This window comes from Mytilus edulis, chromosome 8 (assembly GCF_963676685.1).
Source record: "Mytilus edulis chromosome 8, xbMytEdul2.2, whole genome shotgun sequence".
Lineage (NCBI taxonomy): Eukaryota > Metazoa > Mollusca > Bivalvia > Mytilida > Mytilidae > Mytilus > Mytilus edulis.
This window is the reverse complement of record NC_092351.1, coordinates 75,427,701-75,496,440: the sequence shown is the minus strand read 5'-3', so window position 1 is coordinate 75,496,440 and position 68,740 is coordinate 75,427,701. Positions and strand designations below refer to the sequence as shown.

The 68,740-nt window shown below is 33.6% G+C and overlaps 2 long non-coding RNA genes across 2 annotated transcripts; both read left to right on the top strand.

Moving 5' to 3' along the window:
• The first annotated feature begins 5,411 nt into the window (after nucleotides 1-5,411).
• LOC139487106 (uncharacterized) lies at nucleotides 5,412-7,269 on the top strand. The gene is made up of 3 exons (XR_011655749.1): nucleotides 5,412-5,517; nucleotides 6,216-6,328; nucleotides 7,204-7,269. It is a non-coding gene; the product is annotated as an uncharacterized lncRNA (long non-coding RNA).
• Nucleotides 7,270-56,800: 49,531 nt separating this feature from the next.
• Nucleotides 56,801-60,120, top strand: LOC139487105 (uncharacterized). The gene is made up of 4 exons (XR_011655748.1): nucleotides 56,801-56,943; nucleotides 58,021-58,085; nucleotides 58,692-58,808; nucleotides 59,997-60,120. It is a non-coding gene; the product is annotated as an uncharacterized lncRNA (long non-coding RNA).
• The last annotated feature ends 8,620 nt before the right edge of the window (nucleotides 60,121-68,740 follow it).

Genomic DNA, 68,740 nt, shown 5'->3' with positions numbered 1-68,740 from the left:
TCACAATATAAAAAGGTACGATCCTTTCACTTTGATCAAACGTTCTGCATTCGAGAGCCAAATGAAACAGACAGAGTTAAACCTTTTTATATTACAGATACTCAATCATGCTAACACAATTATCTACCATTTGTTTTTTTTAGTAATTTGTGGATAAACACCTTCAGATTACAACGATAACATCAATACTGTTTTCGAGCTACAGAGCTGTACAAAACTTTTCAACACTACTTTTCTAGGTTGACATTAGAACAATACAAAAAAATCTGCATTCAAAAAGAACTTATTATTAAGCTTCTAAAAAGAGTTACGAGCGTCTCGAGCAAATTTATCAAATTTTATTTATGAGAAATCATAACACAAGAACAATATACCAGTATATGAACTTTTTCTTAAAATTAACAAAATTCTTCTTTGTGTCCTATATTTTTAACATGGTTAAGCAAATCAATTTGAGAAATAAACAATGATTTTACATCTATATTCCTATTGTGTATTGTTAATGTAAATATCTAAGTAAATCATGCTATATTGTATCGGAGTACTGTTCTATTCAGTTCTTTCTGGAATATGCCACTCCTCCAACGGAACCTGTGGAAAAAAAGGTGTTCCATGTAAAGAGACTTTCGGGTCTGATTGGACATCTAACGGAAAATGCTGCGGTGACCGACCATGTTGCAAATGTAAGTAGACATATAAATCAGTCAATTGTTTCAGTCACTGTTGATTAAATCGAATGAAATGCAAATGATTTTTATAGACAAAGACAGTTATTTTGAAAGAAAAAGAAGCATGGAACAGTTTTTTCATTCCCTTTTCTGAAATATTTTGTGCTCAACAAAGACGACGATGGCGGTTTGTGCAACCAACAAGTTTGTACTTAAAATATCAAATTTGGAATTTTTCAGTCGAAGCTACAACAGTGATTAGTGAAAGTTGTTTCAGATGTGTTCTTAAATAATTCTTTGTGTTACAACTTTCAGATTTTGTTTTGTTCTTCCCTATGTTTTGACTAAACGTCTGCATAGTTCACACTTGGAAAGCCAATTCGGGTTTACATGTTTTTTTTTGGTTTTTTTGCAATTATTTTTATATTCCATAACTAAATGTCGACATAGTTTCAACAAAAACGGCGATTGATATACAATAAAAAAGAAGAAATGCCTTAAGTCAGCTATAATGTTTTAACATACTGTGGAATCATTATTATTTGTTGGATACCACGAAATAAATATCCACGACCATTAAGTTTAAAATGACAGAATCACAATAATATATGCACGCAGTAATTTTTGAGTTTACCGTTACACATTTTATAATTGTGCTCTTTACATACGTTCCCTTCTACATTTCGATTTGATATTTATATATGTTTATTTGTTTTATTTAAAATGAAGGAATATATTTTTCGCATGCAAAGCTCTGATTCTTTGTCCAGCTTTGGCAATACGTATGTATCCTTTAGTTTATGGCTCTTCATGTTTTTAATTAGCTTGTGAATTTCAAATATGTTGACATCCAGCATCACTGACGAGACATTGATTGTCGAAATGCGCATCTGGTGCAGACGATTGGTACCGTTTACTTCTTAAATGACGTTCTGTAGAATTTAAACATGGTGCTTCTTTTATAACGTTATTGTAATTACGCCATCGTTTTATCTTTTTATGATTAAATTTCGATTGTGGATAAAATTGTTTTCTTTTTTAGTTTTAAAAGTGCCATGTGTTCCAGAAACTTGCCCAAAAGGGTTCAACCTATTATCAAACCAAACAAGTAGTGCTAATTGTTATCACACTAATGAAGCTACCTGGAATATAGCTGCGGTGAGTATGTTAGTTAATCACGATTTGCAAGACCGTGCCTGTTTCTTCAAACAAGAATCACAAACCATAAACAATAAATAATACATTACTTAGCAGACTAAAGTATTAGTATAAAATAACAATAAGGTTGTCTGCTGTATTGACCAAGTGCCATTTCAGAAGTCTTTATTCCTGACTTAAGTAATTTCCTTTGTTATCATTACAACATAAGTGTAAAACACGACTACCTGGTTTAATATACGAAGAATGACGACTTTAAAAAAGTTTTTCTACAGTGTTTATAATTATGTCATTGTATCTTTTTTTTTATTCATACAGCACGTTGTTGAAAGTCTGGTTATTTTTGTTTAAAAATATTTTTTTTCATATTTAAATACCATGTAACGTTTTAAGTGGTGTTGAACGAAGCCGAAATTATTTGGACAGAATTTTATCTGAATCAACAATGATATGTTGATAATAGATTATAATAGTACTAGTACAACAAACTAACTGAATGGTCTTTGTTGTAATTCTGACTCCTCACTGACCTTTTTCATATTATCGACTTTTGACTCCGGAAATTAATATTTTCGACCAGTTACCTGCTCTGTGGTAGAATATCCTGTAAACCGGTCAAGCAAGAGATAAGAAAATAAAGAAATTCAAAATTTTAACCTACAAATTTAAGCGAAAATTTACTATTTCTATACACGACTTTATCCGCAAAAAAAAGTTAACCATTGCACCGATTATATATTTGATTTAGTTTCTTATGGTTGCCCTTTTATTGCCTGAATACCAAAGTATCCTACCACAGTGGAAACTTGTCAAACAAATTATAATAATCAGGAGTTAAAATTCGGTTTTCGGGAATTAGAGGACTCGAGAGCATACATACATCTGGCCAATATACCAGCTTTGATAAGTGTTTAGAATTAATATAATTTTACTTCTTCGTACTATGAACATCAATACTATTTTCATTCTCCTTTTATACTGTATACTCATCACACCTCTGGCACTTATACATAAAGAACACGATTTTTTTGTCGAGCACCAATTTTATAGTTTTATTGTTGACATTCACCCCCACGTGTACCAATTTTCAGAATAGCTTTATTAAACAGGTTCAACCCACCATTTTTTTCTTCAAAATGTCCTGTACCAAGTCAGGAACATGGCCATTGTTAAATTATAGTTCGTTTCTATGTTTGTAACATTTTAACGTTGTGTTGTTTGTTTTCTCTTATTTTTGAGTGTGAATTCACATGACTATAAGACGTCTCTCGGTACTTTTCTATCCCAGATTCATGTATTGGGTTTTGATGTTATATTTGTTATTCTCATCGGATTTTGTCTAATGCTTAGTCTGTTTCTGTGTGTGTAACATTTTAATGTTGTGTCGTTGTTCTCATCTTATATTTTATGCGTTTCCCTCAGTTTTAGTCTGTTACCCCGATTTTGTTTTTTGTCCATAGATTTACGAGTTTTGAACAGCGGTATACTAATGTTGCCTTTATTTATTGCTTTACAAAAACTTTCTTGTTGTTCCTATACGGAAGGTAATACAGACAAGCAAAGTATACCCAATACGTGTAACAACAACATTATTTTCATTTACCTGTGTATAAAATTATTGCAAATGGCTGATTGTTTTCGGGTTTGACGTTTTTCTGAAAGTTTTTAACATTAAACTTTTGATTTATTATTCATCCCTTACTATTATTATTTTGTATTTTTATTGTAGCATAGATATAATTTATTCGTTCTGTGTATGTTCATTTGTGTTACTACTTCTTTTGATTGAGTAAAGCCATTTCAATAGATATTTCATAGTGTGTCTTTCTATATTGTGATATTTCACTATTGGTTCAGATAAAGGTACAGGTGTGGTACCATTTAAACTTATAAATCCGCTGCAATTGTTTGTACCTGTCCCAAGTCAGGAACCAGATGTTCAGTAGTTGTCGTTTGTTGATTCGGTTTGGTTCTTAAGTGTTTCTCGTTACTCTTTATTTCTCTATATATATATTTGACTGTTGGTCTTCCTGTTTGAATGATTTATCACTGGAAATTGCTTGGGGCCAATTATAAATTATTGTTAGGTGTGAGCCAAGGATCTGTGTTGAAGACTGTCCTTTGACCTATAATGGTTTACTTTTATAAATTGTGACTTGGATGGAGAGTTGTCGCAATGGCACTCATACCTCATTTTATATCTATATACAGGTTTATAGAAAATTTGTCATTCGTTGAAGATTTAATTTCGTGGTTCACCTATACCCACGAAATCTGTGTAAATGAACGAAATGTAAATATAATATGAATGTCAGCTTACTAAATTTAAGGGTAGTTGTGCCTCGACAGCTGGTGCCTACCTGTGGAGACCGAACACTGAACAAGAAGCCAATGCTGTTGAAAAAGAATTTAATCTTCGTAAGTTGAGAATGTATCATTAATTATTTTTAAATGAAGTTTTTCAGAAATCATGAATTTCAAAACGAAAAAAAAACTGTGATAACAAAATAATTAAATTCGTGTGAACGAAATGAATCCTTTATTACCTGTTACCAAAAAATGAGACAACGAATTTGATTAGTTATTAAAATTTACAAATATTAAAAATGTTGTAACTAGTTCCAAAAAATTGTGATGACTATATTATTATGTGAAAACAATGTTTATTTCATGATGACGATTTAAATCGTGATTTCGACTTTGAATTATATTTGTGTAAGTCCTGAAAAGGGCTTCCGTGTAACGATACAATATTTTTTTTCTAAAGACTTTCAAAAACTTAAGAAGGTTAAACAACTGATATAACTAGTTTCAAATGGTCACAACTTGAAAACGTATTTTAATAATGATAAAGTAGATTTGGTAACTATTGCGAGACTACAATTGGATGACCTGATTTTAATTTAACTACTTTACTGGGTATCTTATAGTATAAATTCTGATTTTAATCTTGTCCTAGCTATTAAATCAGGTTGAATCAATTATTGTTTACATACAAATGTTTTACCCAGTCAGATACGGCAAAAATTATAACAGTTCACATTGATGTTACTTATATTATGCTTACAACCTCAACAGAATTGATTAATCTTGTTTCTTTGAAAGTTTAACAAGTTTTAAGGACTTTTTTTCAATGTTCTATCTTTATTTTTGTTGTGGAAACCTCGTGCGCAGCCAAGAAAAATGAGAGAAAATTACAGAAGGTTAATAATAACTATTGACATAATCTGACCAAATATAAAGTTGTTTCATGGTTGTGCACATACTTTTTCAATCTAAAATATACTAGAATTTTGATAAAAAAGCGAGGAAAGTTACTTTAGAATATGTATGAAAACTTTTAAATTTGCAGTAATTTTTGGACCAAGTAATGGCCTTTTCCTGATTATTTATCAATCAAATTCATTTAAAAAAAAGATGTGTCAATGAACTCGTGTTCAAGTTAAAGCAGTTTGAATGATAGAAATCAGTCGAAAAACGCATCTTTTACCGATATGTCACAGTTTGACAACGCATATATTTTTTTCTTTTTTAATCTACTGATTTTCGATGAAGCTCATTTACATGTAATTCTTTGCAGCACAATTTCGAGCTGTATGGACTGGTGCAAATGATATAGACAACGATGGAATCTTTACATTTGACATAGAAAATGGTCCACTTTCATTTAATGATCTCCCATTTGGAGCGGGTAAATTTTATGATAATTTAGCAAAAGTATATATTCAGCATACGTTGATAAGACAACAAACAAACAACACAAAAGAAGCGTTATCTAGAGGACAGTACATGGTGTCCAACAATATATGTGTATAAAAAGGTGGAAACAAAAACGTAAAAGATTAATATTGTTCAGTACTTGTCCATTTGGTCTATAACAAGATAAAAAATGAAAAAGAGTAGTTGACCTACCGAATTAGACTGAACTACAGATTTGTACTTACAATTACAACCCGACATGTACCACTAGTTGAGCAGAATATTCTTACCCTTCCAGAGTACCTGATATCACCGCTTGTTTTGATATGTTATATTTCGTATACTTTTGTTTTCTTTTGGTAGAATTCTGTTCTTTTCTATGGCATTGTGAATAGATATAAGAAGATAGATATATTAAAGTGTCAATGAAACAACTCTCCAGCCAAATCACATCATAGGTCAAATAACTGTCTTCAACACGGAGCATTTGCTCACTCCAAACAATAAGTAATACAGTTTGTTTTCGACTAATGGATTTAAAAAACAATCGTTTTGTATATTTTTTTAATTTTTTTTGTTTTTTCTAATGCAATCAAAATTAACTCTTAAAATGGTATCAATGAATTGGAATTATCCGTTTTGCGTTATTTAATACGAAATACGAAATAAATGTTCGGTTAATCATTTCAGAATCGGGTACCACAAATAACGTCTGTGTTCTCATTACGAACTCCGGAACTTCATGGCTTTGGGTGAAATTTTCCTGTACCAGTGTTAATCGCTACATATGCGAGTACAAACTTGTAAGTAAACACCTTCGTTTGACCTTTAATTGGAAATAATATGTTGCCTTCACAATATTAATATATAATCACAACATCACCATGTATCATGAAAACTTCAGTTGAACGTTAAATAATTTCTGTCATGAACTTTTGACGAAAAAAATTTCAACTTTTATGTGAATCTTTTGTGACTGACTCACTGTCCTTTTTTATATATACACTCTCTGTTTTACATAATATTCCCTATTTAGTATACATATTTATGATATAAATGAATAAAGGCTTTTAAAAAAGTGTTTAACAATCGTCTTAACTCCTAAAATGCAAATAAAGGAACAATATCATAGGCCTTTCCGCATTATCACAAAAAAAATTCAATCATTTTTTCTTGACTATCCCTGCATAGTATTTGAAATTTATTTGACAATTATAGAGCACGCAAAATAAACATTTGAAAATCACGATGCAAGTAAAAATAAATAAGCAGTACACGTTAAACGAGGCACATGTCTAGCACAACTGAACGTCAAATAAAAAATACAAACACGTTGAACATCAAATAAAAAACGTTGCACGCAAATAACCCATTTCTACCCTCTTTTAAATACACCAAAAGAGAACCGAAAATCTCCAAATACAGCATATCTTCACACTTTTTTTTCTGAAATTACAATACAAGAATGTCTGAATTTAGTGCGTAGGGTAGATATATATAAGTAAACTTTACCAATTGATACTTTTTTAGATTCATTACTTAGCTATTTCCTGCTTACAGAACAAACGCATCATTTGATACATGATAGCGAAGTTAAAAATTTTCATCAAACTTTGTTGAATCATTAGATATAAGTTATTTTTATGTGTCTGTTGATTTATATTATTGTGTTTTTCAGAGAGTCTGTCCGTAGAGAGGATGTATGCCATTGCTGTACTTGATGTAATAAAATTGTAAAAGATGATTTTTCTTTTTCTTTGAAAAACAACATAGAACGAATATATCAATGTTGCACCAAACACGGTTTGACAAACTCCCCCCCCCCCTCTTTCCCCCCCCCAAAAAAAAATTGAAGAAAGCCCAAACAAACAATACAAAAAGAATCAAGTTAGAAAGTGATTAGTTTCTTTTCAATCATGGCAATTGATTTGTGAGGTCATGTCATGTAGATATGTGTGGTTCGTTAGTTCGTCGAATTCAGCTTGATATTTAACACCTTGACTAAAATTCATTTGGCTCTTTTAATTTTTAAAACATTTTGACAAAATATTACCTTCAAAAAGTTGAGGAGCATCGAGGACCCACAATTCCAAAACGTTATGCCAGATAAGGCTAAGGTTATATATGTAATATATGCCACAAAACCAGGTTCAAACCACCAATGTATTGTCTTAAAATGTCCTGTATCAAGGCAGCAACATTGCCAATGTTATGTTATAGTTCATATCTGTACATGTATGTGTTTCATTTTAATGTTGTGTTTCTGTTGTGTCGTAGTTCTCTTATATTTGACGCGTTTCCCTCATCTTTAGTTTGTTACTCGGATTTGTTTTGTCTCTATCGATTTATGAATATCGAATATCAGAATACTACTGTTGCCTTTATTTATCACCACAGTTAAAAGAGGGACGAAAGATACCAAAGGGACAGTCAAACTCGTAAATCTAAAACAAACTGACAACGCCATGGCTAAAAATGAAAAAGACAAACAGAAAAACAGAAAAACAATAGTACACATGACACAACATAGAAAACTAAAGAATAAACAACACGAACCCCACCAAAAACTAGGGGTGAACTCAGGTGCTCCGGAAGGGTAAGCAGATCCTGCTCCACATGCGGCACCCGTCGTGTTGCTTATGTGATTACAAATCCGGTAAATAGTCTAATTCGGTAGGTCAAATTCATGAAAGGGAAGGGGATTGTAGTTACGACGTTAGGAACATATCCGATATCATTTGTAAAAGGGTTAAAATATGTGTACAATCATTTGTCTGTCTGTCTTTTTTTTCTTTTTGGACCATGGCGTTGTTAGTTTATTTTCGATCTATGAGTTTGATTGTCCTTCTGGTATCTTTTGCCCCTCTTCTAAACGCCATACACTACGTACCCTTTATGAAAATGTAGAGAAAACTTCTAGATAAGGGAACAAGGCATTGCAATGACATCTGGGTGCATCATATTTCAACAGTCATGCCAAAGTCATGAACGCGATTGCAGAGTGCATAATGACCAAGGCAACTCAACAGTCATACGACCAAAAGAAACACAAAAGCAAGAAGAAAAATAACTCAGAGAGTAAAGTTTATCAAAATGAATGCTTCTTGTCTAAAAATAACAATGAAATGTAACTGTTTCTTGTTTAGGGGTTTCCCAAATTTTCCCCCCAAAAAGCACTTGGCTTTCAACAAATGTAAACAAAGCATTCAATTTTGATCATTGATTGCAGGTTTAATTATTTTAATTTGGATATAGATGATCAATTAAATGACCAGTTTATAATTGTTTTGATTTTTTTCTGGATTCAAACTAATGTGAAAGTTCAAGTTAAAATATAAAATAATCTTCGATATCAAAATAACAGACAATCTGAAATAAATTGATGATATTCTGGGACCAGAACATAGTGTTTCAAACAAATGCTGTGTATTCTCTGTTACAACTAATCAACTGCGTTTGCTATTAATCAACATATTTTTTCATTGATTTGAATATAATTTGTTTAACTGTATTTCTAATACAAGTTTTATGCACAGAAGTTTATAATCGATCAACCTATCAGTTATTATATAATAATTATATATTATTATAAATTAACAATGTCAAACATACGATTTTAAAAAGTAAATCCTTACTGCAAAAGGTTTACTTTTATTTCTAACGGTCAAATGTCTGGAGCTTTTTCAGGGTAAACCGCTGTTTTGTATGACAGTCATATAAAATTGCATTGCAATGATGTGTGACCAAAACAAACAAACAAAATAGGTAAAACGTCAAAAATACAGCTGTCAACATTGTTTTATAATCTGAATCATTATTAAAACAATCAAAAATGTAACAAAAAAGCTAAAGAAAGAATAAAGAACAAGCACAGTAACTATACACCTGGAAAACAGTATTGCAACACCAAATTGAAATTCAAATTATAAAAACACTTTTTATTTTTTTGTGATATAATTTGGTAAAATAGAATAAGTTAAACATTAGTTAAGTATCACCTGAGTTTATCAATGAATATCGACTCGATAAGTTCTTATTTGCACATGCAGCTATTGTACCCGTAAACAGCAAAACATGTGTTTTAATCCTCATTGTTCTCACCACTTTAAATAACCAAGTTTTTGAAGTTATGTGATTGACACCTTGTAATGGGTCCTCGACAACTCTTAACTGCAGCAAGATGGCAGATTATCAGCATGAGCGAAACAGGGATGTCGCTCTAACAACTGCATGTATTGTTGGTCATCACCATTCCACTATAAGTCGTTTTGAAAATTAAAATCAGGCAATAAACGATGTTAAAGACCTTCCGAGATAAAGAAGACCCCCTATACCATTTGCTAGGGAAAATTAGGTACAATGAAGGTTGGTCAGAAGGAAACCCATTGCATACAATACAATCCTAAAAAGAGAGTGGTGGGTATACAGGAGCCTTTTAACAAAAACTGTTTGAGATCGACTAATCGCTACTGGTTATCGCGCGATAAGACCATTTTGGATACCTTTGCTTACGAACAGACACACAGTTTTCCGTATCAAATGTAGTGCAGAGCTCGCCAAAGTTGAAAATTAGATCCATTGTTCCTATAGAATTTGGTTCATCTTTCTTGGCCCGATCGTAGCCCGGATTTGAACCATATCGAGCATATATGGGACACTATTGGGCAAAAAGTGCGCGAAAAGACACCACAGTTCAAAAACATCATGAAATAAACAATGCTCTTCATCAGAATTGGTTGCAGCTACCTTAGAAACAAAAAAGTCGATTCATGGCAGGAATAAGAAGACGTTATGATACGGTTATCCGTTTGAATGGAGGCTGCGCACAAAGTACTTAATCTTTGGCGTATAACGATCACTCATGATGTGAACAGTCATCGGAAGATTACTTTTGAAATGTCTGACATTGTAATGTTCGACTACAGTAATAGTTGTAAAATGCATTTTTTTGTACAAAAAACACCTCATTTTGTTATCAAAATTGTGGTTATATAAATATTTTTTTTTTAAACATTTTTTGTTCGTTTAAATGCCAATGTTATCATAAACTATGTTTCAATAATATTATACAAATATTTTACTATATTTCATCCAAAAAAAGAGGTTGATTTTTCAAGTTTTAAAAAATCAAGGTGTTGCAATACTTTTTTCCATGTGTATATATTACAAACAAGAATACAACAAATTATCATAGCATAATAACACAATGAAGGGATGCATAAGAACAGAGCCACGTCATCTTTTACAAGGAAACATATAGACAAAGCACATACCCAAAAACAAATGACAAGAATACAAAAACGGACCATAGAATAATAACACTGGCGGGATCTATAAGTACAGAACTGTCACGGAATAGAAGGTCCTTCATAATACAAGTTCCAAAAGGAAAAATTATTCTAGAATATTATTTCCACATGAATAAATATTACAGTATATGTTCCTAACGGAATAAATGGTATAAAATAATTGTTCCAACATGAATAGATATTATAACAATGTTTATAACAAAGTTTCCATTGGAACTTATGTTCGGTGGAACACATATATATGTTGCCAGAACCACGTCTCTTCTTACAAAGAAACATAAAGACAAAGAACATACGAAAAAAATAATAACAAGAATACAGAAATTGGACCAGAAACACAATGACGGGATGTATAAGTATAGAGCAACGTCACATGTAAAAAGAAACAGAAACAAAAGAGGCATTTAAACAAAGCATTGTCAAAAATGAAAGACAAGCATACACAAAATCATACCACAGAACAATAGCACAATGACGGGATGTATAAGTACAGAGCCAGGTCCGAATCATTTTGATAAAATAAAAAAAAAATGTGATAATAATATTTCAGAATAGGCACTGTTTAAAATTTCTAGTGAAAACATTTTTGATATGTTAACTTAATATAGTTCAACTTTCTATGTAAGTATTTGAAATCAACTCATAGACATCATTTGGTCATGTGACCGTAACGTCATCAACGTTTGTCATGATTTACTTCTTAAAATGAAATTTATAATTTATAAAATTTATTTAAATCATATTGATAAATTAAAAACAAAATTCGATGAATAAACATGACTAAAAAGACATAGTAGATACCACTTGAACAGGTAAAAGCCATTTTAATTCTGACGTCATAACTCTCATTGAAATGTAGTTTCTCTTGAACAAAATGAAAGATGCCCTTGAGAAATTGAACAATCGATTCATATAACCACATGTAATGTAGAGCTACTGCTAAGCTGGCTTTAACTTAAAAGCATGTGAAATTTGTTTAAAAAAAGAGGTATTTCTTAGTTGAATTTTCATATTATGTTATATTAGTAATCTATATTTATCTTCAATATGTAGGCTTAATATTAGAAAAAAAAGTTTAGCAAAATCAGCCTTTGACTGTGGATTCCCTCTCAGAGAAATAACTGGCCTAATATTATATTTCATGAAATAGCTTATAAAGTGTCTTTTATCACAAAACATTACTTGAGATCGAACCATTTTTAAAACAATTTGAAGTATACTATTGATATGTTTTGTGTTGTGTATTTTAAACCAGTATGCCTTCATCAAGTATAAAAAACAGAGCACTCACTTTGACAATTTCAATGATTTAGAAAACTAAGAAATAGTATTCTCATCTACAATCATGCGCAAAAGAAGAAATTGATAATATATATTTAATTGTTCAATCCTGACATGTCGACAGACAAAACATCAGCAAGGCTGAAATTCTTGTAGTTTATATCAAATATACATTTTGACTCCTTTAATTTCTAAACTGACTATGACAAATTTGTATTCTAATTATGATCCCTCCATACATTATTAACCTTTTATATTGGATAACACTCCTGCAGGCACAGAGTTCAAAACAAAAATGGATTAGCTATACTGGTATCAATCACATTTATACTACTTATTTGTCAATATCAATTGTTTAAGTATATACAAATGATAAAAGGACGTTATATTTTCTTTCAATTGTTTCAAATTTTATCATACTTATTCCTTTTGTAGCTTACCATAAGTAATCAATTTGTCTTGACATTGAATGCCATGATGTAACAGATACTTACATGAACACCCTCTGGTCTCTGGTAGGTTATCACATTGAAAACCGAAATGTAACATATACTAACATGAACACCATCTGGTCTCTTGAAGGTTGACACATTGACGGCCGTCATGTAACAGGTACTTACATGAACACCATCAGGTCTCTGGTAGGTTGTCACGTTGAAGACCGTAATGTCACAGATACTTACGTGAACATCATCTGGTCTCTGGTAGGTTGACACATTGACGGCCGTCATGTAACAGATACTTACATAAACACCATCTGGGCTCTGGTAGGTTGTCACATTGAAGACCGTAATGTAACAGATACTATATGAACACCATCTGGTCTCTGGTAGTTGTCAAATTGAAGGCCGTGATGTAACATACACTTACATTAACACCATCTGGTCTCTGGTAGGTTGTCACATTATAGACAGTATTGTAACAGATACTTACATGAACAACCTCTGGTCTCTGGTAGGTTGTCACATTGAAGGCCGTGATGTAACATACACTTACATAAACACCATCTGGTCTCTGGTAGGTTGTCAAATTGAAGACCGAAATGAAGCATATACTAACATGAACACCATCTGGTCTCTGGTAGGTTGTCACGTTGATGACCGTCATGTAACAGGTACTTACATGAACACCATCAGGTCTCTGGTAGGGTGTCACGTTGAAGACCGTAATGTAACAGTAACTTACGTGAACACCATCTGGTATCTGGTAGGTTGTCACATTGAAGGCCGTCATGTAACAGTTACTTACATGAACACCATCTGGTCTCTGGTAGGTTGTCCAATTGAAGGTCGTAATGTAACAGATACTAACATGAACACCATCTGGTCTCTGGTAGGTTGTCACGTTGATGACCGTCATGTAACAGGTACTTACATGAACACCATCAGGTCTCTGGTAGGGTGTCACGTTGATGACCGTCATGTAACAGGTACTTACATGAACACCATCAGGTCTCTGTTAGGGTGTCACGTTGAAGACCGTAATGTAACAGTAACTTACGTGAACACCATCTGGTCTCTGGTAGGTTGTCACATTGAAGGCCGTCATGTAACAGTTACTTCCATGAACACCATCTGATCTCTGGTAGGTTGTCCAATTGAAGGTCGTAATGTAACAGATACTTACATGAACACCATCTGGTTTCTGGTAGGTTGTCACAATGATGACCGTAATATAACAGATACTTACATGAACACCATCTGGGCTCTTGTAGGTTGTCACATTAAAGACGACCGTAATGTAACAGATACTTACATAAACACCCTCTGGTTTCTGGTAGGTTGTCACAATGATGACCGTAATATAACAGATACTTACATGAACACCATCTGGTCTCTGGTAGGTTGTTTCATTGAATACCGAAATGTAACAGATACTTACATGAACACCATCTGGTCTCTGGTAGGTTGTCACGTTGAAGACCGTAATGTAACATATACTTACGTGAACACCATCTGGTCTCTGGTAGGTTGTCAAATTGACGGCCGTCATGTAACAGATACTGATATGAACACGATCTGGTCCCTGGTAGGTTGTCACATTGAAGGTCGTGATGTAACATACACTTACATGAACACCCTCTGGTCTCTGGTAGGTTGTCACATTGACGGCCGTAAAGTAACAGATACTTACATGAACACCATCTAGGCTCTGGTAGGTTGTCACATTGAAGACCGAAATGTAACAGATACTTACATGAACACCCTCTGGTGTCTGATAGGTTGTCACATTGATGAACGTAATTTAACAGATACTTACATGAACACCATCTGGGCTCTGGTAGGTTGTCAAATTGAAGACCGAAATGAAGCATATACTAACATGAACACCATCTGGTCTCTGGTAGGTTGTCACGTTGATGACCGTCATGTAACAGGTACTTACATGAACACCATCAGGTCTCTGGTAGGGTGTCACGTTGAAGACCGTAATGTAACAGTAACTTACGTGAACACCATCTGGTCTCTGGTAGGTTGTCACATTGAAGGCCGTCATGTAACAGTTACTTACATGAACACCATCTGGTCTCTGGTAGGTTGTCCCATTTAAGGTCGTAATGTAACAGAAACTTACATGAACACCATCTGTGCTCTTGTAAGTTGTCACATTGAAGACGACCGTAATGTAAAAGATACTTACATAAACACTCTCTGGTTTCTGGTAGATTGTCACAATGATGACCGTAATATAACAGATACTCACATGAACACCATCTGGTCTCTGGTAGGTTGTTTCATTGAATACCGAAATGTAACAGATACTTACATGAACACCATCCGGTCTCTGGTAGGTTGTCACGTTGAAGACCGTAATGTAACAGATACTTACGTGAACACCATCTAGGCTATGGTAGGTTGTCACATTGAAGACCGTAATGTAAAAGATACTTACATGAACACCCTCTGGTGTCTGATAGGTTCTCACATTGATGACCGTTATTTAACAGATACTTACATGAACACCATCTGGTCTCTGGTAGGTTGTTACATTGAAGACCGAAATGTAAAAGATACATACAGGAACACAATCTGGTCTCTGGTAGGTTGTCACATTATAGACAGTAATGTAACAGATACTTACATGAAAAACTCTGGTCTCTGGTGAGTTGTCACATTGAAGGCCGTGATGTAACATACACTTACATGAACACCATCTGGTCTCTGGTAGGTTGTCACATTGACGACCGTCAAGTAACAGGTACTTACATGAAAACCATCTAGGCTCTAGTAGGTTGTCACATTGAAAACCGTAATGAAAAAGATGCTTACATGAACACCCCCTTGTGTCTGATAGGTTCTCACATTGATGACCGTAATTTAACAGATACTTACATGAACACCATTTGGTCTCTGGTAGGTTGTTACATTGAAGACCTCAATGTAACAGATACTTACAAGAACACCATCTGGTCTCTGGTAGGTTGTCACATTATAGACAGTAATATAACAGATACTTACATGAAAAACTATGGTCTCTGGTGAGTTGTCACATTGAAGGCCGTGATGTAACATACACTTACATGAACACCATCTGGTCTCTGGTAGATTGTCAAATTGAAGACTGAAATGTAACATATACTTACATGAACACCATCTGGTCTCTGGTAGGTTGTCACGTTGAAAACCGTAATGTAACGGATATTTACGTGAACACCATCTGGTCTCTGGTAGGTTGTCACATTAACGGCCGTCATGTAACAGATACTTACATGAACACCATCTGGTCTCTGGTAGGATGTCACATTGAAGGTCGTGATGTAACATACACTTACATGAACACCATCTGGTCTCTGGTAGGTTAGCACATTGACGGCCGTAATGTAACAGATACTTACATAAACACCATCTGGGCTCTGGTAGGTTGTCACATTGAAGACCGTAATGTAACAGATACTTACATGAACACCCTCTGGTTTCTGGAAGATTGTCACATTGATGACCGTAATGAAACAGATACTTACATGAACACGATCTGGTCTCTGGTAGGTTGTTAAATTGAAGACTAAAATGAAACAGATACTTACATGAACACCATCTTGTCTCTGGTAGTTGTCACATTGAAGGCCGTGATGTAACACACACTTACATGAACACCAACTGGTCTCTGGTAGGTTTTCACATTATAGACAGTAATGTAACAGATACTTACATGAACACCCTCTGGTCTCTAGAAAGTTGTCATATTAAAGGCCGTGATGTAACATACACTTACATGAACACCATCTGGTCTCTGGTAGGTTGTCACATTGAAGAACGTAATGTTACAGATACTTACATGAACACCATCTGGTCTCTGGTAAGTTGTTTCATTGAAGACCGAAATGTAACAGATACTTACATCAACACCATCTGGTCTCTGGTAGTTGTCACATTGAAGGCCGTGATGTAACATACACTTACATGAACACCATCTGGTCTCTGGTAGGTTGTCACATTGAAGACCGAAATGTAACAGATACTTACTCGAACACCATCTGGGCTCTGGTAGGTTGTCACATTATAGACAGTAATGCAACAGATACTTACGTGAACACCATTTGGTCTCTGGTAGGTTGTCACATTGACGGCCGTCATGTAACAGATACTTACATGAACACAATCTGGTCTCTGGTAGGTTGTCCCATTGAAGGTCGTGATGTAACATACACTTACATGAACACCATCTGGTCTCTGGAATGTTATCACATTGACGGCCGTAATGTAACAGATACTTACATGAACACCATCTGGGCTCTGGTAGGTTGTCACTTTGAAGACCGTAATGTAAAAGATATTGACATGAAAACTCTCTGGTTTCTGGAAGGTTGTCACATTGATGACCGTATTGAAACAGATACTTACATGAACACCATCTGGTCTCTGGTAGATTGTTACATTGAAGACCGAAATGTCACAGATACTTACATGAACACCATCTTGTCATTGGTAGTTGTCACATTGAAGGCCGTGGTGTAACTTACACTTACATGAACACCATCTGGTCTCTGGTAGATTGTCACATTATAGACAGTAATGTAACAGATACTTGCATGAACACCCTCTGGTCTCTGGAAGGTTGTCACATTGACGGCCGTAATGTAACATACACTTACATGAACACCATCAGGTGTCTGGTGGGTTGTCACATTATAGACAGTAATGTAACAGATACTTACATGAACACCCTCTGGTCTCTGGAAGGTTGTCACATTGACGGCCGTAATGTAACATACACTTATATGAACACCATCAGATATCTGGTGGGTTGTCACATTGAAGGTCGTAATGTAACAGATACGTACGTGAACACCATCTGGTCTCTAGAAGTTTTCACATTGAAGGCCGTGATGTAACATACACTTACATGAACACCATCTGGTCTCTGGTAGGTTATAACATTGAAGACCGAAATGTAACAGATACTAACATGAACACCATCTGGGCTGTGGTAGGTTGTCACATTGACGGCCGTAATGTAACATACACTTATATGAACACCATCAGGTCTCTGGTGGGTTGTCACATTGAAGGCCGTAATGTAACAGATACGTACGTGAACACCATCTGGTCTCTAGTAGTTTTCACATTGAAGGCCGTGATGTAACATACACTTACATGAACACCATCTGGTCTCTGGTAGGTTATAACATTGAAGACCGAAATGTAACAGATACTTACATAAATACCATCTTGTCATTGGTAGTTGTCACATTGAAGGCCGTGGTGTAACTTACACTTACATGAACACCATCTGGTCTCTGGTAGATTGTCACATTATAGACAGTAATGTAACAGATACTTGCATGAACATAATCTGGTCTCTGGTAGTTTTCACATTGACGGCCGTAATGTAACATACACTTACATGAACACCATCAGGTCTTTAGTAGTTTTCACATTGACGGCCGTAATGTAACAGATACTTACATGAACACCATCTGGGCTGTGGTAGGTTGTCACATGAAAGACCGTAATGTAACAGATTATTACATGAACACAATCTGGTCTCTGGTAGTTGTCACATTGAAGGCCGTAATGTAACAGATACTTACATGACCACCATCTGGGCTCTGGTAGGTTGTCACATGGAAGACCGTAATGTAACAGATACTTACATGAACACCCTCTGGTTTCTGGTATGTTGTTACATTGAACACCGAAATGTCACAGATACTTACATGAACAACCTCTGGTATCTGGTAGGTTGTAACATTGAAGACCGTGATGTAACATACACTTACATGAACACCATCTGGTCTCTGGTAGGTTGTCAAATTGAAGATCGAAATGAAACATATACTTACATGAACACCATCTGGTCTCTGGTAGGTTGTCACATTGACGACCGTCATGTAACAGGTACTTACATGAACACCATCAGGTCTCTGGTAGGTTGTCACGTTGAAGACAGTAATGTAACAGATACTAACATGAACACCATCTGGGCTCTGGTAGGTTGTCACATAAAAGACCGTAATGTAACAGATTATTACATGAACACCCTCTGGTTTCTGGTAGGTTGTTACATTGAAGACCGAAATGTATCAGATACTTACATGAACACCATCTGGTCTCTGGTAGGTTGTCACATTATAGACAGTAATGTAACAGATACTTACATGAACACCCTCTGGTCTCTGGAAGGTTGTCACATTGAAGGCCGTGATGTGACATATACTTACATGAACACCATCTGGGCTCTGGTAGGTTGTCACATGGAAGACCGTAATGTAACAGATACTTACATGAACACCCTCTGGTTTCTGGTAGGTTGTCATATTGAAGACCGAAATGTAACAGATACTTACATGAACACCATCTGGGCTCTGGTAGGTTGTCACATGGAAGACCGTAATGTAACAGATACTTACATGAACACCCTCTGGTTTCTGGTAGGTTGTTACATTGAAGACCGAAATGTAACATATACTTACATGAACACCATCTGGGCTCTGGTAGGTTGTCACATGGAAGACCGTAATGTAACAGATACTTACATGAACACCCTCTGGTTTCTGGTAGGTTGTTACCTTGAAGTCCGAAATGTATCAGATTCTTACATGAACACAATCTGGTCTCTGGTAGTTGTCACATTGAAGGCCGTAATGTAACATACACTAACGTTAACACCATCTGGTCTCTGGTAGGTTGTCACATTATAGACAGTCATGTCACAGATACTTACATGAACAACCTCTGGTCTCTGGTAGGTTTTAACATTGAAGACCGTGATGTAACATACACTTACATGAACACCATCTGGTCTCTGGTAGGTTGTCAAATTGAAGATCGAAATGAAACATATACTTACATGAACACCATCTGGTCTCTGGTAGGTTGTCACATTGACGACCGTCATGTAACAGGTACTTACATGAACACCATCAGGTCTCTGGTAGGTTGTCACGTTTAATTAGTTATCAAAAGTACCAGGATTATAATTTAATACGCCAGACGCGCGTTTCGTCTACATAAGACTCATCAGTGACGCTCAGATCAAAATAGTTAAAAAGCCAAATAAATACGAAGTTGAAGAGCATTGAGGATCCAAAATTCCAAAAAATTGTGCCAAATACGGCTAAGGTAATCTACTCCTGGGGTAAGAAAATCCTTAGTTTTTCGAAAAATTCAAAGTTTTGAAAACAGAAAATTTATAAAAATGACCATATAATTGATATTCATGTCAACACCGAAGTGCTGACTACTGGGCTGGTGATACCCTCGGGGACGAAACGTCCACCAGCAGTGGCATCGACCCAGTGGTGTAAATAGTTATCAAAAGTACCAGGATTATAATTTAATACGCCAGACACGCGTTTCGTCTACATAAGACTCATCAGTGACGCTCAGATCAAAATAGTTAAAAAGCCAAATAAATACGAAGTTGAAGAGCATTGAGGATCCAAAATTCCAAAAAATTGTGCCAAATACGGCTAAGGTAATCTACTCCTGGGGTAGGAAAATCCTTAGTTTTTCGAAAAATTCAAAGTTTTGAAAACAGAAAATTTATAAAAATGACCATATAATTGATATTCATGTCAACACCGAAGTGCTGACTACTGGGCTGGTGATACCCTCGGGGACGAAACGTCCACCAGCAGTGGCATCGACCCAGTGGTGTAAATAGTTATCAAAAGTACCAGGATTATAATTTAATACGCCAGACGCGCGTTTCGTCTACATAAGACTCAACAGTGACGCTTAGATCAAAATAGTTAAAAAGCCAAATAAATACGAAGTTGAAGAGCATTGAAAAAGACAGTAATGTAACAGATACTTACATGAACACCATCTGATTTCTGGAAGGTTGTCACATTGATGACCGTAATAAAACAGATACTTACATGAACACCATCTAGTATCTGGTAGGTTGTTACATTGAAGACCGAAATGTAACAGATACTTACATGAACACCATATTGTCATTGGTAGTTGTCACATTGAAGGCCGTGATGTAACATACACTTACATGAACACCATCTGGTCTCTGGTAGGTTGTCACATTATAGACAGTAATGTAACAGATACTTACATGAACACCCTCTGGTCTCTGGAAGGTTGTCACATTGACGGCCGTGATGTAAAATACACTTACATGAACACCCTCTGGTTTCTGGTAGGTTGTTACATTGAAGACCGAAATGTAACATATACTTACATGAACACCATCTGGTCTCTGGTAGGTTGTCACATTGACGACCGTCATGTTACAGGTTCTTACATAAACACCATCAGGTCTCTGGTAGGTTGTCACGTTGAAGACCGTAATGTAACAGATACTTACGTGAACACCATCTGGTCTTTGTTAGGTTGTCACATTGAAGGTCTTGATGTAACATACACTTACATGAACACCATCTGGTCTCTGGTAGGTTGTCACATTGAAGATCGAAATGTAACAGACACTTAAATGAACACCATCTGGCCTCTGGTAGGTTGTCACATTATAGACAGTAATGTAACAGATACTTACATGAACAACCTCTGGTCTCTGGTAGGTTGTAACATTGAAGGCCGTGATGTAACATACACTTACATGAACACCATCTGGTCTCTGGTAGGTTATCATATTGACGGCCGTAATGTAACAGATACTTACATGAACACCATCTGGGCTCTGGTAGGTTGTCACCTTGAAAACCGTAATGTTAAAGATGCTTACATGAACACCCTCTGGTTTCTGGAAGGTTGTCACATTGATGACCGTAATGAAACAGATACTTACATGAACACCCTCTGGTTTCTGGAAGGTTGTCACATTGATGACCGTAAAGAAACAGATACTTACATGAACACCATCTGGTCTCTGGTATGTTGTTACATTGAAGACCGAAATGTAACAGAAACTTACATGAACACCATCTGGTTTCTGGTAGGATGACACATTGACGGCTGTAATGTAACAGATACTTACATAAACACCATCTGGGCTCTGGTAGGTTGTCACATTGAACACCGTAATTTAACAGATACTAACATGAACACCCTCTGGTTTCTGGAAGGTTGTCACATTGATGACCGTAAAGAAACAGATACTTACATGAACACCATCTTGTTTCTGGTAGTTGTCACATTGAAGGCCGTGATGTAACATACACTTACATGAACACCGTCTGGTCTCTGGTAGGTTGTCACATTATAGAAAGTAATGTAACATATACTTACATGAAAACCCTCTGGTCTCTGGAAGGTTGTCGCATTAAAGGCCGTGATGTAACATACACTTACATGAACACCATCTGGTCTCTGGTGGGTTGTCACATTGAAGGCCGTAATGTAACAGATACTTACATGAACACCATCTGGTCTCTGGTAGGTTGTCACGTTGAAGACCGTAATGTAACAGATACTTATGTGAACACCATCTGGTCTCTGGTAGGTTGTCACATTGAAGGTCGTGATGGAACATACACTTAAATGAACACAATCTGGTCCCTGGTAAGTTGTTACATTGTAGACCGTAATGTACCAGATACTTACATAAACACCATCTGGTCTCTGGTAGGTTGTCACATTGAAGAACGTAATGTTACAGATACTTACATGAACACCATCTGGTCTTTGGTAAGTTGTTACATTGAAGACCGAAATGTAAAAGATACTTACATGAACACCATCTGGTCTCTGGTAGTTGTCACATTGCAGGCTGTGAGGTAACATACACTTACATGAACACCATCTGGTCTCTGGTAGGTTGTCACATTGAAGACCGAAATGTAACAGATACTTACATGAACACCATCTGGGCTCTGGTAGGTTGTCACATGGAAGACCGTAATGTAACAGATACTTACATGAACACCCTCTGGTTTCTGGTATGTTGTTACATTGAACACCGAAATGTAACAGATACTTACATAAACACCATCTGGTCTCTGGTAGTTGTCACATTGAAGGCCGTGATGTAACATACACTTTCATTAACACCATCTGGTCTCTTGTAGGTTGTCACATTATAGACAGTAATGTAACAGAGACTTACATGAACAACCTCTGTTCTCTGGTAGGTTGTAACATTGAAGGCCGTGATGAAACATACACTTACATGAACACCATCTGGTCTCTAGTAGGTTGTCACATTGAAGACCTAAATGTAACATATACTTACATGAACACCATCTGGTCTCTGGTAGGTTGTCACATTGACGACCTTCATGTAACAGGTACTTACATGAACACCATCCGGTCTCTGGTAGGTTGTCACATTGAACACCGTAATTTAACAGATACTTACATGAACACCCTCTGGTTTCTGGAAGGTTGTCACATTGATGACCGTAAAGAAACAGATACTTACATGAACACCATCTGGTTTCTGGTAGGTTGTCACATTGAAGACCGAAATGAAATAGATACTTACATGAACACCATCTTGTCTCTGGTAGTTGTCACATTGAAGGCCGTGATGTAACATACACTTACATGAACACCGTCTGGTCTCTGGTAGGTTGTCACATTATAGAAAGTAATGTAACATATACTTACATGAAAACCCTCTGGTCTCTGGAAGGTTGTCACATTAAAGGCCGTGATGTAACATACACTTACAAGAACACCATCTGGTCTCTGGTGGGTTGTCACATTGAAGGCCGTAATGTAACAGATACTTACATAAACACCATCTGGTCTCTGGTAGGTTGTTACATTGAAGACCGAAATGTAACAGAAACTTACATGAACACCATCTGGTTTCTGGAAGGATGACACATTGACGGCTGTAATGTAACAGATACTTACATAAACACCATCTGGGCTCTGGAAGGTTGTCACATTGAACACCGTAATTTAACAGATACTTACATGAACACCCTCTGGTTTCTGGAAGGTTGTCACATTGATGACCGTAAAGAAACAGATACTTACATGAACACCATCTGGTTTCTGGTAGGTTGTTACATTGAAGACCGAAATGAAATAGATACTTACATGAACACCATCTTGTCTCTGGTAGTTGTCACATTGAAGGCCGTGATTTAACATACACTTACATGAACACCGTCTGGTCTCTGGTAGGTTGACACATTATAGAAAGTAATGTAACATATACTTACATGAAAACCCTCTGGTCTCTGGAAGGTTGTCACATTAAAGGCCGTGATGTAACATACACTTACATGAACACCATCTGGTCTCTGGTGGGTTGTCACATTGAAGGCCGTAATGTAACAGATACTTACATGAACACCATCTGGTCTCTTGTAGGTTGTCACGTTGAAGACCGTAATGTAACAGATACTTATGTGAACACCATCTGGTCTATGGTAGGTTGTCACATTGAAGGCCGTAATGTAACAGGTACTTACTTGAACACAATCTGGTCCCTGGTAAGTTGTTACATTGTAGACCGTAATGTACCAGATACTTACATAAACACCATCTGGTCTCTGGTAGGTTGTCACATTGAAGAACGTAATGTTACAGATACTTACATGAACACCATCTGGTCTTTGGTAAGTTGTTACATTGAAGACCGAAATGTAAAAGATACTTACATGAACACCATCTGGTCTCTGGTAGTTGTCACATTGCAGGCTGTGAGGTAACATACACTTACATGAACACCATCTGGTCTCTGGTAGGTTGTCACATTGAAGACCGAAATGTAACAGATACTTAAATGAACACCATCTGGGCTCTGGTAGGTTGTCACATGGAAGACCGTAATGTAACAGATACTTACATGAACACCCTCTGGTTTCTGGTATGTTGTTACATTGAACACCGAAATGTAACAGATACTTACATAAACACCATCTGGTCTCTTGTAGGTTGTCACATTATAGACAGTAATGTAACAGAGACTTACATGAACAACCTCTGTTCTCTGGTAGGTTGTAACATTGAAGGCCGTGATGAAACATACACTTACATGAACACCATCTGGTCTCTGGTAGGTTGTCACATTGAAGACCTAAATGTAACATATACTTACATGAACACCATCTGGTCTCTGGTAGGTTGTCACATTGACGACCTTCATGTAACAGGTACTTACATGAACACCATCCGGTCTCTGGTAGGTTGTCACATTGAAGACCGTAATGTAACAGATACTTACGTGAACACCATCTGGTCTCTGGTAGTTGTCACATTGCAGGCCGTGATGTTACATACACTTACATGAACACCATCTGGTCTCTGGTAGGTTGTCACATTGAAGACCGAAATGTAACAGATACTTACGTGAACACCATCTGGTCTCTGGTAGTTGTCACATTGCAGGCCGTGATGTAACATACACTTACATGAACACCATCTGGTTTCTGGTAGGTTATCACATTGACGGCTGTAATGTAACAGATACTTACATAAACACCATCTGGGCTTTGGTAGGTTGTCACATTGAACACCGTAATTTAACAGATACTTACATGAACACCCTCTGGTTTCTGGAAGGTTGTCACATTGATGACCGTAAAGAAACAGATACTTACATGAACACCATGTGGTTTCTGGTAAGTTGTTACATTGAAGACTGAAATGAAATAGATACTTACATGAACACCATCTTGTCTCTGGTAATTGTCACATTGAAGGCCGTGATGTAACATACACTTACATGAACACCGTCTGGTCTCTGGTAGGTTGTCACATTATAGAAAGTAATGTAACAGATACTTACATGAACACCCTCTGGTCTCTGGAAGGTTGTCACATTAAAGGCCGTGATGTAACATACACTTACATGAACACCATCTGGTCTCTGGTGGGTTGTCACATTGAAGGCCGTAATGTAACAGATACTTACATGAACACCATCTGGTCTCTGGTAGGTTGTCACTTTGAAGAACGTAATGTTACAGATACTTACATGAACACCATCTGGTCTCTGGTAAGTTGTTACATTGAAGACCGAAATGTAAAAGATACTTACATGAACACCATCTGGTCTCTGGTAGGTTGTCACATTGAAGACCGAAATGTAACAGAAACTTACATGAACACCATCTGGTTTCTGGTAGGTTATCACATTGACGGCTGTAATGTAACAGATACTTACATGAACAACCTCTGGTCTCTGGTAGGTTGTCACATTGAAGGCCGTGATGTAACATACACTTACATGAACACCATCTGGTCTCTGGTAGGTTGTCAAATTGAAGACCGAAATGAAGCATATACTAACATGAACACCATCTGGTCTCTGGTAGGTTGTCACGTTGATGACCGTCATGTAACAGGTACTTACATGAACACCATCAGGTCTCTGGTAGGGTGTCACGTTGAAGACCGTAATGTAACAGTAACTTACGTGAACACCATCTGGTCTCTGGTAGGTTGTCACAATGATGACCGTAATATAACAGATACTTACATGAACACCATCTGGTCTCTGGTAGGTTGTTTCATTGAATACCGAAATGTAACAGATACTTACATGAACACCATCTGGTCTCTGGTAGGTTGTCACGTTGAAGACCGTAATGTAACAGATACTTACGTGAACACCATCTGGTCTCTGGTACGTTGTCAAATTGACGGCCGTCATGTAACAGATACTGATATGAACACGATCTGGTCCCTGGTAGGTTGTCACATTGAAGGTCGTGATGTAACATATACTTACATGAACACCCTCTGGTCTCTGGTAGGTTGTCACATTGACGGCCGTAAAGTAACAGATACTTACATGAACACCATCTAGGCTCTGGTAGGTTGTCACATTGAAGACCGAAATGTAACAGATACTTACATGAACACCCTCTGGTGTCTGATAGGTTGTCACATTGATGACCGTAATGTAACAGATACTTACATGAACACCGTCTGGTCTCTGGTAGGTTGTCACATTATAGAAAGTAATGTAACAGATACTTACATGAACACCCTCTGGTCTCTGGAAGGTTGTCACATTAAAGGCCGTGATGTAACATACACTTACATGAACACCATCTGGTCTCTGGTGGGTTGTCACATTGAAGGCCGTAATGTTACAGATACTTACATGAACACCAATTGGTCTTTGGTAAGTTGTTACATTGAAGACCGAAATGTAAAAGATACTTACATGAACACCATCTGGTGTCTGGTAGTTGTCACATTGCAGGCTGTGAGGTAACATACACTTACATGAACACCATCTGGTCTCTGGTAGGTTGTCACATTGAAGACCGAAATGTAACAGATACTCAAATGAACACCATCTGGGCTCTGGTAGGTTTTCACATGGAAGACCGTAATGTAACAGATACTTACATGAACACCCTCTGGTTTCTGGTATGTTGTTACATTGAACACCGAAATGTAACAGATACTTACATAAACACCATCTGGTCTCTTGTAGGTTGTCACATTATAGACAGTAATGTAACAGAGACTTACATGAACACCATCTGGTCTCTGGTAGGTTGTCACATTGAAGACCTAAATGTAACATATACTTACATGAACACCATCTGGTCTCTGGTAGGTTGTCACATTGACGACCTTCATGTAACAGGTACTTACATGAACACCATCCGGTCTCTGGTAGGTTGTCACATTGAAGACCGTAATGTAACAGATACTTACGTGAACACCATCTGGTCTCTGGTAGTTGTCACATTGCAGGCCGTGATGTTACATACACTTACATGAACACCATCTGGTCTCTGGTAGGTTGTCACATTGAAGACCGAAATGTAACAGATACTTACGTGAACACCATCTGGTCTCTGGTAGTTGTCACATTGCAGGCCGTGATGTAACATACACTTACATGAACACCATCTGGTTTCTGGTAGGTTATCACATTGACGGCTGTAATGTAACAGATACTTACATAAACACCATCTGGGCTTTGGTAGGTTGTCACATTGAACACCGTAATTTAACAGATACTTACATGAACACCCTCTGGTTTCTGGAAGGTTGTCACATTGATGACCGTAAAGAAACAGATACTTACATGAACACCATCTGGTTTCTGGTAGGTTGTTACATTGAAGACTGAAATGAAATAGATACTTACATGAACACCATCTTGTCTCTGGTAGTTGTCACACTGAAGGCCGTGATGTAACATACACTTACATGAACACCGTCTGGTCTCTGGTAGGTTGTCACATTATAGAAAGTAATGTAACAGATACTTACATGAACACCCTCTGGTCTCTGGAAGGTTGTCACATTAAAGGCCGTGATGTAACATACACTTACATGAACACCATCTGGTCTCTGGTGGGTTGTCACATTGAAGGCCGTAATGTAACAGATACTTACATGAACACCATCTGGTCTCTGGTAGGTTGTCACTTTGAAGAACGTAATGTTACAGATACTTACATGAACACCATCTGGACTCTGGTAAGTTGTTACATTGAAGACCGAAATGTAAAAGATACTTACATGAACACCATCTGGTCTCTGGTAGGTTGTCACATTGAAGACCGAAATGTAACAGAAACTTACATGAACACCATCTGGTTTCTGGTAGGTTATCACATTGACGGCTGTAATGTAACAGATACTTACATAAACACCATCTGGGCTTTGGTAGGTTGTCACATTGAACACCGTAATTTAACAGATACTTACATGAACACCCTCTGGTTTCTGGAAGGTTGTCACATTGATGACCGTAAAGAAACAGATACTTACATGAACACCATCTGGTTTCTGGTAGGTTGTTACATTGAAGACCGAAATGAAATAGATACTTACATGAACACCATCTTGTCTCTGGTAGTTGTCACATTGAAGGCCGTGATGTAACATACACTTACATGAACACGGTCTGGTCTCTGGTAGGTTGTCACATTATAGAAAGTAATGTAACAGATACTTACATGAACACCCTCTGGTCTCTGGAAGGTTGTCACATTAAAGGCCGTGATGTAACATACACTTACATGAACACCATCTGGTCTCTGGTGGGTTGTCACATTAAAGGCCGTAATGTAACAGATACTTACATGAACACCATCTGGTCTATGGTAGGTTGTCACTTTGAAGAACGTAATGTTACAGATACTTACATGAACACCATCTGGTCTCTGGTAAGTTGTTACATTGAAGACCGAAATGTAAAAGATACTTACATGAACACCATCTGGTCTCTGGTAGTTGATGTAGTTGTCACATTGAAGGTCGTGATGTAACACACACTTACATGAACACCATCTGGTCTCTGGTAGTAAGTTGTCATGTTGACAATCATAACGTATATTTTGATGTTTTTAAATAACACAAAAGTAAAAAAGAAAAATAAATCCTTCAAAACAAAACTACTATTGAATGTTCTTGAATAACTTCTAGTTCGTGCTTCAATTAAGCAAAAATAATTATTTAATAACTTGGATTATAGATAAAAGGCTATTGACACAAGTACAATGTATACATTCATATTCAAATTTGACGATTGTAGGTGTGTATCATCAATACGTGTATGGATCTATTATAAGTTTTAAAAAGATAACTGTTAAATTTGACACACATCAGGAAAGTTCAAAATAAGCAATTGATATATAAATAACCCTTATTTCTTGGCTTTTATTGGTAAAATTGGGTATCTTTTGAGGCAATTCTTCATTTTGTTTGTTTGTTCTTAATAGTACGAAGAGATGTTAGGTATATTATATACTGAGGCATACAACGAATCATAATACGCATATACCATCTACAGGACGAACTACAATGTAGGGCCATGCGTTTGTGCATTTGTGCCCATCTTTAGCAACACATGGTCAAGCTCTAACTCGTCCCTTAGGCATAAAAAGTATGGTGACATTAAACTGTTTATCTTAAAAAAAAAGAAATTAAAGTATGATACGATATTCACGGACAGGGTTAATGACCTTAGATAGGCAATGTTGTGATTTAGTTTCTATCATAGGACTATTTATAAGTAAGCAAATGAGTATTTATGCAGCATTCAATTCAGTAAACATTATTTGACTACAACATGTGTATCATGAGATAACAATAATCAATAATAATTTGTATGATGAGATAACAATAATCAATAATAATTTGTATGATGAGATAACAATAATCAATAATAATTTGTATGATGAGATAACAATAATCAATAATAATTTGAATGTTCAAATACATGAAATGTGATGTGCTGGTGTTCGTCAGTCAGTTACATCGAAAATGCATCTAACCGTAAAACATATTAAATAAATGATGCACGCTGTGCGTCTAAGATGAACTCGCATGTACTTACTTCAACTTTCTTCCTATAATTCTGAAAATTTAAAAAAAATATTTTGTTTTTCTTCTCATATGCGTATACTTTTAAAGAGAGATTGCCAATCAGTTTAGGTTATTAACAATATCTAAATCATTTTTTCTTTAATTGGCTTCTGGTGTCTTCTGTTATTCGCTTTCCCTTTTTGAAAAGACTTCGTGTGGTTTTAATTACTAAAAATTCATAAAATATTTAGTCTTGAAAATGTAAGTTTTGAATGAAAAATAACAACAAAAGACCTCAATCTAAAATATGAAATAAAACAAATTGGTGCGACAGCAAGGTCATTCATTGAACAAAAATGTTGTACCGAGGAAAATTCAATCGGAAAGTCCCAAATCAAATGACAAAACACATAAAACGAATGGACACCAACTGTCATATTCCTGACTTGGTACAGGCATTTTCAAATATAGAAAATGATGGATTGAACCTGGTTTCTAGCGCTTAACCTCTCACTTGTATGATAGTCTCATCAAATTCCGTTATATTTACAACGATGTGTGAACAAAACAGACATAATAAATAAAATAGTCTGAATATGGGTACAGCAGTCATCAGTGTGTTACAATCTCAAAACAAACAATCATTTACAAAAAAAACAAACACAAACGCATCTATTAAATTAAAAACACATTCATTGCTTATCGTGTCTGACGTCAAAAAATGTAAACGTCAGATAGGAAATGATTTTGTCGTTCAATGTTTATTCAGAAAAATTATTATTCTACATGGGGAATGGAGGTATACAGGGTTGAAAATTAAAAGTAATGTTTGAATTAATTTCAGAAATGGACCAAAATTTAACATTTTCCAGAAGTTCTTTACAATTTAAAGGAATCCACATATGATTAATACCACTACGAGAGTAAAATAATTATGTCGATTGTTGTTCAAAGTATGTTCAGATTTATAATATAAAAATAACATAATGACGGGATCTTTTAAAGAACAGAGTCACGTTATAAAAGTCTTTAATACAAAAGTTGTATCAGTTTTTTTAAAAAGCTTGTTATTTTGAAACATACTAGCAATCATCCTTAATAAATATTAAACGTACCCAAATCATCATGATGTGGAATGTCCTGGTGGTGGATTTATTGAGTAACTCGGTAGTTGATATGCATATATGACATGTCATAGAACGAAAATGCTTACACTGGCTTATACTGTGGGCATTTCACAAATATCGTTCTAACAGAAGTGGAGTCATAGTAGTAATTGACAATTATGTATTCATTCAGTCTTTTATTCTGGAAACGCTACATGAACATGATGAATATGTAATGTGCAGAATCACAAATTATAAATCACATGTTGCTAATACTATGTTCGTCTTTATTTGAAAGTTGAGACTGTAACATAATGCAAAAGGTAAACCAAACTTTAGGTTCAAAACTGCGTATTGCATGAGCGAACGAGTACTTTATGCTATCTTGTTTTAAGGATTTTGGTATTTGATTTGTGTCAAATTAGCAGGTTTTAAATATAAAGCGATAAAAAGTACAGTGAACATTGTCTAAAATAGAATCTCTTCCTGACTTACTGTGGATTAATGTATTTTCATTTTTAGCGGATTGCTGAACACTTGCATATTCATGGTGTTTGATTTTATGGTTTTGCCAATCTCTGCATACAAAGCTTATTGAAAATATGATATTCGTTGAACAGTTTAATTTGTGGTTATTTATAAGTAATTTTTTGTTTAGTTGTGGCAGATGATCGATCAGATTCAAAACGCACCAACTGTTTTATGATTGGACATTTTTAGTTTAGACATGTTTTTGTTTCATACACGAATCGACCTAGACAGGATTCATTTTGATATTTTTTTGCTTTTTTAAAACATTGATAAAAAATGGAATTCTCTTACATGAATGAATTGAATTTTTCTTTTGTAATTATAATTAATTGAAATTGCAGTTTCTTAGATCTATTTAAAGATGATCATAAATAGTGGGAGATATTATGGACATAAGTGTGCAAATCGTGATACAAGCATGAAATTTGGTATAAAGGTTGACTAACTGATACTAGAAAAAAAATCCGCTGCTGGCCAGAATTTATTCTTTTTTCAAGATGGCCACCACACATTTCGGAAATGGCGTCATTACAAATTGACAATAATTCGTTAATCCTTTAAAAGGTGTGTAATATGTAAAATCCAATGTAAGATTTGTTATACTTCTCTTTTGATGTGCTCTGGAAAAGAACCTCTTGTAGGCGGAATTGCATGACAATGCCGCTGCTTCCTGGCTAACAATTCACATCGTGCCTCGCTTCATACTTAAGCCTAAAAAGAAACATCCTTTAAAGCGGGAAAACCTTCCATTGTTAGCCAAGCTGACCTTTTGCCTTTCTCATGACAATTCGACAGAGTGCCACATCCACTAAATGCATGGACGAAAGGAAAAGCAGCAACAATAGTGCCAAACGCATTTGATATGTTACGTGCAGGAAGCCATCAAAAGTCGTTATTCATTCCATAACCTATCCGCAATTTGTTCTACCTAATGTTGCGATTGATGCAATTCTTGATACTATTTCATCTGTGTCAGTACTACTTAAAGTTACATTTTACAACACTTTTCATAATCATGCCGAACATGGACAAACATTCGTGTATCTGCTTCTTCATGATTACAAGGGGATATATAGCAAGTACATGTATCTTTATTGAAATTGCAAAAAATATTTTCACCATGAGTAACATATACATTTGTATTAGTCTCTTAAGAAGCAATTTTGTCAGCAAGAAACTTGAACAATTTCGTTTTGTTGTCATCTTCACAGAGAAAACTACTCCATACCCTTGGTGTTCTACCAGAACCAACACCTTTCCATCTGGCACAAGCACCTTGCCTTTGTCTTGGCACAGCCTTTAAATTATTCATTTAGTAAACATCAAATACAATGTCTACTTTTGAATACTTATCGATGCAAGATTTTACATAAGGCAGTATGACATCATTAGTATAATTATCAAATATTTTACCCAACTTTGTGACCTGGAATTTCAAGTGACATCCTGAGATAAAGACGGAGGAGCAGTTTGGTTTCTATGGATAAAGAAGATTTCCAAGTAAAACTGTCTACTGTGACAAGAAATGAAAAGTCTAGAAAAGATATCTCAATCACTTTTAAGGTTCTTAAAAAAGGTTTTTAAGGTTTTTGACAAAGACGTTTCCAGTTTCATTTTGCGGCCAAAATAGGAAGTTGTTCTTTCTTATTTGGTTATAAAAATCAGGTTTTCCTTCGTTTTGCATTTGCTTCAAAAGATCTTCGTATTGTTTGGACCAATATCTTGGAGTTTATTTACATATCTTACCTGTTTCAGAATAAAAAAAATCCTAAATGAAGTATTTTTTTTACAAATCTGACGACTCTTCTAGAAATGATTTTCCAAACTCGCATACTTGCAAAGCCTTTAAAGCTGTTTAAAAAAATCTGTTTGTGTTTTCGTAGAGTCTTCAATATGTTGTTCGTCTGTTTTAGAATGACCCAAACCACTAGATCTTTCAAATTAATCTTCTAGTATATGATCAATTGTGTTACAAGAAAGAAATTTACTGGTCTTACGTACAGTGAAATTATCATTTTCAAATTCCATTGCCACCTGTGGGTGATGTTCGGGAAGGGAAGTCATATCTCGGAGATGAGTCGGTAACGATCGAGCATAATTTACACGATCAAGACCTAAAACAATACGCTATCATGCTTAATATGGACTGTCTAACTCATGAAATAAGCAAAATACCAAAATCAGAAGGAGTTCTTAATTTATAATTGAACGCCAGGAATTAAACTGTGGTCGAGATGACTCTATTTCCTTACACCAGTCTTTTAAATCACTGAACGCCATAGAGTCATGACATAATTATATATTCTGAGTTTAGCTTTCATAATTTGAATTAACAATTTTTAAGCAAAATACATGCAGTTGTCTGGTGCGCCTGTCTAGTCCTAGGTACAATTGAATATACATAAAAAGAATCTGCCGTTCTTGGTGTTGCAATATTGGCTTCAGTAAGACAACAGGTCTATCCCCTATCACGCAATATATCACCCAGAGTTTAATAACAAGTCATTTCAATGTGCAATCCACCAAACATGACGATACATTTCTATTTTCCTTACAAATCAGGCCATTCCCACTGAATTTGCTTAGGCATTTCCAAAAGTGGCTGATCTGCAGTTACATTTGATGTTTCTTCAGATTAAATACATTTTCGCCTTAACCATCGAATACCTGAGAATTGCCTGGTAGGGCATACAAATCGCTCTTGATGTCTATAAATAGTTTGCACATGCGCAAAAGTGTGAAACACATGTGTATCATAACCTTGAAAAATGTTATTAAACCAATTCATAATACCATTAGAAATCTAAAAACACTAAATATATAGTATATAATTCAAATGTTTTTAAAAGAATTTTGTTACATTTTCGCGCATGCGCAAATACTGGATATGTCATGTAAATATGTGATGTAAGGAAGGTAGCCACCAAACCTGGTAATTGGTTTTTACTAAAAAGAAGTTCAAAGAAATATTTTCCAGAAAAATCAGTATTTTCAAACTAAAGAAAACAGCCATCTTGAAAAAAATATTTTTTTTTAATGGCTAGCAGTTATTTCTTACAAAGTGTATAATAATGATGCTTTGTGGTAATTTTCATGTTTGTATCATCATTTGCACAATTCCCTCGATTTTGCTTGCTAATATCTTCCACTAAATCATCTACATGGTAAGTTATAAAAAAGATGTGAATAACGCAAAGGGGACATTCAAATGTATCTCTTTTTGTAAACAACAAACCTTCTGCAGTATATACCGGATTTCCTCTGACCTGATACTCTCAATTAAAGTCACAATTTGTTAAAAAGTAAACCATTATATGTCAGGGTACGGCCTTCAACACGGAGGCTTGGCTTCAATGGAACATCATCACTACAAACCAGTAAAAGTCTGAAATGACCTATATCTGTACTCGACTACTAATTTTCCTCGACCGATCAGCTGAATATGATTGAATTATATTCGACATTACTTAACCATACTTGATTGCACTAATTTGTACTTAATCCTTATCTGCCATTGAAAAAGGGTATGTTATACTCGACCAGTGTGAAACAGTCTTACCCTATTCTTGACCTGTACTGGACCTTCTTTTTTTCAATCTAAACCATACTCGACCAAAGGTCGGAACACATTTTTCATTCAAAAGGGAAGTGTTTTCTTCCTTAAGCAACTAATACAGTTAACATATTTCAACCTTTAAACATAATGGTATGATCGAATAATGGTCACCCTTTTCTATTTCTAAATTATGGTCACTAATTCTTAAATAAATAGAGCATTTTTTTTTTAAAATAAAAGTTAATGAAAGCTAAATTACATTCCCTATTCAAGCGTCTGACTCCCTATTTTATTGATTTTGTATTTACATTGTGTTATAGATCAAATTTATTAGTTCAGTGTATATATACTTACATGTATTAATATGTCTTTTGATTGAGTTAAGCCATTTCAGTTCATATTTTATAATGTGTCGTACTATATTGTGATGTACGCTTTTGTTTTAAGTAAGTTGAAAGCTGGTACTTATTAAATCGTTTAAAGCCGCTGAATTTGTCTGCACATGTCCTTAGTCAGGAACCTTATGTTCAGTGGTTGTCGTTTCTTGATATGGTTTATAAGTGTAGTTTTTTATATATGAAATCGTTCGTTTTCCCGTTGAATGGTTTAACACTAATCATTTCGCCTTTCATAGCTTGTTGTTCGTTGTGAGCTAAGGCGCCGTGTTGTAGACCGTACTTTGACCTGAAATGGTTTACTTTAACAAATTGTGACTTGGATGAAGAGTTTTCTCATTTGCTCTCAAACGAAATCTTCTTACTAGTAGTAATAAATTTTTGTATGAGTTTTCTGTTTTCATTATTACTATTTTTTGTTATTTATTCTATTCCGAAACATGATTTATTTTTATTTTTTGTATCAGTTTTTAAGGTAGCACTACAGTCTAACAATGATTTTTTGAAGATATTTTTTTTATTACATAATTTTGAAGTAGGTACTATTCTGCATAGTTTGTAAAAATTCCAAAGTCATTATCGTATTGCAACAGGGAGTAAATTGATAATTGACTTATGTAAATAAAAGCATATGGTAATTAATCTAAATATATAGGCATTTGGGAGGGGCTAATATGTCAATCATCTGTTGATGCCAGTGTCCAGCTGTGAATCTCTGACCATAAGATAAATATTGTAGTCTTATCTCATTGTTCTGCAACAAAAATAATTTATATAACAGGGAAGTGAACAGAGAAAAGAAAAAAAATCTAAAGGGAACAAAAACTACCAAAAATGAAAAAAAAATACTATGGAAAGTATTAAAAGCCTTTGACTGCCTTTATAAATTTATTTCCTTGGTCTTCTTCATTTGAATACGGTTTTATGCATTTAAACTAATTTTCAGTTTATGTGTAATTTTTCGGTTCCATTAAATTAAAACAAATCTGAGGAAAAGTGTATTTTCAAGATGAGGATGGTCTAACTCTTGATCTTTTGATGAACATGTTTTTTATGCATATTTTTAATGTTCTACCTTATTTCAGACATAATTTATTTCTTTTTTTAAAAATTAAAATGAAAATTATTCTTTATATATAGAGAATAATGATGTTAAACATTGATTATATGCAGCTTGTCAATCATGTTATTCTCTTATCTTAGACTGTCTGGAAAGAGGCGGAGCTTTGTCTATATTTAATCACTACATTATATATGTTGATCAAATCTTTGACGTCAAACTCCCGCCAAATGCCAAGTTAGTGTTGGACAGTTCACATATAATTTAAAATTTACAGCATTAGAGCATCAAAGACACAAAGTGTGTGGTTCTATTGATATAGTCATGGTATCAGAACACTCCTGGGGTGTTCCCATTGGCATTTTTGTATTTATATTGACTTTATAGAGGTTCTAAGTGGGAAATTCAGTTTTTAGGTCATTTCTCAGAACAATTTTTCATGAGAATTGTAATGGAAAAATGAAAATAGAAACTTTATGGGTACCTCCTTTGACTTGACATTGATATATATGATTAAAGGGTGTATTTTGTACAATACCGTGTCCCAGTTTTTGGATAATATGCTTCTAAATAAATTTATAGGTCTCCAAAGATGAAAGGTGAAATGAGGTTTGGAACCCAGCAGTTAAATCAACATATCTTCTTACTGGAGGCATATATCAAAAATCTAAGACACGGTTTTGTTGATTTTATATGGTTGATTAAAGGGATGAAAACAAATTTTTACTACCATTTGACATGAATGTGCCATTTTGACGTAAGTTGGAAGACCACTTTTTGGGCAATTAATGAGTTATATTTTGAGAATAATCAAACCAAAAATAAATTTTTAAATAGATTAAGAAAGAGTTATATTTCAGCTTTAAAATGAGTTAAAGATTTTAAAAATCCATTGAGTAGTTTTAAAGAAATTAATCTTTAAAGACTGTTGATTGGAGTCAGAAAATTCTGACTGTAGTGCTACCTTAATTAAGGAATTTAAGGAGTAAGTATCATTCAAGACTAAACAATTATCAACTTTATTTTATTTATTAAAATTAAGTCTGGGTTCGTGAGAAAATTTTTGTATATTTATACCAAGAATTAGTACCAAGTAAGACCAGAAATTTGGATAAAAGAGTTCTATTTCAAAATTTGTGTGGTGCAAGATCAAATATGAACCATTTTGTAAACTGTGGAAAACAATACATTTCCAACAGGGATTCTTTCTACTAATGCGTAGACAACAACATTCATGATATTTGAAGCGTTTTTCTAGCTTCCAACACAAACTTTAAATGTATTCAACCTTTACGAATAAAGATTAATAAAAAAATGACATTTGACAATTTAAAGTGGTACCTAACACAATTTATGTATATGCATGTAGAATAAGTACATATACATAAATTGTGTTAGGTACCACTTTAAAATGTTAAATGTCATTTTTTAATTAATCTTTATTCGTAAAGGTTGAATATGTTAGCATGTGTTATGTGCTTTGGATAACCTGTGAACGGTCTATCGGTGAAATATTTCTGTGTAGTTGGATGATGTAAAGATTTCATATTGAAACTTCCCCAAGACGCCAAAAGATAATCAGATACTTCTGATACTTAAGTCCTATGCTATAATATTGATATAATTAAGTATACTAATGTTTTTCACAGTTATAAACACTTTACAACATTCGATCTGTATGTCATCGTGTATTTTAACGTGATTTAGAGACAATGAAAAGTCATAAAACGGCTGATGACTATGCGGTATTGGCTTTGCTCAAAAAACAAACTCGAGGGAAATTATGAGAGGAACAACGGAACAACAGAAACACTGAAATTCTACGAAAACAAACACCAACGGACTATTTGATAACTTCTGCCATATTCCTGACTTATACCAACTTGACCTGCATATAAGATATTCATTTACTAGCTTATTCGGGAATTCATGCAGCTCCTACTCAAACTTTGTAAAACGTCACCAATGTATCTAAGCAGAGAGTTGACAAACCAGGGATAAGTCAAAGAATGTCTCGTAATTTAAAAAAAAATCACCTGAAAGTACCAACACCAAATATCAACCTCACAAGTAATACACGATGTCCTTGAAGTATAGTTTCTGTGTACTGACGTTGTTAATCATCTTAATAACATGTTTTACTATTCTTTTTTTACTTTGTAAAAATTTCTTTAACTGTTTAATCTGTTTTTATTGATATTATTTATTGACTAGGTACTTGTACATCCTGTCATTGTGTTATAGTGCAAGATACTTATCGGATTCCTGTTTTTCAGTTATGCGCATCTGCTTTGTCTATGTGTCTTTTGGTGTTTCATTCATACATATTACGTGGTTGTGTACTTGCATATCCCGTTTTTATGGTATTGTATAAAATGTGTTCTTGTCTTTCATTTTAGCTAATGAGATTTGTCTATATGCCTCTTTATGTTTCTTTGATACATATGTAACGTGGCTCTGTACTTCTACATTCCTTCATTGTGTTATTGTTCTATAGTGAATTGGTGTATACTTGTCTTTGATGTTTGCTAATATGATTGGTCAATATGCCATGTTGTGCTTCTTTGATACATTTGTGTTTGTGTTTATTTGTGTAGTGATTAAGATTTGCAAGCAATGTTGACTGTTGTACCCCTGTATTTGACTTTTGTACTTTAACGTCTATTTGTTTTGTCCCACATAGTTGTCAATGTAATGGAATGTAATGCGACTGTCATCATATGCGAGGTTTAGCAATCGTTAATGTGTTTTAGCTTTAGAATTTGCCATTTGATTTGAGATTACTTCGGAGTTCATTATTTTTCTAATTTTACCTTTTGGGTGCAGGACATTTTTAATGTATCATAGCAAATACACTTTTTTTTTATTTTGAGCGACTTCTTCTTCAATATATTCAAGTTATCTTGAAAAAAATCCTAGTTTCCACATCGTTGCATTTGTTATTGTTTTTCTTTTGATTTAACATATAGGTAATTAAGTATGTGAATAACTTAGGGGACTGTAAATTAATTGAAAACTATTTGTGTTTCTCTTTTCTATTTCATTCCTTAAAAGAGAAATATCATTTCAATGATGCTGATCCGGGAGATGTTGATTCGTGGCATATTTCAAAATGTCATATACCGTGTATACATTGACTCTGCAAGTTATGCGTACATTTCAAAATCTGAAGCAGTGAGAGTCCGATTTGGAAAGCCTTGTACAATGTATTGTTTAAATAATTTATGTACGTTAGTAATACAATGGCTTCATATGCATTAAGGAATATATTTTTCATAAATTTACTTGTTATCCTATTTCTCTTTTTCAATTTTTCATTTAGGTTTATCTGACACACAATATACACTTTATATCTCATCAATGATAAAACACTTACCTTGAATAATATTAAATAATATGAATACAATTTCTTAATCGAAGAATTTCACATATATTCGTTTTATTTTCTAAATTGATGTGAATTATGATTTTTTTTCCCCCCAGTTGTATCGGATGTTGAAATTCAAATATAAGGGTAAATTTTTCAAGTGTAATCATAAAAACGCCATATAAACGTACATTATACTGTTAAGCCTAGCAAACCCGGACAATCTCGATAATGGAAATTTTGTTTTTGCATTTTGAAGGTATATAATTGCCATGTTTATGGGAGGTTCAATACCTGAAAGATAACAAAGGAAGTAAAAAACCAAATACCAACAAGATTGCCAGAAATGTAAGTTCAATACTGACAATTGGGACTAATTTTGATTAGAAATGTTTTGACTATAGTTTTATGAAATATTTATCTCATATTGCAACATACCTCATTAAATTGTCGGCCTTCACATAGTAAATAAAGTTAATCGTTTTCGTAGACAAACATTATTGATAATAATAATAAATACTGATAAAAACCTTCATATGTGTAACGACAAACAGGTAGAAACGATCATATTTCATAAAGAAACACAGATTAAAATTAAAGTGAATCGATTACTTTCAACACATTGATAAAAACACATCTAATCTAAAATTAGACCTTTGATTCTCTTAAGTTTAATGCACATTTGTTTATTTCAAGTTAAAAAAAGTATAATATTTATTGATTGACAGAAGGGGTACTATAAGTGAGCAATAGCGCACAGAATCACTTGTTGACAAATATTTTTTAAACTTTACATATACATATTATGTGACATCCATTCTTAAATCGGACAGTTGTTATTTTTAAGTGTCTGTTGATTTATAGTATGTGGTTTTTTTTCAGAGAGTCTGTCCGTAGAGATGATGTATGCCATTGCAGTAGGTGATGTAATAAAATCGTCAAAGCAGATTTTTATGTTCTTTGAAAAAAAATACGATCAATGCAAAATAAGCAAAACAAAAAGAATCAATTACGAGAATGATCAGTTTCTTTTCCACTATAACAATTCGTTGGTATGTTCATACCATGCTTGCAGATATGAGTGTTTTTAAAGTACGTCGAATTCTGCTAAATACCAAACATCTGGACTTAAATTAAAATGGCTTGTTTAATTTTCATAACATTTTGAAAAAATGCTTCCTTTGACTCTTTGTCAAAAATAAGAAAAAAATCAAAAAGCTTGATAGTTATCAAACATGTCAAAGGTACCAAACTTATGATTTAAAACGCGTTGTCTACATAAGACTCATCAGTGACGTTTAGATCAATAGTTGAAAAGCCAAACAAGTACAAATTTGAGGAGCATTGCGGACCAACAATTCCAAAGCGTTATGCCAAATACCACTAAGGTAATCTATGCCTGGGAAAAAAATCGTAAATAGTTCCAAAGGTTAATTATTTTGTAAACTGGAAATATATAAAAAGGAACTTATAATAGATATGCATGTCGGCATCAAAGTGCTGACTACTGAGCTAATGATACCCTCGGGGACCAAACATCAACCATCGAACCACACACTGTCTAGGGAAAATTTCATTAAAATTTGAGAGACACTAATTTTTATCATAGAGAAGCTTAATATTTCATTACTTATTATTTTCATTCACAAAGTTATATCCTCGTAGTGTTATGTACTACCTTAATCGAGGAGAAAATCAAAGAATTGTGGCCACGACGATATCATGTATTCGTAGTCAATGTTGACACTAATATTCTAAAAGTACAAATTAAGCCATAATTGCAATTGGCATGCTTTATATTGTAATCATTAAACATGTTAAACGTAAACTAAATCGAAACCTTTGGTTTATTAAGCTTTTTTATAGATAAACTCATCAAAGATACCAGGACTGAATTGTGTATATACGCAAGACGCACGATTAGGGCGATTTTGACATCAGTTAGACATTGTAAAAAGAATAGGGCGATTTTGACATCAGTAAGACATTGTAAAAAGAATAGGGCGATTTTGACATCAGTTAGACATTGTAGAAGAATAGGGTGAGTTGACATTAGTTAGACATTGTAAAAGAATAGAGCTATGTTCACATCAGTTAGACATTTAAAGTAATAGGACGTTTTTGACATCAGTTAGACATTGTAAAGGAATAGGGCAATTTTGACATCAGTTAGATATTGTAAAAGAATAGGGCGATTTTGACATCAGTTAGATATTGTAAAAGAATAGGGCGATTTTGACATCAGTTAGACATTATAAAAAGAATAGGGCGATTTTGACATCATGAGTTAGACATTGTAAAGGAATAGGGCGACTTTGACATCAGTTAGACATTGTTAAGGAATAGGGCAATTTTGACATCAATTAGACATTGTAAAAGAATAGGGTGATTTTGGCATCAACAAGACATTGTAAAGGAATAGGGCGATTTTGACATCAGTTAGACATTGTTAAGGAATAGGGCGATTTTGACATCAGTTAGACATTGAAAAGGAATAGAGTGATTTTGACATCAACAAGACATTGTAAAGGAATAGGGCGATTTTGACATCAGTTAGATAATGTTAAGGAATAGGGCGATTTTGACATCAGTTAGACATTGAAAAGGAATAGGGGTATTTTGACATCAACAAGACATTGTAAAGGAATAGGGCGATTTCGACATCAGTTAGACATTGTTAAGGAATAGGGCGATTTTGACATCTGTTAGACATTAAAAAAGAATAGGGTGATTTTGACATCAACAAGACATTGTACAGGAATAGGGCGATATTGACATCAGTTAGACAATGTAAGGAATAGGGCGATTTTGACATCAGTTAGACATTGAAAAGGAATAGGGCGATTTTGACATCAGTTAGACATTGTTAAGGAATAGGGTGATTTTGACATCAAGGAGAGATTGTTAAGGAATAAGGCGATATTGACATCAGTTAGACATTGTTAAGGAATAGGGCCATTTTGACATCAGTTAGACATTGTAAAGGAATAGGGCGAGTTTGACATCAGTTAGACATTATAAAAAGAATAGGGCCATTTTGACATCATGAGTTAGACATTGAAAAGGAATAGGGTGATTTTGACATCAACAAGACATTGTAAAGGAATAGGGCGATTTCGACATCAGTTAGACATTGTTAAGGAATAGGGCGATTTTGACATCAGTTAGACATTGAAAAGGAATAGGGCGATTTTGACATCAGTTAGACATTGTTAAGGAATAGGGTGATTTTGACATCAAGGAGAGATTGTTAAGGAATAAGGCGATATTGACATCAGTTAGACATTGTTAAGGAATAGGGCCATTTTGACATCAGTTAGACATTGTAAAGGAATAGGGCGAGTTTGACATAAGTTAGACATTATAAAAAGAATAGGGCCATTTTGACATCATGAGTTAGACATTGAAAAGGAATAGGGTGATTTTGACATCAACAAGACATTGTAAAGGAATAGGGCGATTTCGACATCAGTTAGACATTGTTAAGGAATAGGGCGATTTTGACATCAGTTAGACATTGAAAAGGAATAGGGTGATTTTGACATCAACAAGACATTGTAAAGGAATAGGGCGATATTGACATCAGTTAGACAATGTAAGGAATAGGGCGATTTTGACATCAGTTAGACATTGAAAGGAATAGGGCGATTTTGACATCAGTTAGACATTGTTAAGGAATAGGGTGTTTTTGACATCAGTTAGACATTGTAAGGAATAGGGTGATTTTGACATCAAGGAGAGATTGTTAAGGAATAAGGCGATATTGACATCAGTTAGATATTGTAAAAGAATAGGGCGATTTTGACATCAGTTAGACATTATAAAAAGAATAGGGCGATTTTGACATCATGAGTTAGACATTGTAAAGGAATAGGGCGACTTTGACATCAGTTAGACATTGTTAAGGAATAGGGCGAGTTTGACATCAGTTAGACATTATAAAAAGAATAGGACGATTTTGACATCATGAGTTAGACATTGTAAAGGAATAGGGCGACTTTGACATCAGTTAGACATTGTTAAGGAATAGGGCGATTTTGACATCAATTAGACATTGTAAAAGAATAGGGTGATTTTGGCATCAACAAGACATTGTTAAGGAATAGGGCGATTTCGACATCAGTTAGACATTGTTAATGTAAAAGAAAAGGGCGATTTTGACATCAGTTAGACATTGTAAAAAAAAAGGCGATTTGGACATCAGTTAGAAATTGTAAAGGAATAGGTCGATTTTGACATCAGTAAGACATTGTAAAGGAATTGGGCGATTTTGACATCAGTTAGTCATTGTAAAGGAATAGGGCGATTTTGACATCATTTAGACATTGTCAAGGAATAGGGCGATGTTAACATCATTTAGACATTGTAAAGGAATAGGGCGATTTTGACATCAGTTAGACATTGTTAAGGAATAGGGCGATTTTGACATCAGTTAGACATTGTGAAGGAATAGGCGATATTGACATCAGTTAGACATTGTAAAGGAATAGGGCGATTTTGACATCAATTAGACATTGTAAAGGAATATGGCGATATTGACATCAGTTAGACATTGTAAAGGAATAGGGCGATATTGACATCAGTTAGAAATTGTAAAGGAATAGGACGATTTTGACAGTTCTGGCATGATTGATAACAAACCTTTCAAAATCCTCCATTGATTAATTTTCAAATTGTCAAGAATATAAGGTTTCAACCCCCTCAGGCAAAGTTGACTTTATAAAATACCTACATCAATTAGGCCTTTTTTTGGTCATGTCTTTGTAAGATATATAAAAAAGAAGATGTAATATGATTGCCAATGAGAAAACTGTCCACAAGAGACCAAAATGACACAAACATTAATAACTATAGGTCACCATACGGCCTTCAACAATGAGCAAAGCCCTTCAACTGTTTCGGTACTTTTGCATCCATGGCTTTAAATATTTGGTTTTGAGCGTTTCTGATTAAAATAAATCCAGAAAATCGCTTCGGACGCATTACGTCATTAAACGTGCTGTTTTAATTTGTTTAGGACATTGAAAAGGAGCAAACCGATGTTACCATCAATAAACCAAAGTAAATTGAAAAGAGCGATGTTGACAATGTTTGTTTTTGGCTATCGAACTTTTGTAATCTAAGCGTCATTGCTGAATCTCTTGTAAACGAAACCCGCGTCTGGCGTATTAAATCTTAAGCCTGATATTTTTTATAGTTTTATTTGTGTGTTTCTCTGACCTGTATGCTCTCCAATTTATTTGTATTGTAGTCTTGTCAATTAATGTTGTCATTTTATGTTATATTGAACATTGCCATAAAAGCGGGAGATTTGGCTTAAAATTTTAAAAATGACCTGACTTATATCATGGTTAGTTTCTGTGTGTGTGTGGCATTTTAGTGTTGTGTTTCTGTTGTGTCGTGGTTCTCCTCTGATATTGATGTGTTTACCTCAGTATTAGTTTCTACCAGGATTTGTTTCCTTCCCAATCAATTTATGAATTTCGAACAGCGGTTTACTTCTGTTGCCTTTACTTTTTACCTAATTGTCAATTTTCTGAGATTGTAAAGAAACACACTATATGAATTTTAACCACACATGTCATAAATATACCAGGCTATTGCTGATTAGAGGCCGTTATTGCTTATCAGATTATTAAAACTCCTTTGCATCCTTTATCTTCTATCAATTAACATGTACTGTCAGAGGCATACAGATAAAACTTAGATCCTTGATCGTCAATAGATTAACATGTACTGCCAGAGACATAAAGATTAAAAATTAGATCTTTGATTGTCAATAATTTAACACGTAATGCAATAGATATTATAATGATTGAAATTTAAAGAAATATAAATCATCTATATAAAAAGTGGTTTTAATGTTTTAAATTTTCCTTTCTATATTCTTTCAGCTTTGAACCCCAGATACGGATTTATTTTCAAATGCATAGTTATTACGTATCTGATTCTTTCATTAAGTTTACTTTGCCGTGTTATTAGTTTTTGTAAGGAAAACGGTATATTTATTCTGCCATAGGCGATCAAACTAACATTTTCTAAAATACGACTTATATTATTTTACTGTTCCAAAATTAAACACAACAATTGGACGAAGCTCCAAAATATCACACACTAAAGTAAAACACATGCCTTTCGAGAGAAAACCGCCAAATTTTCCAAACGCCAAAATGTCCCAATTTACGGTATGACATTTCCCCATCAATGTCCTTATCTAATTAATTTTTGGAAGAAAACAAGTCTTCAAGCTATTGAAACCTTTTCAGAAATCTACAAAAAGGCTAAATAAAGACAACAGTAGTAAAAACAAGAAGAAACAAATCCGGGTTACAAACTGAAATCGAAGGTACCACATTAAATATAAAAGGAAAATAACGAAACTACAATATTCATCAGTTATAATCCAACATTCCCCAAAAAATGATTTAAGACCGGAATGTACACATTAAACAAATATGACGTACGACTAATAATCTCGGTTTTTGGATCCCACTTGTTTTTGAATAATTGCTTCTATTTGCCAGATAACAGCCATTTCGAACAATTTCGGATTGGCTGTTCCCGCTCAATTTGACACCGAGACGCCTCCATTTTCGGAACATACAGGTTTCAACTCCCTTAGGGTTACAAACTAAAATATAGGGCAACACATCAACGATAAGAGGAAAAATAGGAACAACAGAAAAACTGAAATGCAACAAAAAACGAACGCCAAGATCGACATCGTTTCTTTAGAAATGTTATCATTATCAGGACCAAAACAGGTTATGTAATTATTTGTACGTATGATTTCTGTCTTAACAGTTTTAGTAAGTATACAAAATATTATTGTAACTGTTGTAAAAGTAGTAGCATGCGACTTGTTTAATAAACTTTCTGTTGACAAACCTTTTGGAATCTCGGGTCCTCAAGGCTCTTCAACTTTGTATTTGTTTGGTTTTATAACTATTTTGATCTGAGCGTCACCGATGAGTCTTATATAGACAACACGTGCGTGTGGCGTATTAACTTATAATTCCGGTATCTTTGATAACTGTTTACACCACTGAGGCGATGTCACTGCTGGTGGCCGCTTCGTTCGTGAGAGTATCACCAGCCCAGTATTCTGCACTTCGCATATCAATTATATGGTCACTGTTATAAATGTCCTGTTACAAAACATTAAATTTTTCGAACAACTAAGGATTTTCTTATCCTAGGAGCAAATTACCTCAGACGTATTTGGCACAACTTTTTTTTGTAATTTTGGGTCCTCAATGCTGTTCAACTCGGTACTTGTTTGGTTTAATAACTATTTTGATCTCCGCGTCACTAATGAGTCTCATGAAGACGAAACATGCGTCTGGAGCATTAAAATATAATCGTTGTAGCTTTGAGACTATATCAGGTTGAAATAATTAATGAAAGGCTATTCGTTATTTTGAATTTATTGAACCATAAAATTAATTTTTGACTCTTCACATTGAATAATCCGCGAAGCACACATGTTGGCGTATGAATACACAACGTCAGAGTGGGCGTGTCGCCATAAAAATTGTGAACATTGAAAATAAAACTAATACTTTTAACCAATCAGAAGACAGTTAATACTCCAAATTTATTTATTGGTGTATAATATATGAGGTTGAAATGTTGGTATATAATATCATATCAGGTTGAAATGTTGGTTTATAATATATCAGGTTGAAATGATGGTGTGTGATATATCATGTTAAAATGTTGGTATATAATATATTAGGTTAAAATGTTAGTATATAATATATCATGTTAAAATGTTGGTATATAATAGATCAGGTTGGGATGTGGTATATAATATATCATGTTAAAATATTGGTATATAATATATCAGGTTGAAATGTTGGTAGATAATATATCAGGTTGACATGTTGGTATATGATATATCAGGTTGAAATGTTGGTATATAATATATCAGGTTAATATGTTTGTATATTATATATCAGGTTAAGATGTTGATATATAATATATCAAGTTAAGATGTTGGTACATGTATATTATAAATCAGGTTGAGATGTTGGTAGGTAAAAGGAGAACATTCGTAGACATAGCCAACATGCAGACTTCTTATAAGTTCAGGTATTTCACATTAAATTTTTTATGGATATATTCTTTATAAAGCACAACAATGTCATTATTCACCTCAGTAACTAACAAAACCTTTAAATAGACGTATTAAGAAGGGATATAGTTACGATACTTTTGTCAGGTCATTAAAGATTGCATATTTTGGCGTTAATATTGATTCACTTATAGGGTCTTTGCATTGGAACTGAACACATTCATTCAAAAAACAAGTTGTTGGCATGACACGGGTTATGTTCGTCTCATATATGTTATGATAGTATGATACTAAACCCCTAACAGGAAGGATTGTGTCTGATATTCATACGATGAAATCATAATATTTCAATCAGTTCAATTGAAGGCGGCTGGAGCTGGCATGTCAGTTAACTGCTAGTAGTCTGTTATTATTGATATATTATTGTCATTTTGTTTATTGTCTTTGGTTACATCTTCTGACTGGTTACATCTTCTGACAACAGATTCTGACTTCTCTTGAACTGAATTTTAATGTGCGTATTGTTATGCGTTTACTTTTCTACATTGGCTAGATGTATATGGGGTAGGGTTAAGATCTCATAAAAATGTTTAACCCGGCCGCATTTTTGCGCCTGTTCCAAGTCAGGAGCCTCTGGCCTTTGTTAGTCTTGTATTATTTTTAATTTTAATTTCTTGTGTACAACTTTGAGTTAAGTATGGCGTTCATTTTCAATTAACTATTATATATGTGTTATGGGGCAAGCTGAAAGACGCCTCCGGGTGCGTTAATTTTTGTTACATTGAAGACCTGTTGGTGACCTTGTGCTGTTGTCTTTTCTATGGTCGGGTTGTTGTCTCTTTGACACATTCTCCATTTCTGTTCTCAATTTTATGTAATTTATCAGGTTGAAATGTTGGAATATAATATATCATTTTAAAATGTAGGTATGTAATATATCAGGTTGAAATGTTGGTATATAATATATCAGGTTGAAATGTTGGTATATAATATATCAGGTTGAAATGTTGGTATATAATAGATCAGGTTGACATGTTGGTATATAATAGATCAGGTTGGGATGTGGTATATAATATATCAGGTTGAAATGTTGGTATATAATATATCAGGTTGAAATGTAGGTATATAATATATCAAGTTGAAATATTGAAATGATCAAATTTAGGGGACAGTGTGACTGAATGTAACCTTCAATTTATGTTAAGAAACAATTAGGAAAAAGTAGATAACGTAAATTGTACATCCTGAAAAGAAACACATGTTTTTATTTTTTTTTATTCTTAAGAAATATCAATCTAGTGACTATGAAATCATAGTTATATAGCAAATTTATTGATCTTATTATCACAATATACTTTGTATATGTTTGCTTATCAAACAAAAGAAAAAAAAATGCTATTGACATCACCAGGTAACTGTTAATTTTGAAAAGATTTTTGTTTGACAAAAATGCATTTTTGAGGGGTCACAAGGTTAGATAAAAGAACAGAACGCACAAATAAAACTTCACCTTTTCATTGTTTCCATTTTGTTTCAAAGTTTTTAATTTTCTTAAAATATTCCCAGAGTGAATCTATCCCCTACTAGATAAAGCAGTGTTGTCGTCTGTGATTGTAATGGTCAGTCGATTGAGATATGTCTTAGTGTGGTAAGGGGATCTCAAATGTCAACGACGAGGAAGATTGGCTTGCATAGTCGTTACAATAGCCGTTAATAGTTTGAGGAATGGCGGTTCTGTTTACCACATTTAGCCTGTAGAAGATACACATCATTTATAGGTTTACTTTTAACATTGCTGTGTCTGCCGTGCCAGTGAAGTGACCGTTAAAAGTCTTCAGTTTTTGCTTGCAATCCAGAACTCGTTTTTCTTGCATCCCTTGCAGAAGGAGGCTAGTTTAAATGATAAATGAGATTTCTCCAGCAAGTGTTTGAGGCTAAAAAAATCTAGTTTTCGAGGAGAAAGGTGATATAACTTATCAAGTCACCAACATCGGGACTCTTTTGTTGATATCTTGTCGTCTTTGTTTTGTACACGTTCATCTCAGCTGATGTTGTTCGCACGAAAGAAAGATTTATCAATAACATTGAGAACGGAAATGTGGAATGTTCAAAGAGACAACAACCCGCCCTCCAAAAATAAAACACCGGCCGAGGGCCATCAATTTGTCTTCAAACATGTCAAAGCAGTGGGAAAATCCAGCATCCGGAGGCGAGCTTCATCTGGCCTCTAAATAAACAAAAAAGTGTACTAGTTCACTGACAATGAACGTTATACAAACCTTCCTACTATATACATGAACTTTAATTAGAAATCCTTGCTTGGAAACTTACAAAGGCTAAAGGCTCCTTAATTGGGATAGGCGCAACAAGGGATTGCTTTTTTCTATTTTTTTAGGCACCTTTTTGTAGTATCGTTGGTGGTGCAAATCCGTTTTATTTATTATATTTATTTTCCATTGCAAGCGTATTCTGACAAATACATGTAAAATTCCGTTGACGATATAATTATCAATAAATTAATGACGAAGTAAGAAATATGTTACACGAAAAACATCAAGAAAAACATAACTTGCATAATCAATTAACAAATAAATGTGCATAATTAGCTTTTATATTTGAATCTATGAAATTATTTTATCAATATCGTATTGAAATATTACACTAATACAGAAATGAAATTCCACAGTCTTTGTTTACCATACTCTACATATACCTCTAACGAAACATATTTATATTTATGATAAGATAGCATATTGAATTTTGTGAAAGAAATGTCCTATCAATGCCAGAACATGTTATAGTATTAAACCATAAAGGAAGGAACACAAGATGAGACATATGAGAGGTATGTGGTCTGTACCATATATAAATTTAGCGAATTACCATCATGAATTCGTTCACTTAAACACACTTACTTTGAAGATTAAATATTTATTGTAGGTTTTACCTATACCAAACCAATTACAAACACGTTTTTCAGAATCTCAAATTTAACAAAAGTTAGTGTAAAACTTCAGATTGCACCTCTGCTTTTTCCTAAGTCATATATAATTCCATTGGCCACGTTCTTTATAGTGACCTAACCATTATCAATAAAACTTCTCGGCGAAATGTGTTATACAAAGGCCGAAATCCATCAACATTGAAACACCGAAAAAAATACGATTATAATAATAAGGATAATGTAATGTAATTAGCTAAAGAAAAAATAAACATTGACACATTGTCAGAATCTTTTAAATCAGTGTGGTCTACTTATAGATACACATCCTAGCCGATCTTTGATTACGAAAAATATTGCTGCGGTGGTCTCTATGACAAATTATTTGTCGATCTCGCAGACAGAGCTCAACACAACATATCGTGTGTGTGTGTTAATGTCATTACATATACTGCTTGAAAACGACACATGTATGTTCCTTAACCATGCATATGCAACTTGAGATAAACCTACACGACACTTACTATAAAGAAATCATGTGTCTGTGTATGTTTCTATGGAATTTCAACCAAGAAGACGATCTAGATATTGATTCGTTGTTAAAGAAAATGTCATTACCAACTATACAAACAACGTTATTTCGCAAGGTTTTCTAATATGATCATTTCTTATTTTTTCTAATTCGTTTCACACTGATACGTCGTATGTAGGGAAAAAGCCCGACTAGCAAACTGTTATCTTGATGATTGCTAAATCAAGAAAACTATTCCTTAATCTGAAATTGTTACTTTAAGCTTTGCAAATAAGCAACAAATAAGAAGCAAATGATTTAATATCCCATATACATGTACATACTATTAAAAGAACCAGCCAGAAAATTGAAGATCTACTAGAACGTCTAGAAAATAAGGAAAAGTTATATTATAATAACTTATAGTATATAAATGCGTATTATTTATATTTTCAATGTTCTTTAATAAATACATTTAAAATTCCGTTAACGATATAAATATCAATATATTGATGACGAAGTAAGAAATATGTTACATGTACAACATCAAGAAATACATAACTTGCATAATCAATTAACAAATAAAATAATATGTAATTCATAATGTGCATAATCAAATATATTAACAAAGAAAAACCAATGTTGTATAGTTAGCTAATCTCAGCAAAGTACTTTAATTTGCTTTTTATTTAAATCTATCAAAGTATCACTTTTTTTTTAATTTTGGGACCTCAATGCTCTGAAACTTTGTCCTTGTTTGGCTTTACAGCTATTTAATCTGAGCGTGACTGATGAGTCTTATGTAGAGGAAACGTGCCTCTGGCGTATTAAATATAATCCTGGTACTTTTGAGTAGTTATATCGTTATTAAATAATATATTATTAACAAACAAAAAATGAAATTCCAGTTTATGTAAACCACTTCTTTGAAGAACAATATTTATCTATATTATCTTATACCTATACCAAATCAATTATAAGTATAATGTTCAATTATAAACACATTTTAAGGATCTCAATATTAACGAATCAGTAAACATCCTGAATATTAAAAAAATCCCACCTGCGCTTTCTCAATAATTGTTTTACAGTGCGTTGTACTACTTTTTGGACAAACTATATCAAAATTATAGAAAACTTCATCGGCTCTAACTCAATATATTGAGACATTTTTGTTAAGGGCGTCTTAAAATCTGTTGACAGCTTCCGAAGTGCTAATTTATAAACTTTTTCAACTACGTTCCTTAGAAATTCTGTACCCAAATTTTTTTACAGTGTAAATTTACACCCTACTTGCAATTTGAGGCATTAAACATGGAGAAATAAATTTTGAAGGGGAATTAAAAGTAATGGCAAGTAACCCACTGTCAACACTAGGGACTATATTCGTGGACAACGAAAATCAAAGGACGACAACTGTGGTCTCGGACCTAATGGCATTACATATACTGCTTGATAACGAAATAAGGTCTTAACCATTCACATGCAATTCAAGATATACCTACACGACACTTCCCAAGTAGAACAATTTATAAAGACATCATGTTGGTTTGTGTGTTCCTTTGGAATTGCAACCAAGACGACAATCTAGATCTTGACCCGTTGTTAACGATAATTTAATTACATAACTGTCAATACAAACAACGTAAAACGCTTGGTCATCCCATTTAATATTTTATTTTCTGATTTGAGCCCAATTGGTGAGTTGTGTGAAGAGAAAACGCACGCCTGGCAAACAGTTGATGATTGCTAAATCAAGTATACTATTCCTTATTCTGAAATCTTCACTTCAAGCTTTATAAATAAGTAGCATATGATATATAGATAATTTAATATGTCATATACATGTATATATACGTGTATAATAGGACAATCTAGTAATTGGAGATGTATTTATAGTGTTTAAAATTATAACACACTAGTTGACTGCTTTACCGCTATTTTTACCTATTAAGTCTGTATGTTTTGTTCACGCATTGTAGCAAATATAATGACAATGTCATTTCAAACACCATTAAATAGATTCTGAGGAAAAATTATCTTATACAGTGTGTATATTGCCTTAGCAAGGAAATATTAAGTGCTTTTGGTGGTCCTTTCGATTCTATTGCAAGTTGATACTTTTCAGCTTTTTATACTACTCGTGCATACAATTTTATCAAACGAAAGTTGTCCTTTTTAATTAAAGGGTTGTTTGGTAAATCTGAATGCAAATACATTTGCCGTAACTCATTTTAAGCTTTCTTCTCTAGCAAGAATGTTGTAAACGTTAATTATGCCTACTGGAGCTGTGATGTAAAGATTGAAGCAGTCAAATTTTTCCTTGATAATATTCATGTACGTTTCGACAATAAAGTTTATCGACAGCTTGCTGGTAATACCAACTGTGTCCCTTTAATAACTGACTTGTTTTTGTTTTTATTGTAATGAATCACAGTTTATGACTAAACTCAGTTAAGACATCTTGGTGATTTTATTTGTTAAATAGTCAAGCGTTTTCTAAATATACTGCCCAAAGGAGTAGGTTCAGACCCCTTTTTGTCCCCAAAATATAGCAGTTTTACAAAATTGTTAAAATGTAAACCTTAAGTTACTTATTGGACAGTAGAATGCTTCTGCTACATAAATATGGGCTGTTTTTGACAATACAATGCACATATATCCGGTACTAGCACCATTAAGTCATGCTAAATTACTGAAATCCTCATAATTCTAACATTTTAGTTAAATTTTAGACGGTTTTCGTGTAAAACGAAAGTGGCCGCATTCGTGTTCATCCTTAATATTGAAATGTAAGTTGTATTTTATGATAATACATAACATATATAAAGGTTGAGGATGAACACGGATGCGGCCACTTTCATTTTTACCAAAAACCATCTGAAAAGTGACATTGTTCGGCATATTATGTAGATTTTTCATATTTGAGCTTAAATCCGATTGTTTTTAATGACTAAATCTGTTAAAATCTTTCACATAAACTAATTAATTCAAATAAAATAGACACTTAAGTGTTTAAAAAGTGGTCAAAATCTTTCGTCAGATGAACCTGAAATTTGAGGCCAAAATCGGTCCTTACCGGACCTACTCCTTAACCCCAAAAATGTTAATTGAAATAAATCAAATATAAACTACAATAACTGTCTTTTTATAGATATAGATATTTGTTTTAGCACGGAAAACTGTAGTCTGAAATATGTGGCAAAATTGACGATATTTTGTTCACTATTGACGATTTTGTTCACTATTGACGATATTCTGTTCACTATTGAGGATATTTTGTACACTATTGACGATATTTTGGTCACTATTGACGATATTTTGGTCACTATTGACGAAATTTTTTTCACTATTGTTATTTTTTTTTAAATTTTAGATGGTGATGTTACGTACGTCATCTATGTTTTACGAGTAAATTATTAAGTCAGAGTTTTCTTTACCACAAATTATTTTAAAATGCTGCTAATTTTATCATTAGATATAAAGATTTGGTTTTTAAGTTTGGTAGCAACTGTAGAGTTTGTCCATCCTCATATTTACAGAGATGCTGTTTACCGAGCCGGAAATTTGAGAACAATCCGAGTAAACTTATCAATCCTTTGAATAAATTTATTCTAATAGGTTACCAAACAACACTGTACTAAAATCTCTAAATATCTTTTTATATTGGTATCAAAATTGGTATTGTTTTCAGTAATTATAAATCAAACTAAATATCATTTATATTTGCATATGCTCATTCATGGTTTTACAGTTTGTCAATACCTGTATTTTGGCATTTCACAAGGGCATGACATTCTTTGACTATTAATGACAGATTTACTAAATCAATCTGATGTTGAATATGTACTGATTGAAAATTGATTCTTAGATGCATGATTTTTGTCGATCCTGCGACTTTTGTAACCTTTACGAAAATGCCACTGTCCTTAACCTAATGTTCATGATTCAGGAACTACTTTAAAGTTGACAATTTTGTAATATAAATATCTCTCTTATTATGAGTTATAGGATAACTTTATTTTGTATATGCATACCTTGTAAAGTCGTCATGCCCCTATAAAATTTCACTTGACCTCACCCTCATTTCGTGGATCAGTGAACACGGTTGTAATTTTGATGGTCAAGTCAATAACGAATATACTATAAACTATAGGTTTGCATACATTGTAACGTTACCATTATGGCATGTATGGTAAGGTGTACATTTCTACTTGACCTTGTCTTCATGTTTAAGGTTTATTTGTCAAAATTAAAATTGTGAGTTTAAATCTTTTTTGCAATAAATTTACTATATTTGATTTATGGACATATTTTATTATTTCCATGTCAGTCGTATATGTTTTATTTGTCTTTAACCTCATTTTCACTGTTCATTGCTCAGTGTTAAGTTATTATGTTTTGGTCTGTTTTTCATATCCTATAGAATAATCAATAGGTCAACTATATTTGTTAAATGGACGGACTTAAAGCTGAACATGTCAGCTGCCTGGCTCGGCTTATCTGACTTAGACCTCATTTTTAAGGTTCATTGATCAATATTTAGTTTTCTTAATTAAGTATGTGTCTAAGAACCAATAAGTGATATGTCAAACTTATTAAGTGCAATGAATGATTGTAAGATGTACATGTTTTTCTTGTTTGGTTGTTATGACCTTGACCTCATTTTTCTAGATCATGTTAAGTTCAATATGTTATAGTTGTAGTAAAGCTTTATATTTAGGACTATCAACACCTTAACAATTGCCAGTAAAGGAGACGTGTGCAATCTTGTTTTATTATTTTTTTATGGCGATGAGCTAGTTGTCAGTTACTGAGAGTACTCGCACATCTGTTCTTAGTGTTTTTCTATGGTTGGGATGTTTTAAAAGTACTCGTCCACGTCTACGTTGCGATTTGTTAGATGTATTTCTATTTGTATCCATCTGATAAGTTACGCCGTTTCAACTGAAGTTTTTTCTAATGGTGTACTTGTTACACAAATATCACGGGATAGGGGAAGGTTGGTACATTTATATTAGTTTAAGCCCGTCACATTTTGTATATGTCCGTCTATAACCTGTAGTTTAGTGGTTGTCAGTGTCATAGGTGAGATGGAGGGTCAGGATTCTGCTAACATGTTTACTCGCGACCAGTTTTGTATGCATGTGTCTGTCATAATTCTGGACCCTGTATCTTATGGTTGTCGTTTGTTGATGTGTTACTCATTTTTTTCATTCATTATTGTGTACATAAATCTGACCGATAGTTTTTCTTGTTTGAATTGTCTAACATTTTTCATTTTCGGGATCTTTTTATAGCTGCCTATGTGGTTTGGCCTTTGCTTATGTCAAAGTCCTAACGGTAACCTATAATTAATACTTTCTGTGTCATTTTCTTTCTTGTGGCTAGTTTTCTCATTGGCAATCATACCACATCTATTTTTATGTATTATTTTGTTGATTTAATTATAATATCGATCTAGAAGTGAACAACATTTAAATAACAGGTAAAGGAAGTAATACATTTAACAATATTTGCTTAATTAGTCAATATTAGGGAAAAAAAAACAACATTTGTCACTAATCGTTGTTATAAACTACGCAAAACATTCACCACGCACTTTGTTTTAACATGCTATCTTTGAAAGTAGTCACTTCATTTTAAAAATAATCGTTCTTCCAACAGGTCTGCCATTACAAATTGAGGTACGTGTTCAATTATTTTCTTACAGATGATATACTTGAAATTTAAATATGTTCAATACAATTCAAAGGTAATAACAGTGTATTCCATCAGATTAATTTTGGCTCATCTTGTTTGCTGAGAGCTTTACAGTTTCAAATGGTGAAGTTTAAATCATTCCTTCGTAAATATTACGGCTATCATCGCCATCTTGTTTGCTGGGAGATATTGACCTTTAACCTGACATTAGTCCATGCTTTTTTCTTTTTGTTTTCACCATTTTTTGTCTGGTTTTGATATATTTTTGTCTTTTGTTGAATGCCACCGTTTTTATACCCTGTCCCTCTTCTTTTAAAACCCGTTAGAAAGGTGCATTACTTTTTGAAATTTCAATGAGTTCTTCGGCTGTTTCAAACCCATTATAATTGTTAATAATTACAGATAAAATAGACTATTATTATTCAAAAATCAAACAAAAAAAACTCTTAAAAGGCGGAAAGGATTTATTTTTAAAAAAATCAATAAATTTCAAAATTAAAAACGGTTGGCACACAGACACCGAACAGACTAAACATATAAACTATGCTAGCAATGAAAAATCGTTTTAAAGTAATAAGTCATATTAACCGTTTCACAAATGATATCGGATATGTTCCTTACGTCGTAACTACAATCCCCTTCCCTTTCATGAATATGACCTACCGAATTAGACTATTTACCGGATTTGTATTCACACAAGCAACACGACGGGTGCCACATGTGGAGCAGGATCTGCTTACCCTTCCGGAGCACCTGAGATCACCCCTAGTTTTTGGTGGGGTTCGTGTTGTTTATTCTTTAGTTTTCTATGTTGTGTCGTGTGTACTATTGTTTTTCTGTTTGTCTTTTTCATTTTTAGCCCAGGCGTTGTCAGTTTGTTTTAGATTTATGAGTTTGACTGTCCCTTTGGTATCTTTCGTCCCTCTTTTCATATTAGGTGTACTGAAAGTTGAAATCAACTACGTCAGACAACGACGCATTATTATATATCCTGTATATATAATGAGTTTATTTCTAAATAGCATGGAATATAAATTAATAAAGATGAGTTTTTATTTCAGAATTATGATGAAGTATTGTTGTTTGATTGTTTTCATCTTTTGCACAATTTTGTCAAATGGCGGCAGTAAGTATCCTTTATCTTTAAAACGCTGTAGTGAAGATTAAAGATTAGGCTGCCTGACTCTCTAATAATATAAAAGGTACGACTCTTTCACTCTGATCAAACATTCTGCATTCGAGAGCCAAATGAGACATACAGAGGTATAACCTTTTTATGTTACAGATATTCAATCATGTGAACACAATTTTGTACCATTTGTTTTCATAGCAATTGGGGTAAAAACTTTCAGTTTACAACACTAACATCCGTACTTTTGTCGAGCTACAGAGCTGTACACAGCTGTTCAACACTACTTTCCTATGTTGACATAAGAACAATAAAAACATTTGCATTTAGGAAGAACTGATTTTAAAACTTCTAAGTAGAGTTACGAGCATCTCGAGCAAATTGAGTAAATTTTATTTATGAGAAATCATAACGCAACAACAATATATATAAACTTTTTCTTCAAATTAAAAAAAATCGTCTTTGTGTCCTATATTCAACATGGTTAAGCAAATCAATATTAGAAATAAACAATGACTTTACATTTATATTCCTACTGTGTAATATAAATGTATATATGAAAGTAAATTAAGCTATATTGTATCGGAATACTTTACTATTCAGTTATTTCTGGAATATGCATTGGTACCTGTGGAACAAAAGGTGTTCCATGTAAAGAGACTTTCGGGTCTGATTGGACGTATAACGGAAAATGCTGCGATGACCGACCATGTTGCAAATGTAAGTAAACATATAAATCAGGCAATAGTTGTAGCCACTGTTGATCAAATCGAATGAAATGCAAATGAATTTTATAGACAAAGACAGTTATTTTAAAAGAAAAAGAAGCATGGAACAGTTTTTTCATTCCCTTTTCTGAAATATTTTGTGCTCAACATCGACGACGATGGCGGGTTGTACAACCATCAAAGAGAAAAAATCTAAGTATGACAAGTTTGTACTTAAAATATCACATTTGCAATTTTTCAGTCGAAGCGACAAAGCAATTAGTGAAAGTTGTTTCAGATGTGTTCTTGAATATTTATTTGTGTTACAATTTTCAGATTTTTTTCTGTTCTTCCTTATGTTTTGACTAAACGTCTACATAGTTCATACTTGGAAAGCACAATTCGGGTTTGCATGTGTTTTTGTTTTTGCAATTATTTTTATATTCAATAACTAAATGTCGACATACTTTCAACAAAAACGACGATTGATATACAATAAATAAAGAGAAATGCCTTACGTCAGCTGTAATGTTTTAACATACTGTGAAATCATTATTATTCGTTTGATACCACGAAATCAAAAATCAAAGAATGTCAGATATTATATAGGCTTGAATACAGACTTACGAAAAACCACGATAATAAATATCCACACACATTAAGTCTAAAATGACAGAATCACAATAATATATACACGCAGTAATTTTTTAGTGTACCGTTACACATTTTATTATTGTGCACTTTACATACGTTCCCTTCTACATTTGGATTTGATATTTACTTGCAATGTAAGTATAGGCCTTTCGTCTTTTTTTTCCTGTCATTTTTCTATTTATCTTTGTTGTTCATTTTTCCTTTCTTATCTTTTCTTTTTTTCTTCCTTTTGTTCACTGTAAGTTTTTTCTATCATGCAATGATATGTAAGATACAACTGTGTATGCATTTAATGCACAACAATTTAGTTTATTGTTAAGGGTTGTTTTATTGGCAATCATTCCAAATCTTCTGAATCAAAGAAATACCTGTATCGTCTGTGTTTCTGTTAATTATGTCATGTTTATTTGTTTTATTTTAAACGGAGGAATTTATTTTCCGCATGCAAAGCTCTGATTCTTTGTCCAGCTTTGGCAATACGTCTTTATCCTTTGGTTGATAACTCTTCATGGTTTTAATTAGCTTGTGAATTTTATATATATTTTAGTTTTAAAAACACCATGTGTTCCAGAAACTTGCCCAAAAGGGTTCAAGCTATTATCAAACCAAAGCAGTAGTGCTAATTGCTACAGAAGTGATCCTGATCGAGTTAACTGGAATACAGCTGCGGTGAGTATGTTAGTTAATCCCCATTTGCAAGACCGTGCCTGTTTCTTCGAAAACAAACAAGAATCACAAACCATAAACAATAAATAATACATTACTTAGCAGACTATAGTATTAATATAAGATTACAATAAAGGTAAATGTTTAATGTATTGATCAAGTGACATTTCAGAATTCTTTATTACCGACTCAAGTAATTTCCTATGTTATTATCACAATATAAGTGTTTTAATATACGAAAAATTACGACTTTCAAAAAGTTTTTCTACAGTGTTCATAATTATGTCATTGTATCTGTTTTTGATTTATACAGTTGGTTGTTGAAAGTCTGGTTAATTTTGTTTAAGATTTTTTTTCTTCATATTTAAATACCATGTGACGTTTTGAGTGGTGTTGAACGAAGCCAAAACTATTTTTCATCTGAATCAACAATGATATGTTGATAATAGATTATAATAGTACTAGTACAACACACTAACTGAATGGTCTTTGGTGTTATTCTGACTCCCCACAGAACTTTTTCATATTACCAACTTTTGACTCCGGAAATTAATATTTTCGACAGGTTACATTCCCTGTGGTAGAATATCCTGTATACTGGTCAAGCAAGAGCTAAAAAGATAAGCAAATTCAAAATTTCAACCTACAAATTTAAGCGAAAATTTACTGTTTCTATACATGACTATATCCGCATAAAACAGTTAACCACCGCCCCCCCTAACATTGCATCGTTTCTATATTTGATTAAGCTTTTTATGGTCTATCTTTCATTGCCTGAATACCAGAATATTCTACCACAGCGGAAACTTGTCAAAAAAATTATCAGAACCTGGAGTCAAAATTCGGTATCGTGAATTAGAGAAAACTAGAACATACTTATATCTGGCCAATATAACAGCTTTGATAAGTGTTTGCCATTAGTATAATTTCACTTCCTCGTATTATGAGCATATTTCTTTCTCCTTTTAAGGAGGTAGAACTTGGTTAAGGGAAGTAACTCTTAAAATCATCAGTACGTTTGTTTCAACCATTTTCAAAAACATATTCTAAGCTTCTAGGTTACATAGATTATTTTCAATCTGTTTCAGGTAAATGCTTAAAATATTTTGGTGAACTTGACTTTTACAAACGCTTGACTGATTTAAAGAGTTATCTCCCTTAACCTAGGTCTACCTCCTTTTAAACTGAATACACATCACACCTCTGGCACCTGTACATAAAGAGCACGAAACTTTATCGAGAACCAATTTTATAATTTTATTGTTGATATTCACCCCACGTGTACCAATTTTCAGAAATAGTTTTATTGCTATTCACAAAATATCTTGGTGTTCCTAAACGGAAGGTAATACAGACAAAAGAAGTATGCCTAACACGTGTAACAACAAAATTATTTTCATTTACCTGTGTATAAAATTATTGCAAATGGCTGAATGTTTTCAGGTTTGACGTTTTTCTGAAATTTTTAAACATGAAACTTTTATGATTCATCCCTCATTATTATTATTTGGTATTTATATTGTAGCATATATACAATTTATTCGTTCTGTGCATGTTCATTTGTGTTTCTACTTCTTTTGATTGAGTAGAGCCATTTCAATAGATATTTTATATTGTGTTTTTATATATTGTGATATTCCACTATTGGTTCAGATAAAGGTGTGGTCCCATTAAAACTTATAAATCCGCTGCAAAAGCTTGTACCTGTCCTACGTCAGGAACCAGATGCTCAGGTGTTGTCGTTTTTTGATTCGGTTCTAAAAGGTTTCTCGTTTCTCTAAATTTATATATATATATATTTGACCGTTGGTTTTCCTGTTTGAATGGTTTTACATTAGAAGTTGCCTGGGGCCGATTATAAATTGCTGTTAGGTGTGAGCCAATGCTCTGTGTTGAAGACCGTACTTTGACCTATAATGGTTTACTTTTATAAATTGTTACTTGGATGGAGAGTTGTCTCATTGGCACTCATACCTAATTTTATATCTATATACAAGATCATAGAAAATTTGTCATTCGTTGAAAATTTAATTTCGTAGTTCATCTAAAACCCACGAAATCAGCAAAAATGAACAAAATGTAAATATAATATGAATGTCATCTTACTAAATTTAAGGATACTTGTGCTTCGACAGATGGTGCCTACCTGTGGAGACCGAACACTGAACAAGAAGCCAATGATGTTGAAAATGAATTTAATATTCGTAAGTTAAAAATGTATCATTAATCATCTTTAAATGAAGTTTTTCAGAAATCATGAATTACAAAAAAACCAAAAACAACTGTGATAACAAAATAATTAAATTCGTGTGAACAAAAGTAATCCGTTATCACTAATTACAAAAAGAATGTGACAACTAATTTGATTTATTAAGATTTACAAATATTAAAAATGTTGTTACTAGTTCCAAAAATTTGTAATGACTATTTTATTCTGTGAAAACAATTTATTATTTAATGATAACGATTTAAATCGTGATTTCGACTTTGAATTATATTTTTGTTAGGTCCTAAAAAGCCTTTTGTTTTAGGATACAATATTTTTTTTCCAAAGACTTTCCAAAACTCAAGAAGGTAAAACAACTGATATATCTAGTTTCAATTGGTCACATCTTGAAAAATTAAAGAAGGTTTACAAAAACTGGTTAGAACTTGTAAATACATATTGTTAAAACAAACTGATGTTACTAGTTTCTAATGGTCACAACTTGAAAACGTATTTAAATAATGAGAAAGTAGATTTGGTAACTATTGCGAAACTAAAATGGGATGTGCTGCTTTTAATTTAACTACTTGGCTGGATATCTAATACTATAAATTATGATTTAAATCTTGTCATAGCTATTATATCAGGTTTAATCCATAATGTTTACATAAGAATAGTTTACCCAGTCAGATACGATAAATATTATAACAGTTCACATTGATGTTACTCATATTTTTCGTTGCCTACAACATCAACAAACTTGATTTATCTTGTTTCCCTTAAAATTCTAGTCAGGAATATGACAAACTGGTTAAATATTTATTTTATTAAGTTTAATGACTTTTTTGAAATTTTGATCAAAGTTGGTATTAATGTTTATACCTTTCTATCTTGAATACGATAAAGTGTAGATCCAATAATGAAAAATTGATGTAGGGGCATTAAGGCCTGGTTTTGGCACAAGAAAATAAATATTTGATATCTATTCTAGATTGACACAAATTGTTTAGAAATGCATATGGTCAAGAAATATAAATGAAAAACATAAACAAAATTATCTGATGACGTTAAAATTACATCTTAACATGTACTGTTTTCACAAAATGACACAGTTTGACTTCGCATTTTTATTTTCATGTCTTTCTTTCTGAATCAACTGACTTTCGATGAAACTCATTTACAGCCAATTTTACTCCTATCTGGACTGGTGCAAATGATCAAGACAAAGATGGAACCTTTACATTTACCATAGAAAATGGTCCATTTTCAATTAACGATCTCCCATTTGGAAAGGGTAAATTTTATGATAATTCAGCAAAAGTATACCATATGTCGATGAGACAGCAAACAAAGAACACAAAAAATGAGGAATCTATAGACCAGTAAATGGTATCCAACAATATATGTGTAAAAAGGTAGATAAGAAAAAAAAGACTAATAATGATCAGCAATTTTACTTTCTGTCCATCACAAGATAAAGAAATAAAAAGAAATAGGTTTTTTTTAATGTGACTTAACGAATTGGACTGAACTACGGATTTGTATTTACATTTACAAGGCAACATGTGGCACTAGTTGGGCATAATCGTATTAACCTCCAGAGCACCTGATATCACCGCTTGCTTTTATGTGTTATATTTCGTTTAATTTTGTTTCCTTTTAGTAGAATTCCGTTTTTTCCATGGCATTGTGAAAAGATATAAGAAGATTGATATATTTAAGTGCCAATGAAACAACTCTCCAGCCAAGTCGCAATTTGTAAAATCTTAAACACAGAGCCTTTGCTCAATTCAAAAAATAAGTAATACAATTTGTTTTCGACTAATGATTTTGAAATACAATCGTTTTGTATACTTTTTTTTAATTTCTTTTCTAAAACAATCAACATACGACTTAACTCTTAAAATGGTATCAAAGAATTGGAATTATCCATTTTGCGTTATTAAATACGAAATACGAAATAAAGGTTCGGGTAATTATTTCAGACGTGTATATTGCTGGTGATGAAGTCTGTGTGATGATTGAGAAAACCGACGTAGGGTGGGAATGGTTTATTGGAGACGGTACCCCTGCGTTTAGCTACCTATGCGAGTACAAACTAGTAAGTAAACACCTTCGTTTGACCTTTAATTGGAAAGTATTATATTGCCTTCACAATATTAATAAGTAACCACAACATCAGCATGCATCATGAAAACTTTAGTTGAACTGATTGCTGTCATGAATTTTGGACGAAAAAAACCCAACTTTTATGTGAATCTTTTGTGACTGACTCACTGTCCTCTTTTATATATAAACTCTCTGTTTTACATAATATTCCCTATTAAGTATACATATTTATGATATAAAAGATTTAAGGAGGCTCGAGGGTATAAACATTTCAGAAAAAAATCAAACATTTGTTTATCATAACAAATTTTATTTATTTCCTTTTGTAGTTGTTACTTTATCATATGGTACAAAAATCATTCAAAACAATCCATTCGTGTTGGCCCTGGATGACTTTTTAAATGTATACATCATTGAAAAAGTTCCAAATTATCTCCCTTTGGTAGAAAATTGCAATTTTTTGCCTCTAAAATTGAAATATCTTTTTCAACTCATCGGTGACCTATCTTTTTTAATATAATTTCCATATAAGCTGTACGTAAACTAAATTATTGTAAAATTTTAGCAATTTCTGTAATAAATTATTTTTTTGTATTTCGATATTACCTTTATTTCTCCTATTACTTCAACAGAAAAAACCCAACTTTACAAAAATGTATGCTTCTTTCGAAGGCAGATTGTGAGCGCAAATGAACGGTGACCCCATTTTTTTATTTTATTTTTCTATTAACTATAAGATAAAGTTCATTTATAGAAAAATATAGAGAAATCCTATATAAATGAATTAGACCCGCGAACCCCTTAAGTCTTTTAAAAAAGTGTTTAACAATCTTCTTTACTCCTAAAATGCAAATAAAGGAACAACATAATAGGCCTTTCCGACTTGTCAGAAAAGCAAAATATAATCATTTGTTTTACTTGACTATTCCTGCATAGTGTTTGGAATTTATTTGACAATAAAAGTTTACGCAAAACAAGCATTTGAAAATCACGATGCAAGTAAAATTAAATGAGCTGTACACGTTGAACGAGGCACCTGTCTAGCACAACTGAACGTCAAATAAAAAAATACAAACACGTTGAACAAAATAAAAAAACGTTGCACGGAAATAACCCATTACCACCCTCTTTTATTTACACCAGAAGAGAACCGAAAATCGCAAAATACAGTATTTCATCTTACTTTTTCTGAAACTACAATAGAAGAATGTCTGAATTTAGTGCGTAGGGTATATATATAAATAAACTTTACCATTTGATGCATTTTTAGATTCATTACTAAACTATTTCCTGCTCACAAAACGAATGTACTGTTTCCATCAAACTTTTCGTTTCAAGGATATCTGAAATTTGTTTGAGGGTTAATGTAAATCAGTTTTATCATTTGATGCGTTTAACAGATTCATCACCAAACATCTTTCTGTTTACTAAACTACAATACAAGAATTTCTGAATTTTGGGTTAAGTTAAATTAGTTGAACTGTGTGATGATTTTTCAGATAACTCACTTAAAAGCTTCCTGTTACATTTGTAGCCGTATACTTTAAGCGGATGTATCATTAGTGAACATTTATGTGTCTGTTGATTTATAGTATTGTGTTTTTCAGAGAGTTTGTCCGTAAAGAAGATGTATGCCATTGCAGTACTTGATGTAATACATTGTAAAAGATGACTTTTCTTTATCTTTTAAAAACAACATAGAACGGATATATCAATGTTGCCCCAAACACTCCCCCCCCCCCCCCAAAAAAAATGAACAAAGTCAAAACAAACAATACTAAAAGAATCAAGTGAGAAAGTGATCAGTTTCCTTTCAATCATGCCAATTGATTTGTGTGGTCATGCCATGCAGATATGAGTGTTTCGTTAGTACGTCGAATTCGGCTTGATATTTATCACCTTGACCAAAATTTATTTGGCTCTTTTAATTTTTATAACATTTTGACAAAATATTACCTTCACAAAGTTGAAGAGCATCGAGGACCCACAATTCCAAAACGTTATGCAAAATAAGGCTAAGTTTATATATATAATATATGCCACAAAACCAGGTTCAAACCACCAAATTCTTTTCTTAAAATGTCCTGTACCAAGTCAGTAAAATTGCCAATGTTATGTTATAGTTCGTTTCTGTACATGTATGTGTTTCATTTTAATGTTGTGTTTCTGTTGTGTCGTAGTTTTCTTATATTTGACGCGTTTTCCTAATCTTTAGTTTGTTACCCGGATTTGTTTTTTTCTCTATCGATTTAAGAATTTCGAATAGCAGTATACTACTGTTGCCTTTATTTATCACCACAGTAAAAATATGTGTATTACAATTTGTCTGTGTGTCTTATTTTCTTTTTAAACCATGGTGTTGTAAGTTTATTTTCGATCTATGAGTTTGATTGTACTTCTGGTATCTTTTGTCCCTCTTCCTAACGCCATATACTACTTACCCTCTACGAAAATTTAGAGAAAATTACTAGATAAGGGAACTATGCATTGCAATGACATATGGGTGCATCATCTTTCAACAGTCATGCCAAAGTCATGCACGCGATTGCAGAATGCATAATGACTAAGGCAACTCAACAGTCATACGACCAAATAAAAACACAAACGCAAGAAGAAAAATAACCCAGAGAGTAAAGTTTATCAAAATGAATGATTACTGTATAAAATAACAATGAAATGTTTCTGTTTCTTGTTTAGGGGTTTCCCAAATTTATACTTACATGCATGGTCCACTGAACATAGAAAATGAAAGTGCGAGTGGAGCATCCGTGTACTAAGGACATATTTTTGTTATCATTCCTCCTGAGGTCATCAGACATGGTCGCCGTTTTTCATGTCGTCACACGAGGAAAATTAAAAAAAAAAAGAAATTTTGAGGTTATTATTATATTTAACTAATCATTTGCAATGAACAGATTTTTCACTAAATATTTTTCTCACACTGATCAAGAAATGTGAAAATAAAACAAACATTAGAGAAACTAATTATCAACATTCTCAACTCCGTATCAACTATGCATTTTCAACGTTGAATCAACAATAATGCAACGTTGTATTTGTAACATTGAAATGACCTTTCATTTTCAACCTATAATTCAACGTTGATTCAACGTTTCAACATGACGTTGTTGTATTTGTCTTTGTAAAGTATATCTTTAACTGTTTATTCTTTTCGTTTCATTTGACGTGGCTTGGTGCATGTAGTCATTTTAGTTTTGTGTTATGTTACAATGCTTGTGAATTTTTTGTCTTTCGTTTATGCTGATGTAGTTTATCTTTATGCCTTTTGATTTTCTTTGTTGACCTTTTTGTTTGTTTTATAGTGATTAAAATTAAAACACAATGCATATGTTGACTGCATTGTTCATAATTTTGTCTTTCATACTTATAAAGTGTGTTTGTCAGGAATATAACTGTTGTTTTCAAACCGTTTGGTATGGTTGAGCTTTTAGTTTTGACATTTGACATGTTTTATAAGGTACTTCCCGACTCAAGTTATCCTCTTAGATCGGTATTTTTATTAATTTAATTTTTATAAGAAGATGTTGTGAAGGAAAATTTTTCTAGGTAACAATCCACTAAGATATTAGCCATGATAGGTAAATTTTAATCCATGGTGATTTTTCAGACGCAATGTTTTAAAAGTAAAAAGTTCTATTCTTTTTGTTCAGGTTTGGTTTAATACTAAAACATTTGTAAAGGCCATTTTTCAACTTATATATGTCCAGGACCGCGATTGTTGGACTCTAACTAGAAAAACTAGAAAAAAATGAACTCATATTGCTCTTTTTACCACCAATATTCTCCGTAATATTAAGGATCTGTTGTTATCCCAATTACGTAAAGTTATTCGTTTCTGGAAATAGATCAGTGCAAATATCCTGGCTGCAATGTTTTACTAAAAAATGCTTTAAAGCAAGAACACTTTATAATTCCTTATCTAGTCTTTCATAATTTAGTTATATCAAAATAAGTTGTACAGTATTATCTTCCAAAAAAAAATAATGTACTACTGTTTTCTCTGATTTCTGAAGAAAAATTCTTTTTTAAACACCGATATAAAATCTGATCGTCTCTGTGACATCGTCCATTTTCAGTTCAGATTTTGGCAAGGAAGTAACACTATACTTTTGTCGTACTTGCTTGAATTTGTCACGTCTAATGAAGCCTAACAAAGGTACAGCGAATACTGTGACAACACAAAGGTTCATCGAATACTGTTACAACACAAAAGTACAGCGAATACTGTCACAACACACAGGTACAGCGAATACTGTCACAACACAAAGGTACACCGAATACTGTCACAA